The 70,961-nt window shown below is 49.9% G+C and overlaps 2 protein-coding genes and 1 pseudogene across 2 annotated transcripts; 1 reads left to right on the top strand and 2 right to left on the bottom strand.

Moving 5' to 3' along the window:
• Positions 1-3,938: 3,938 nt before the first annotated feature.
• LOC119921774 (maestro heat-like repeat family member 5) lies at positions 3,939-8,095 on the bottom strand. Its single transcript, XM_038741819.1, has 10 exons — positions 7,796-8,095; positions 7,251-7,435; positions 6,693-6,836; positions 6,326-6,440; positions 5,904-6,054; positions 5,467-5,636; positions 4,944-5,099; positions 4,718-4,843; positions 4,264-4,366; positions 3,939-4,006 (listed from the first exon to the last, which is right to left on the bottom strand). The coding sequence occupies exons 1-10, from the start codon at positions 8,093-8,095 to the stop codon at positions 3,963-3,965; spliced, it is 1,494 nt and encodes a 497-aa protein (XP_038597747.1). The 3' UTR covers positions 3,939-3,962.
• Positions 8,096-27,164: 19,069 nt separating this feature from the next.
• LOC119921773 lies at positions 27,165-28,459 on the bottom strand (annotated as a pseudogene).
• A 2,665-nt stretch (positions 28,460-31,124) lies between these two features.
• Positions 31,125-62,671, top strand: LOC119921772 (vimentin-like). Its single transcript, XM_038741816.1, has 10 exons — positions 31,125-31,264; positions 33,418-33,614; positions 40,959-41,029; positions 58,001-58,096; positions 58,192-58,353; positions 58,778-58,903; positions 59,835-60,055; positions 60,147-60,190; positions 61,340-61,425; positions 62,338-62,671. Exons 1-10 carry the CDS (start codon positions 31,125-31,127, stop codon positions 62,374-62,376), a joined length of 1,182 nt encoding a protein of 393 aa, XP_038597744.1. The 3' UTR covers positions 62,377-62,671.
• The last annotated feature ends 8,290 nt before the right edge of the window (positions 62,672-70,961 follow it).

Below are 70,961 nucleotides of genomic sequence, written 5' to 3'. Positions count from 1 at the left end.
ATCAGCAGAAGGAGGAGGGATAGGATATGGGGGAGAAGGAAGGCCAGGACGAGGCAGAGGAAGAGGACGTGGAACGAAGGAGGAGGAAGGCCAAAACTAGGAGGAGGAGGAGGAGACGACCTAGATGGAGGAAGAAGGCAAGTACTAGGTGGAGGTCAGAGGTGAGCCACGATCTGTCCGAGTATGAAGTCCAGGACAAGGCGGAGCTGAATGGCCAGTGTTTGGTTCAGGAGGATTACTAGTACCTGGAAGAGTTGGAGGGCTAGGAAAAGAACAGGAAGGAGTCCAAGACCAAGAGAAGGATTAGGCGCAGGATCTAGCAGAGGAGGAGGGCCAAGACCAGGTGGTTGAGGAGGGTCAGGACCATGTGGAGGAGGAGTGCCAGGCCCAGCCGAAGGAGGGGAGGGAAAATCAGACAGAGGAGGTGGGAAAAAGGTCATTGGGAATAGGAGAGCCAGGAACAGGTGAAGGAGGAGGCCCAGGACCAGGTAGATGGAGGTGCGCCAGGACCAGGCAGAAGAAGAAGAAGAGGATCAGCAGAAGGAGGAGGGATAGGATATGCGGGAGAAGGAAGGCCAGGATGAGGCAGAGGAAGAGGACCTGGAACGAAGGAGGAGGAGGGCCAAAACTAGGAGGAGGAGGAGGAGGAGACGACCTAGATGGAGGAGGAAGGCAAGTACTAGGTGGAGGTCAAAGGTGAGCCACGATCTGGCCGAGGATGAAGTCCAGGACAAGGCGGAGCTGAAGGGCCAGGGTTTGGTTCAGGAGGATTACTAGTACCTGGAAGAGGTGGAGGGCTAGGAAAAGAACAGGAAGGAGTCCAAGACCAAGAGAAGGATTAGGCGCAGGATCTAGCAGAGGAGGAGGGCCAGGTCCAGGCAGAGGAGGATCTGGATCATGAAGACGACGAGGGTTAAGACGAGGCTGAATGCGAGAACCAAGACCAAGCAGAGGATGAGGGCCAGTGCCAGGTGGAGGTGCCAGATGGGGCAGGAGGGCTATGACCAGGCAGTGGAGGATGGCCAGGGCAAGGTGGGTGAGGTGTGTCAGGACCATGTGGAGGAGGGGTGCCAGGCCCAGGCGAAGCAGGAGAGTAAAGATGAGACATAGGAGGTGGGAAATAGTTCAATGGGAGGAGGAGGGCCAGGAGCATGTGGAGGAGGAGACCCAGGACCGGACGGATGGGGGTGGGCCAGGGCAAGGTAGAAGAAGAAGAATAAGAGGACCAGAAGAAGGAGGAGGGCCAGGATCTGGAGGAGAAAGAAGGCCAGGATGGCGCAGAGGAATAGGACCTCTCTCGGTCCCGAGGGAGTAGGAGGGCAAAGACTAGGAGGAAGAGAAGGCAGACTAGAAAGACGAGGAAGGCAAGTATCGGGTGGAGGTCAAAGGTGAGCCAGGATCTGGCCGAGGACAAAGGTCAGGACTAGCCGGAGAAAGAGGGCCATTGTTTGGTGGACGAGGATTACCAGAACCAGGAAGAGTTGGAGGGCCAGGAAAATATAGAGAATTACGGCCATGACCAAGAGGAAGAGGAGGCACAGGATCTAGCAGAGGAGGAGGGCCAGGACCAGGCAGAGGAGGAACTGGATCATGAGGAGGAAGAGGGTTAAGACCAGGCTGAAGGCAAGAACCAAGACCAAGCAGAGGATAAGGGCCTGGGTCAGGTGGAGGAGCCAGATGGGGTAAGAGGGCCAGGACCAGGCAGTGGAGAATGGCCAAGACCAGGTGGGTGAGGAGGGTCAGGACCATGTGGTGGGGGACGAAGCCTAGGTGAAGAAGCAGAGAGTAAAGATGAGACAGAGGAGGTCCGGAAAAGATCACTGGGAGGAGGAGAGCCAGGAGCAGGTGGTGGAGGAGGCCCAGGACCGACAGAAGAGGGTGGGCCAGGAACAGGCAGAAGAAGAAGAGGATCAACAGATGTCGGAGGTCCACGATCATGAGGACAAGGAAGGCCAGGATGAGGCAGACGAAGAGAACCTGGATCCTAACCCTAACCCTAACCCTAACCCTAAACCCTATCCCTAACACTAACCACTAACTCTAACCCCTAACCCTAACCCTAACCCTAAACCCTAACCCTAAACCCTAAACCCTATCCCTAACCCTAGACCTAAACCCTAAACCCTAACCCTAACCCTAACCCTATCCCTAACACTAACCACTAACTCTAACCCCTAACCCTAACCCTAACAACCCTAACCCTAACCCTAAACCTAACCCTAACCCTAACCTTAACTCTAACCCCTAACCCGAACCCAACCCTAAACCTAACCCTAAGATAACCTACTAGTAAATATATATTTACCTAATAACCTACTCTTAATGGTCACAGACTGCTTTTTAATCTGTTTTTAGCTAACAGCCAATTTTTTAGTCTAACTGTTAATGCTAATAGCCTGCTTTTGAATCTGTTTATATCTAACAGCCTGTTTTTAAAGCTAACAGCCATTGTTTAATACTAACAGCCTATTTTAATGCTAAAACACCCTATTTTTAAATGCTAACCTCATGTTTTTAAAGCTAACAGTCTATTTTAAAGCTAAGAGCCTACTTTTAAATCTGTTTTCACCTAACAGCCTGCTTCTAAATCTAATAGCCTACTTTTAAAGCAAACAACCTACTTTTAAAGCTAACAACCTACTATTAAATCTGTTCTTATCTAACAACCTACTTTGAATGCTAACAGCCTAATTTTGAGCCTAGAATCCAGTTCTGACCTGTGGCCTTGGGACCTGAAGAACAGTGTCCCAGAAGCCTGGGGGCTGAACAGTCCAGGGCCGACGGGTCACCCCCTCTCCGCCGCACCTGGCACTCCAATCTAAACCCCGCCCCAACTCCCTACCATCCCGCTGGCTGAAGGAAAGTCAGGCCCCACCCCTCGGGAAAGAAGTGGGAGTTTGACACCGGCTCGGTCCTGTCCCCACCGTCCCAGAATCCTGGAGTTAGAGTCTACACCCAGTCTGGCCTCCATGCTCCCGTCGGCGGCCAAAGCAAAATCGGGGGATCTCGGAGAGGGCCGAGTCCCGTGAGACACCTTCCCTCACATGGCTGTCTCAGGACGGGATTCTGTCCATTCGTCTGGGACCAGAACCCATGGCACGTCCCAAGGCAGCCCCGCTGCTCCAGACCCGGTGCCCCAGGACCGTCCTGATGCCACCTCGTCCTCCTAGGTTTCTTTTCTCCCACGGGGTGGGGGCCCTCAGAAGAAGAACGGTTCATCGTTCTCTTTCTGTCTCCGTTCGTAGGTGTTCAGAAATCTGCGGATCTTGGACGAGGAGTCGTTTTTCAGAGCTTCAATTTCTGAAAAGGGGTGGTAAAGAACACGTGTGATGCAAGGCAGTCCTCCACTAGAAGCTGTTCCCCTCCCCGACTTGATCATGCCCCGGGGGCATGGAAAGAGTCCTCCACTCCCCATCCAACTCCAATCTCCTGAGCCCATAACTTCCCCTTGCCTCGTTCTGTCCTTCTACTACCACCCACCCAAGGCTGCGGAGATGGGAAAGCCTGAAATACGAGACAGAGGAAAGAGGAAGACAGAGAAATCAATCCGTCAGTGGATGGTATTTCCAGAGCGCTTACCGTGTGCAGAGCACTGCATTAAGCGCTAGGGAGAATATAGTCAACTAGAATGAACAGACAGATCTCCCAGTCCATAAGGAGCTAGCAGTCTAGGGGGAAATAGCTGCTAGAGGCTCAGAGGGCCATCATTCAGAAAGGGAGTGAAGGAGAAAAGCAAGACAGAGGAGGAAGCACAGAGCATGGCGAAAGACAAAAGAGGGAGAGAGAGAGAGAGAGAGAGAGAGAGAGAGAGAGGGAGGGAGGGAGAGAGAGAAGAAGGGAGGGAGAGAGAGAGAGAGAGAGAGAGAGAGAGAGAGAGAGAGAGAGAGAGAGACTAGGGGACAGATGGAAAGGGTGCGTGTCTTTGTTTAGGACTCACTCTGGAAAATGATTTTGAACGTCTCCTAGGAGAGCAGCGGGCTTGCGGGATAGAGAGTGATGGTGTGTACTGTGTGGAAAGGAAACAAACTATTATTTTCCTCATTTGTGTGCCCATCCATCTGTCCACCCGCTTCCCGGAAGGAAGTCTGGAGAAGGACATGGCTTACATATTCAGCCCCCGGAGTCAGGGAGGAGGAGCCAAGAGAGGCCTCCTCTGGGATCTGGCCAAGAAAAGGGGTCAGGCCAGATGGTGTGGCATTACTTTGTTGGTTTTTGGTTTGTATGTTTGCTTGCTTTCCCCAGTGCCCTCCACTCCCCACTCACCGAGGAAGACAACGGCCGCAAATTTCACATCTGGTTGGATGCAGTTGGTATAGGCCAGAGCTTGGGACAAGAAAATGGGATGGAAGTCCCCAAAGCTCTTCATCTGGGGAGGAGGAGGAGGAGGAGAGTGAGAGACCCTAACCCATCCCCAACCTCCTTGACGATGCGCCCCAACTCTCCAACTTCCACTTCCACTACAGGACACGGAGCTCTCAACCTCTCCTGGTCCCTTTCGCAAATCAACCCCTCTAGACGGTAAGGTCATTGCGGGCCGGGAACGTGTCTACCAACCATTCAACTGTGCTCTCCGAGGAGCTCGGTACAGTGCTGTGTACAGAATAATTACCCAACAAATCCCACCGATGTGCCCCGCAGGAGGGATCCGCGCCCAGAGTTCCCACCCCAGACCCAAGAACACCCCCTCCCAGCCCCCATCCATCCCTGACCTTCTCACCAAAGCCGTCCAGATGGTACCATAGGCCCTGCTCTCCCTCTCTTCCCACCTCAACTTCCATCCAACGACTCTGGAGTCCCTCCAGCCGATATTCTGGGCCAGCCAGAAGAATGTACATCTGGCTTTCTGGAAACAGAGAACCCGAGGGGTGGGTGTCACGGGGCGGCAGAGCCCCGGACCGGGGGCTCAGAGAGAATGGATACTGTGGAGGGTGGAGGAGACTCACTTTGGCCACTGTCGGGTGCTCGTCCTTCAGGTGGAAGAGGACGGGGAGGAGGCAGCAGATCAGCTTCTGACCGAGACGGGATTTTGGAACCGTCACACAGCTGCTGGCCACGGCTTCCAGCAGCTCCAGGGCTGCCACCCGCACTTGGGGTCTCTCTTGAGGAGAAATCCCCGGTGGAGTGTGTGGGAGGGGCAGGAGATGAGGGGAGGGCTGCGGGCACCGGAGCGGGGGCTGTGGACCCCAGGGCAGGGACAACTTAGTGACTGAGGTCTTCGGTTGGAGAGTAAGGAGCGAGGACATCGCCGGCATAGGGTGGGACGCAGTGTCGAGCGGGGGGCGGGGGTGAGCCGTGGCTCGCCGCGGGTCTGACGAGATGAGGAAGGGCAGCCGATGCCCCGAGCCCTGTGGGAGTTGTGGAAGCGGCCGCCTCCGGGCTCTGGCACAGCCGGGGTCGGGGCGGGAGTTCCCGGGCTCCGGCCCTGCGGCGGCTGCTCCCCTGTCCCCTCGAGGCCCTCAGATTTATGTCGTCAAAGAACGGGTTCAGCATGAGGACGATATCCTTAAACAGGTGGCCGAGTCCCCGACTGCCCAGGCTGCGGGCGCTGAGAGTCGCCGCGTCCATGGCCACTAGGAGCCCCTCCTGGTTGTTCTGGGTGATGCCCTCCAGGAGGAAGGGGAGCTGAGCAAGGAGCACTGGGTGTTGAGGAGACGAGGGCAAAGAGGGCGACGGTGAGGCAGTCCTCCCCGAGACTGCTCCCCTGGCCCCTCGATCCCGGGCCCCCCCCCCGGACTGCCCACCCCGGGGCCGCCCCCGACCGCTCCCGGGAGTCCTTTGTCGCCCCGCTTCCCCTTCCCGATCTGGGCCCTCCCCGGGGGCGGGATGCTCTCAAAGACTGTCCGGGTCGCGGGCTGGTGTTCCCCCCGGCCCTACACCCTATAGGGGTGGCCCTAGGGCTGGGCCCCTGACCTTGTCGTGGTTGAGGGGCAGGCTGGTGAGGGCCTGCAGGCTGATGACTCGCACCACGGGGTCGGGGTCCTTTAGGCCGTCCCGGAAGATGAACCGCACGACCTTGGGATCCAGGACAGTCTTCATGCCGGGGGTCCAGATCAACTGCCACAGAAAACCGTGTCTGCGCCTGGACCGCGTAGGCGAAGGGGGCGGGAGTCTGATGCTCGGGAAGGCGGAGCCGGGACCCGCAGAGAGGGGGCAACGAGTGCCAAGCTGTTTGGGACGGGGGCGGGGACCAGTACCTCCCCGCTCCCCTCCAACCTCTGCCCACCCTCTCACCCGGGGTTCGGGGTCCGGGGGTCCCTGGCTGAAGGTGACAGTGCCCACCGCGGATCCGAGCCGTCTCTCCGGGGCCCTAGACCCCTGTTCGTACCTCGGACAGCAGCCCCATGGCCACACTCCGGCCCTGCGGGTCTTTCTCCTGCAAAGAGCTGGCCACCATTTGCAGGAGTTCGGCCACCATCCGGCACCTGCTCTGGACCAGGATCCTGGGGAAAACAGCCCCGCAGGGCTGAGCTCAGAGAGGAGTCCGGGAAGCCCCGGGGCCGGGGAATAGGAGCTCGGGGAGGGCCAAGGGTAGGGCAGTTAACTGCGGAGGCTACTCTGCACCCGCTCGTCCAGACCAATTTCTTGGGGGATCCTGCCCACCCCGTCACACACACACACACACACACACACACACACACACACACACAAACACACACACACACACACACACACACACACACACACACACACACACACCCCTGGCCAGAAGGGCCACGGCCTCCTGGAAGGTGTTGAGGGATGAGAAGAGGTGCCAGCCATCCTGCAACTCCATGGCTATGAAGATCTGCCAACATCCTCTGGTGAACAGAAGCCCCCTCAGGGCCTCCAGGGCCGTCCTGAAAGCAACGAGGGTTTGGGGGTTCAGAGCGGGGTGGGTAGTGCGAGAGCACCCGAGGGTGTCCGTCAGTCCTGCCGATTCTGGGCATGTACCCAAAAAGTCTTGTCCTATCACAGGCAAGCCCTACCCCCAGGGGTAGGACACACAAGACCTGCCCTCCAAATCCCCCATCCCTGCCATGTTTGGTCCCCAGCCCAGCAGGGACAACCTGGACCAGGAGCTCCCTGGAATTTCTGCCATCTCCGGCCTCCCAGACCCACGGCCCATCGGCTCCCCAGCCCCTTGGAGCCCCCGGCCCCAATTCAGAGTCCTCGAGGGATCTATCCGGTGATCGGGGGATGAGCCATCCGCACTTGGAGTATCTCCTTCACGGGTCCCTCTCCCCCAGCTCCACATCCCTCCGGTTGCTCACCTCCAGGGGCTGAGGGCAGAGGGGACGGTGGGCTCCACGGCCAAGAGCACTCGTTCCCCCACCAGGCCCAGCTCCAGCACATACTGGATCTGGATGATGAAGGCCAGAAAGAGCTGGGGGAGGAGTTGAGCCACATCCACCGAGTACTCCACAGCAAAGAGAAGCTCATATAGCGTGTTCACAGCCTTGTGGGGGAGCACATGGGCTCAGCCAGAAGTTCTCCCCAACCCGACCTGCCCCCTGGCCTCTGTCCATGGCTCCCTTTGACCCCACACCCGGGGCCCACTCTGAGCCGAAGCCCCGGGCAGGGATAGGCAGCACCCAGCTCGGTGGCCCCTCTCGGGGCTTGGCCCCCTGTGCCCTCGAGGACAGCCCCCGACTCCCACCCCTGGCTCACAATCGATCCCCATTTTCTTGATGAGGTAACTGAGGCATGGGGAAGTGACCTGACTTGCCCAAGGTCACCCAGCAGACAGGGCAGAGCAGGGATCAGAACCCAGGTCCTTCTGTCTCCCAGGCCCGCACTCTGTCCACTACCGTGTCACAGGCTCCTTACCGTTGCTCATCACTTCCTCCTTGAACTCTGTGTCCTCGGGGGTTGGAGCGACCCGGGAGGTGCTCATCACTTCCTCCTTGAACTCTGTGTCCTCGGGGGCTGGAGCGACCCGGGAGGTGTTCATCACTTCCTCCTTGAATTCTTTGTCCTCGGGGACTGGAGCGACCTGGGAGGTGCTCATCACTTCCTCGTTGAACTCCGCGTCCTCGGGGGCTGGAGCGACCCGGGGGGTGCGGGCGAAAAGCCTTCTGAAATGAGCCTTTCGGGCCCATTCCAGGAAGCGCCGCATCCTGGAGGTCTCACTCGCAGAAAAAATTCTCCTGGAGCAGTAGGAAGAGTTGAAAGAGGAGAGGTAAAAGGGGGTTGAAAGAGGATCCTGTAATGGGGCACCTACCTCTCCCAGTCCCCGGCCTCAGCCTCCCCTCGAAGGTTAAGAAAATGAGGGAGGGGGAGGCACCTCCAGCACCTCCCATAACTGCCGCTGTCCTCCCCTCCTCCACTCCCCTTCGCCTCCTCACTTCTCCTGCTTCTCAGCCCCTGCTTCCCCTCGGCCCCCAGCCCCTGGCCCCAGACTGGACCCCCGCCCGTTCCCCTTCTCTTGCCCTCCCAGCTGACCACATCCCGGGCCCACGGACAGAAGAGTGGACTGACCGGATGAATCGAGATATTCCGCTGATCGTTATCACCCGACGCTACTCTACTCTGCTCTACTCTACTGTTCGCTAATCTAACTAAAGTCCCCTTCCCTAGCCCAACAAGTCCCCCCCTCCACCTAGCCCCTCTCTAGTCCCCCTCCCTAGCCCACAACAAGCCCCCCCGCCTCTTCCTAGCCCTCCCCAAACACCTTACCTCAACAAATAAACGAAATCATTCTCTTTCCTCTCTACGTTCCAATCTACTCTCAAGCTGCGAACCACCAAACTACCACGGAAAGCACCACTAACTCTCCAACCACTACCAACACCTCGGCCAACGGTCCAATGAACACTTCCTGTCCCCAACGGGCAGACCCCTCGCGCCCGGGCTCTGACATCAGTAGCACATCGCAATCGGTTGCCAGGCAGGGCTCGAGCCCCTCTCCTTTTCGCTCCCCCACCCCTCCTTTCCTCCTCACGGTCCCCCCCGCCCCCGCCCAACCTATGGTCTCTGACCTGCAGTCTTCGTCCACGTGTCCTGAGGATCTGCCTTTTCCCGGCTTTCTTTGTGGACTGTGCCCCCTGCACCCCCCCCCCCACACACACACACATACATATATATTCTAGAATTTGAGCCCGTTGTCGGGTAGGGACCATCTCTATATATGTTGCCAACTTGTACTTCCCAAGTGCTTAGTACAGTGCTCAGCACACAGTAAGTGCTCAATAAATACGATTGAATGAATGAATTAAAGAAGGAAAGACATAAATATACTAAAGAAACAGATATAATATATTAATATAATAATTACATAATATATTATATCAATATATTAATATAATGTAAATTACACACACACACACACACACACACACACACACACACACACACACATATATTCTAGACTGTGAGCCCGCTGTTGGGTAGGGACTGTCTCTGTGTGTTGCCAACTTGTACTTCCCAAGCGCTTAGTGCTCTGCACACAGTAAGCGCTCAATAAATACTATTGAATGAACATATATATTCTAGACTGTGAGCCCATTGTCGGGTAGGGACCGTCTCTATATGTTGCCAACTTGTACTTCCCAAGCGCTTAGTACAGTGCTCTGCCCACAGTAAGCACTCAGTAAATACAATTGAATGAATGAATGAAAGAAGGAAAGAAAGACATAAATATACTAAAGAAACAGATATATTAATATAATAATTACATAATGTAGTATATTAATATATTAATATAATGTAAATTATACACACACACACACATATATTCTAGACTGTGAGCCCGTTGTCGGGTAGGGACCGTCTCTATATGTTGTGCCAACTTGTACTTCCCAAGCGCTTAGTACAGTGCTCTGCACAAAGTAAGTGCTCAATAAATACGATTGAATGAATGAATGAAAGGAGACACATATACTAAAGAAGCAGATATAATATATTAATATAATAATTATATAATATATTATATTAATATATGAATATAATGTATATTATATATACACACATATATATTCTAGACTGTGAGCCCGTTGTCGGGAAGGGACCGTGTCTATATGTTGCCAACTTGTACTTCCCAAGCGCTTAGTACAGTGCTCTGCACACAGTAAGCACTCAATAAATACGATTGAATGAATGAATTGAAGAACGAAAGACATAAATATACTAAAGAAACAGATATATTAATATAATAATTATGTAATATATTAATATAATGTAAATCACACACACACATATATTCTAGACTGTGAGCCTGTTGTAGGGTAGGGACCGTCTCTATACGTTGCCAACTTGTACTTCCCAAGCGCTTAGTACAGTGCTCTGCACACAGTGCTCAATAAATACGATTGCATGAATGAATGAAAGAGGGAAAGACATAAATATACTAAATAAAGACATATAATACATTGATATAATATTATCATACTAACATATTAATATAACGTGAATTACACACATGTGTGTATATATGTATATATGTGTGTATATGTGTACACAAATGTGTGTATATGTGTGTATATATATGTATGCGTGTGTCTATATACACATAAATGCATATCAATCAATCAATCGTATTTATTGAGGACTTGCTGTGTGCAGAGCACTGTACTGAGCGCTTGGGAAGTACAAGTTGGCAACGTATGGAGACAGTCCCTACCCAACAGTGGGCTCACAGTCTAAAAGGGGGAGACAGTGAACAAAACCAAACATACTAACAAAATAAAATTAATAGAATAGATATGTACAAGTAAAATAAATAAATAAATAGAGTAATAAATATGTACAAACATATATACATATATACAGGTGCTGTGGGGAAGGGAAGGAGATATTTAAAGTGTGTATATATACACATATAGAGAGAAGCAGCGTGGCTCAGTGGAAAGAGCACGGGCTTTGGAGTCAGTGGTCGCGGGTTCAAATCCCAGCTCCACCAATTTTCAGCTGTGTGACCTTGGTCAAGTCACTTAACTTCTCTGGGCCTCAGTTACCTCATCTGTAAAATGGGGGTTGACTATGAGCACCCCGTGGGACAACCTGCTCACCTTGTATCCCCCCGGCGCTTAGAACAGTGCTTTGCACATAGTAAGCACTTAATAAAAATGCCATCATGATTACTTTTAGACTGTGAGCCCACTGTTGGGTAGGGACGGTCTCTATATGTTGCCAACTTGTACTTCCCAAGCGCTTAGTACAGTGCTCTGCACACAGTAAACACTCAATAAATACGATTGATTGATGTATGTGTGTGTATATATACGTATATGTATGTGTGTATATATACATAGATATGTATGTGTGTGTATGTATATATATATATATGAATGTTTGCATATATGTGTTTGTATGTGTCTGTGTGTACACGTACACACACACACACACACACACATATATAAAACCAAGGCCATGCGCAGTGTGGGAGGTGAAGCACGCGGGCCGGGCCCGTCTCTTTTCAGCCTGTCGGGGAGCGCCTGAGGGGACGCGCGCGCGCGCGTGCTAGTGCGCGAGGGCACGAGGCCGGCGGAGGGAGGAAGAGGGAGAAGGGGGGCTCGGGGCCTCTGGTTTCCTGCCCGGCCGGCCGCCGTCAGCCGCCACGTTGGTTGCTAGGAGACGCGGTGTCACCGGAAGCCGGGCGCGGGCTAGGCCGAGGCCAGTTAGCCGTGGCCCGGCCCGGCCCGGCCCGCGGGGTGAGGGACCGTGGCCCGGAAGAGGGCCGAGCGTGTCCGAGGGGCCCGCCGACACCGACACCGACACCAACACGTCCCCGCTTCCCGCCTGGCAGTGCGGGCTGGCGACATGTCGGGCCCCAGGCCCCAAGTCTCGCCAACGACCGGGGGCGCCCGCCTGCCGCTCCTGCTGCTGCTGCTGCTGCTGCCGCTACTGCCACCGCTACTGCTGGCCGGGCCGGGCCGGGACCGGCGCCCGTCCGGGGCTGGGAGACCGGAGACCTGGAGTTGTTCGACCTGGTGGAGGAGGTCCAGCTTAACTTCTACGACTTCCTCGGCGTGCAGCAGGTATGGCCGGGCCCGGTCGGGGGCTGCCACCAACGTGCGCAGCTCCCCCTCCCCACCCCCCGCCTTACCCCCGTCCCCTTCCCGCAGCACCTCTATATATGTTTGTACATATTTTTTATTCTAATTTACTTGTACATATTTATTGTTTGGTTTATATGTTTTGTTGTCTGTCTCCCCCCTCTAGACTGTGAGCCCGCTGTCGGGTAGGGGCCGTCTCTATCTGTTGCCAACTTATACTTCCCAAGCACTCAGTACAGTGTTCTGCACGCAGTAAGCGCTCAATTCCATTCAATCGTATTTATTCAATACGATTTATACGATTCAATAAATACGATTGAATGGATGAATAAATACGATTGAATGAAGGAGTGAGGACGGTCTCCTTTCCGCGCATGGTGCCCGGCCTAGCGGCGGGACCGGCGCCCCAACCCTACCGGGGGCGGGCCCACCCCTTAACAAGCGCCCCCGTGCCCGGGGTTAGATTCGCTGGTGCCACCCCGGGCAGGCCCCCCCCACCTCCACCTCTGCAGCAGGAAAGGGGCAAGTGGGGTTTTGTGGGGCAAGGTTTGTTTTGCTTCTAGACTGTGAGCCCACTGTTGGGTAGGGACTGTCTCTATATGTTGCCAACTTGTACTTCCCAAGCGCTTAGTACAGTGCTCTGCACACAGTAAGTGCTCAATAAATACGATTGATTGATTGATTGATTGCCCCACCCCTCACCTCCCATAAGGGCACGAGTCAAAACTTGTCCAGTTTGGGATGGGGGTAGTGCCCTTTAGCTCTCTGAAATGAGGAGTCTTCCCAGGGCATGGCCAGTCCTCTCATCAGAATCAGAATCATGGAATTTGTTAAGTGCGTACTATGTGCCAAACACTTTCCTAAGCGTTGGGGTGGATACGAATTAATCAGGTTTAAGAAAGTCCATGTCCCACATGGGGCTCACAGTCTGAATCCCCACTTTAGAGGTGAGGGAACTGAGGCTCAGAGAAGTTAAGTGAGTTTACCCGAGGTTACAGCAACCCAGTGGCAGAGCCGGGATTAGAACCTACTTCCCCTGACTCCCAAACCTGTGCTTTGGGGGCTGCTCAAGTTTCCAGTCTGGAAACTCATTATGGGCAGGGAACCAGTCTGCTAATTCTGTTGTATCAGACTTTTCCAAGGGCTCAGTACAGTGCTCTGCACATAGTAATAATATTAATAATAACATTAACTGTGGTCTTTGTTAAGCGCTTACAATGTGCAGACCACTGTATTATGTGCTGGGGTGGATAGGGGCCAATTGGGTTGGACACAGACCCTGTCCCACCTGGGGCTCACGGTCTCATCCCCCATTTTACAGATCAAGTAACTGAGACACAGAGAGCTAGAATGACTTGTAGTAAGCACTCATAGCTCATAGCTCTTGGAAGTGCACATAGCTAAGTGCTGCTGAGGGGCAGCACGACCTAGGAGTTAGAAAGACCTGGTTTGTAATCACTGGTCTGTCTTGTCTCTCCTGTGTGACCTGGGGCAAGTCACTTCTCGTCTCTGGGTCTCAGTCCCTGCATCTGTAAAATGGGGAATAAGACTGCAAGATCTTTATGGACAAGGAATCTGTCTGCTATTTCTCTTGCAATGTACCCTCTCAAGAACTTAGCACCGTGTTCTGCAACAGAGTACACACTCAATAAGTATGTTTGATAGATCAAGCCTATGAATCCCCAAAGGGACAGGGGCTGTTTTCACCTCAGTTTGGCTGTGTACCCCCTAGTGATTAGGACAGTGCTTGGCACATAGTAGTTCTTAACAAATACCACGCTTATTATGATTATTGTTGCATTAGCTAATTGGCGTGGCTCAGTGGAAAGAGCACGGGCTTTGGAGTCAGAGGTCATGGGTTCAAATCCCGGCTCTGCCAATTGTCAGCTGTGTGACCCTGGGCAAGTCACTTAACTTCTCTGTGCCTATTACCTCATCTGTAAAAATCCCTTTTAGACTGTGAGCCCACTGCTGGGTAGGGACTGTCTCTATATGTTGCCAACTTGTACTTCCCAACCGCTTAGTACAGTGCTCTGCACACAGTAAGCGCTCAATAAATACGATTGATGATGATGATGATTATCATTACTATCATTACTGTCAATGAATACCATTGATTGATTGGTAGAAAGAGTGGAGAAGACTCTCTAGCTCTCCCTACCTAGAGATCCCCTGTTTCTATCCCAGTAGTTGGAGAAGTTGGACTAAGCTAAAGCAGTGGGGCAGGATTTACTGCTTTTCCCTATGATGGGGGTCCCGCATAGAGTTCAAGGTCAAGGGACAGGGGGGCACCCATCCACCCTTGGAGCTCCCTGTGCTCTGACTCTAGGGAAAAAAAAGGGAACTTCTCAAAAAAAAAATCCATGACCGATAAGGGGGTCATGAAAGAGGAGTTCCCAGGATTAGAAGTGTAGAAAACAAGAAAATCTTTCAATCTGGATCGAGTATGCTCACCCGTGGAATTACTGGTGGAAAGACTCCTTTTGGGTTTCACTCAAAGTAAGCGGGGTTCATAGCTAGAAAGATTATTCTCGTTCCCACCTGGGGGCTCGAGTTCTTTACTATGGAGGGGAATACGATACCACCACAAATAATCATGACATTTGTTCAGCATTTATTATGTGCCAGGGACTCTACTAAACTCTGGGGAAGATACAAGTTAATGAGTTTGGACACAGACCCTTTCCCACATGACACTCACGATCTTAATCCCCAGTTTGCTGTTGAGGTAACTGATGCCCAGAAAAGTGAAGTGACTTGCCCAACGGCACACAGGAGACACGAGGTGGAGCCGGCATTGCCCTGTTGGGAGAGATATTCCCATAACAGCTCCTACTAATGAGAATCTTATTTATTTAGTGCTGTTTATGCGTGGAGTAATAATCATAACTATGGTATCTGTTAACTGCTTACTATGTGCCAAGCACTGTTCTAAGTATTGGAGTAGATATAAGGCAATCCGGTCAGACACGGTCTCGATCCTATTCGCAGCTAACAGCCTTAGAAGTAGAGGCTACTATACTCTCTCCCCATTTCACATGGCCTAGTGGATAGCGCACGGGCCTGGGCGATAGAAAGACCTGGGTTCTAATCCTTATTCTGCCACCTGTCAGCTTTATGACCCTGGGCAAGTCACTTCACTTCTCTGGACCTCCTCTTTAAGAGGAGAATTAAGACGGTAAGTCCCATGTGGGACAGGGACTGTGTCCATTCTGCTTATCTTCCATCTTCCCCAGGGTGTAGTCCAGTGCCTGGCCCATAGTAAGCGCTTCATGATTGCCACAATTCCTATGATTATCGTTATTATTTCACAGAGGAGGAAACTGAGGCACAGAGATTAAGTAAGTTTCCGAAGGTCACACAGCAGGAACCACATTGCACTGGATTATTTGTATTAAGGTCCATGTTCCCCTCTAGTTGATGAAGCTTGGAACTTTGCCATCTAGGGTTACCCATAATGGAAAGGACTAAGCCTAAGCATCAGACAGCATCCAATCGCCTGCGCTGGGCAGCCGCAGCGTGGGGAAGAGTCAAAGATGGGTGGTCGATTTGTTGAGCAAAGACAGCTGCAGAGATTCGAGTTTTTACTGTTTGGAAGAAGGCAATGGTAAACCACTTCAGTATCTTTACCAAGAAACTCTATTGATATGCATACCGGGATGACTTGATGACAGAAGATGGGACATTCTGGAAAGGGTGTCTCCATGAAATTGCACTGGATTCCAAACAACTCGATGGCATTTGAAGAAGACCCCCCCTCTACATTCTGAACCCATTGTGGGCAGGGAATGAGTCAATGTTGTATTGGACTCTCCCAAACGCTTAGAACAGTGCTCCTCACATAGTGAGCGCTCAATAAAGGCGATTGATTAACTGAGTGATAACTTGTAGTCTTCTGAGTAGCAGAGCCATGCTCTTGCCAGTAGGCTGCACTGCCTCCCACGAAGCCCTTTAACAGGAGACGATGCAGTTCCCTTTTGATGTTGACATGCCTTAGGGTTCGTGGTGGGGATGAAATTTCCAGTCAGGATCAGGTTTTCAGTGCCTTGCTCTCGGGCCCCTCAAATGTTGCCAAAGACTCGGGGTGAGGCTGGATTTTTAATAGGGGAACATGGTCTTCTCACACTGCCATCCCCCACATGACCTGATCAAGGACAGGTGGGTCACGGAGGCTTCTCTGATCATCAGGGTGTCTTAAGGGACCCCCGAGCTCTGGTCACCTGGTGTCAGTAGAGGGCTACTTAGCAACAATCAAGATAAACACTTGGATCATTTAGTAGCTATTCTGTACCAATGAAAATATTCAGTGTCACCTTCTTAAGTAATAGTTTGGGAAGCAGCATGTCCACTGGAAAGAACCCGGGCCTGGAAGTCAGAAGGACCCGGCTCCCTCCCTTGTCTGCTGCATGACCTGGGGCAAGTCGCTTCATTTCTCTGTGCCTCAGGGCCCTCATCTGTCAAATGAGGATTAAGACTGTGAGCCTTATGTGAGACATGAACTGTGTCCAACTTGATTTGCTTGTGTCTCCCCCAAAGCTTGTTACATGCCTGGCACATAGAGCAGGGATTGTCACCGTTTACTGTAGCACTGTACTTTCCCAAGTGCTTAGTGCAGTGCTCTGCACATGGTAAACACTTAATAAATACAATTGAATGAATGAATGAGTGAGTGAAGTGACTAGCCAGTACCCTAAAAATGTAGATTTGAAACACCGTTTCTCCTTTTACACGGAAAGAGACAAACTGTACTTTTATGGCATTTCTTAAGCACTTACCATGTGTGAAGCACTGGGGTTTCTACAGGTTAATCCGGCCAATTACAGCCATGTCCCATATGAATCCCCAGTTTGCAATTGAGCAAACCTAGTCCTAGAAAACTGACCTGACTAATGTCAGATCACCCCGTGGGTAGGTGGTGGAGCTGGGATTAGAATCCAGGCCCTCTGACTCCCAGTGTGCTTTATCCACTAGGCCGTGCTGGTTATATGTAACTTGTTGGGAGCCTGTGCTTTAGCCATTAAGCCCAGCTGCTTTACCTGTAGCTTATCCTTTCTCCTGATTGTGTTTTGTGCACAGAGAAATGTGTCTACCAGCTGTGCCATATTGTGTCAGGCACGGTACTGGGAGTCACATGGATTTGCGTTCTAATCCGAGCTCCGCCTCTTGTCTGTCATATGACCCCTATGTGGGACGGGCACTTTGTACAATCTGCTTGGCTTGTAACCTATCCCAAGCGCTTAGTACAGTGTCTGGCGCTTAGTAAGCGCTTAATAGATATTGTTAAACAACAGCAACAACAAGCAGCATGGCCGGGCGGAGAGAGGCCAGGGCTAGGAGTCAGAAGGTCTTGGATTCTAATCCCACTTCAACCATTTATCTGCTATGCAGCCTTGGGAAAATCACTTCACTTTTCTGGGCCTCAGTTTCCTGATTCGTGAAATGGGTATGAAGACAGTGAGCCCCATGTGGGTCAGGGACTATGTCCAAACCGAAGATCTTGCATCATCCTCAGGCCACAACATATTGTGCCTAGAACAGTGTTCTGCACACAGTAAGCGCTCGTTAAATACCATTGATTGATTGTTATTTCTTCCATCCACATATTTAAAAGCATCTGTAGCAGAAGACACCTTTCTTGGTAATGTCCTGAGGGGGTGTGGGGGATCCAAGCCATAAAGTAATGGGTTACTTCCCATATGGGGACCAGATCAGTCAACCACTCAATCAGAAACATTTAAGCAACCCTGGGACGGGTATAGCACCGTGGTAAGTGTTGGAAGAAAACACAGACGTTGATTCATCAACAGCCTCCGGTCTCCTACAGAGTCCCCCTCCCCACAACCCAGATTAGTCTTTTGCCCTCCTGTTCCACCGTAGGGATCTTGTAATAATAATAATGATGGTACTTGTTGAACCCTTTTCGACGTGTCCAAGCCCTGTTCTGAGGGCTGGAATTGATGCAAGTCAACCAGGTGGGATGAACCCAGGCCCTGTGCCTCATGGGTTATGTATTCTTAATTCCCTTATTTGCGGATGAGGTAAATGAGTCCTAGAGAAGAAAAGCGACTTTCCCAAGGTTATATAGAAGACATGTTGTGGAGCCGGGATTTTCATTCATTCACTCGATCATATTTATTGAGCTTACTGTGTGCAGAGCACTGTACTAAGCCCTTGGGAAGTACAAGTTGGCAATATATAGAGACGGCCCCTACCCAACAGCGAGCTCACAGTCTAGAAGGGGGAGACAGACAACAAAACAAAACATATTAACTAAATAAAATAAGTATGTACAAGTAAAATAAATAAATAAATAGAGTTATAAATGTGTATATGTATATATATATATATATATATATATATACAAATGCTGTGGGGAGGGGAGGGAGGTAAAGCGGGGGTGAAGGGGAGGGGGAGGCGGGGGAGAGGATGGAGCGGGCTCAGTCTGGGAAGGCCTCCTGGAGGAGGTGAGCTCTCAGTAGGGCTTTGAAGGGAGGAAGAGAGCTCGCTTGGAGGATGTGCGGAGGGAGGACATTCCAGGCCAGGGGGAGGACGTGGGCCTGGGGTCGACGGTGGAACAGGTGAGAGCGAGGCCCAGTGAGGAGATTAGCAGCAGAGGAGCAGAGGGTGTGGTCTGGGCGTAGGGGTATTTGGTGTCAGTCGTCTGTCCGCGACCCTTCTCCAGGGCAGCAGGTCGTCGCTACAGCCGTTGGGCATCCCGTTGTAGCCAATCCCGACGACCTTGTTTTCCATGTTCACGATGCAGGCGCCCACCTGGGAGTTAGGGTCCTTGCTCTGAATCCAACCCGACTGATTTGTATCTACCTCAGCACTTGGTACAGCGCTTGACCCATAATCAATCAATCAATCAGTCAACCAATCATTCGTATGTTTTGAGGTCTAACTATGGGCCAAGCGCTGTACTAAGCGCTTGGGTGAGTATAATAGGACAGAATTAGCAGATACGTTCCCTGCCTATAACTAGCTTATCATCTAGAGGATGCACTTGGTAAATGCCATCATTAATTAATTATCCAACATGAGATTTCAGACACCGTTGAGCCCTCACCCCAGAACAATAGGATTAAGCCTTCACCCCAGGGCCATCGAGATTTCTCCTGCCGCGAGGTGATCAGTCCGAGTACCGACTAAGACCAGCGAGAGCATCCCAGATTCAAAGGTCTCCACCAGCCTGTTCTTCAGTCGGGCCCGCCGGATCCCCTTTCTAGCTACCCTTCTCTGTGGCAGGTGAAGCTGTTGGTCTGCTTTCCCCCACCCGGGTCAGCAACCTCAGGAGATCACTGGACTACCGACGTATCCCGAAGGAGGGAGTTCATTGGTGGACACTTAGATTCAGGCGCGGAAGAAGGAAGCAAACAGACCCAGTAAGTTTGGTCATGAAAACTATGGCTTTTTGCTATTGCTATTGCTTCCTCAATCCTTTGCCCGTATGATTGGCAAACCTTAGCCAAGACTGTCCTGGATGGCGGAGATTATTTGCTTTGGAAGGCAGAATTTTTTGATTTGTGCACGGAGCAAGTGCGTCACAATGATCATGCCCGACCTCCAGTTCAAATCACTTTCGAGATGCTTACAGGGAGCTACAGACTCGTGAAAGTTTGTCCCAGCCCCTACCCAAAGGGGTACTGATTACATGGAAAACTGTTTTTACGGCGCTGCGGGCGCTGCATCCCGCTGAATGGGTGTTACAGGAGGCGCCGGTGGAGCGCGACTTGGGGTCAGGGAGTGAACAGGAGGACCCCCTGTCCTTTGAAGTTTTGCCTCCAACAGAAGGATTGGAGCCAGTGTACGCTACTGTTCCGGATCCCGAGGACTTGTATCAGGACCAGGATCATAATGACTCTGGCGATCCTTCTGACTCTGGGACTGCAGACCCGAAGGAGGGATCTGATCTATACCCGCCTTTGGCCCCTCTTACAACGACGGCTGCTGCCGCACCCACAGCAAAGTACCTTTTGCAGACCCAGTGCCTGCAGGTGGTATCCCGTTCGTCGATCGTTCCCCCTCCCCGCCTTGCTCCCCTTTTGTCTGCTGCGCCGCCGTATGTGTATGCTGTGCCTGCTACGGCGCAGCCTGCCTATACCGGGGCCCTTTCGGGCTGCCGGCAGGAGGCATTGCGCCGAGGGGATGGACAGCTACTGCAAGCGATGCCGGTGGGGTATCTTCCCCGGGCGGCCGGCTCAGTATGACTCTCTCCCTTATAAGTTGATTAAGGAGTTGCGGAAAAGTATTCGCGATTATGGGTTACAGTTGTTCTATACAATGAATCCAATAGTGGCCACTATCAACCCCGAAATTGGCTGCTTTACAAGTGATGGTCGCGGAACAATTAGCGGCGGGGCATATTGAACCCTCCGATAGCCCTTGGAATTCCCCTGTCTTTGTGATAAAAAAGCGCTCGGGGGCCTGGAGAATGTTGACTGATCTCAGAGAAATCAGTAAGACGATGCAGCCGATGGGAGTGCTGCAACCTGGGCTCCCGAACCCGGCTATGATCCCTAGGAATTGGCCGATATTAATAGTAGATATTCAGGATTGTTTTTTCTCTATTCCGCTCCACCCGGACGATCGTATTCGATTTGCATTTTCAGTCCCTGTGGCCAACAGGACTCAACCTACTGCGTGATATCATTGGGCGGTCCTCCCCCAGGGAATGAAAAATAGCCCCACAATGTGCCAGACTTACATTGCACTTCTGATAGCGCCGCTCCGCGTCAAGCATCCTGAGGCATATATTATTCACTATATGGATGACATATTATGTGCTTGCGCCACCACAGCCCAACTACACGCCTTACGGCCTGCTCTTCTGGCAGCTCTAGAATCTGGAGGGCTGCGGGTTGCACCCGAGAAAGTCCAGACAAAGCCCCCGATCACCTATCTGGGACATATTTTGACAGATCGGACAGTGTCCCCTGTGACCCCTACCTTGGATGCTTCAAAATTAAAAACCCTTAATGATTTCCATAAATTACTGGGGGAATTAAACTGGGTGCGACCTTATCTTGGAATCCCCACCGATCAATTATCTCACCTTTTTGCTACCTTGCGAGGAGCCCCGGAGCTCTCTTCCCCCCCGCTCCCTTTCACCACTAGCTGCCCGGGAGTTAGAGCAGGTAGTCAAAAAATTGGCTCAGGCTACAGTGGACCGTGTCACCCCAGGGATATGCTTATCTGCCGTTGTTGTTCCCACCTCTGTCATGCCTACAGGGGTTATATGTCAAGAACAACAATTGGTTAAGTGGATGCATTTGCCCACTCAGCCCCACCGCTCTGTTTCCCCATATCCGACTTTGGTAGCCCAGTTATTGGGTCATTTAATTCGGCGTATTACTGTCCTTTCTGGGACCGGACCCTCTGCATTATAGCAACCGTATACTTCAGATCAACTTGCCACACTTCTTGGCAACAATCCCGATTGGCAGATCCTTTTGGCAATGCATACCGGGGTTTGGGTTACTGATCTCCCAGATATTCCACGATTAAAGGTTTTCTCACCTTTTGCATGGGTATTCCCCTGCATCATGGTTCCGGACCCAATACCAGGGGCTACCACAGTTTTTACAGATGGAACGAAAGGCCGATCCACCTATTATTGTCCTCCGGACACTTCCCGCATTATCCCCATTCTGTCCCATTCCACTTAACGCACGGAACTTGTAGCTGTGATGTCAGTCCTTCGCGATTTCCCTCAATCACTTAATATTATCTCAGATAGCCGGTATGCATGCTTTGTTACTCTTCATATTGAGACTGCTGCGCTCCGGTTTTCCGAGGCAGCCATTTTTCCTTTGTTCCAGGAACTTCAAGCAACGATTCACGCTCATTCTCATCGTTTTTATATTTCTCATATTAGGGCGCATTCGTCCCTCCCCGGACCATTGGTTGAAGATAATGCTTGTGCGGACCTACTTACTAGGGGAAATTGCTGGTGCACCAAAGGCGATTATTTTTGTTGCACCACTGTTGGCTCCGTCTCTTCTCCCTTTAGATGCTACAGCCGCAGCTTCGCAAGCCCACCGGCGCTTCCACCAAGGGGCGGGAATGTTACACCATCAATTTGGCATTTCTCGGGAAAGTGCGCGGGCTATTGTGAAAACTTGTACCTCCTGTGTTACTACATTACCTGCGGCCTCTGAAGCCACGAATCCCCGTGGTTTTGCGCCAAGAAAGCTGTGGCAAATGGATGTCACGCATTACCCTCCCTTTGGCAGATTGGCTTTTATTCATGTTACTGTTGATACCTGTACATTATTTACTTTTGTGTCGGCTCACACTGGTGAATCAGCCAAACATGTTATGGATCATTTGTTTCTTGCTTTTGCCTTTATGGGAATTCCACAAGTATTGAAAACCGACAATGGCCCTGCATACACTTCTAAGGCTTTCCGGTCTTTCTGTAATACTTTTGCTATCCACCTTGTTACGGGTATTCCATACAATCCCACGGGTCAAGCCATTGTCGAAAATCGTCATCGTTGGCTCAAAGCCTTTTTGGAAAAACAAAAAGGGGGAGATGAACTGACCTCTCCCCATAGACAATTACAATCCGCTATATATACCCTTAATCTTTTAACTATAGATGACAAAGGTCTCACCCCCGCTGAAAAATGGGGTGGTAGGGAAACTAAGGAACACCCAGAAAGAGTAAAATGGAAGGACCCCCTCACGCGACAGTGGCGAGGGCCAGATCCCTTATTAACGTGGGGCCGAGGTTATGCTTGTGTCTTTCCAGAAACTGAGGACCGCCCGATCTGGATACCTACAAAGAACAAACGCCGCATCCTTTCTACAGTGTGTTCTCCCTCACCCTGCGTACTTCAGGAGCTGACAGAGAACCAGGAGACAGACTCCGCGACTTTTCCTCCGGAGGATCAGCGGCCCAGTTCCCCAAAATGATGATCGCTTTCCCGATCCTCGCTTTTTCCACCGTTGTGATTACTGAGGACTATTGGACTTGTGTTCCATACCTTCCGTGGGTGCAGCCCGTTACGTGGCAGGACCCGGTGGGAGATATTCTCACTAATGCTTCTGATCTTGTAGGGGGGCATGCGATTCCATGGGAAGGACCAGGGGAAGAGGCACTTGTCAATGTCTCCCTCCTTGCTACTCGCACTCCTATATGTTTCTCTGCAGCTCCGACCCCAAGTCCGTGTCTGTCTCTGCTCTCCCTCACTACTTGGGCTCAAGAAAGAGAATTGTGTGAACCCCAGCCCCGTTCGGTGTACTGTGGGATTGCCCGTTTGACTGCTGTATGCCGTCGTTTGGGAACCTCACCTTCGGTACCCGAACTTCCTTCTTGTGTGTTTGCCAGTTCGTCTTGGCTGCCTTCAGAGTCTGTTTTGCCTATTTGGCAAACGTGCCGACAACCCTTCCCCACGGTTATTCATTTGTCCTTCACATATTCCCAGTCACCTTACTGAATTGGGGCGGACATGACAACCTTACTTATTTATCCCCTTTGCATGGTTATCTTGGGTTTCTGCCCACGGATGCTTTCCAGGCTTTAGGTTCCCCTCGTGCCGGAACTTCCTCCCCTTTGTACCTACACCTTTGGCGGGATTTTGCTGCTTTAGGTCCAGTCACACTTGCTTTTGCTCGATTACAGGTCCCTTTCGATTCTATCCCAGTCCATATGGAAGAACGGCAAATAAGAGCATGTATATTGCCACCGCAAGCCTTCCTTGTTGGCTACCCATCCCTTATCCCCTTCCCTTCCCTCTGGAATATTACGTGTGATAATTGTAGACTTACCCAATGTATATCCGCCCGTGATGCCACTGCTACTATTCTTATAGTAGAACAACCTCGTCATGCTATACTACCCACCTCATTATCCCACCCTTGGGCTGATTCCCCTGTGGATTCTGCCCTGCAGATGCTAGCTGATCATTTTCGTATTCCAAAACGGCGACATCGTCGGTTTGTTGGATTGTTAATTACTGGGTTTATCGCTTCGGCATCCCTTATTATTGCTACCACCTTATCCTCTATTACCCTGCATACTGAAATGACACAGGCCTCCTTTGTTAATTCCCTTGCAAGAAATGTTTCTGATGCTCTGCAAACACAGTTATGATTAGATAAAGACTTTACCACTCGCATCTGTCTTCTACAGCATTCTCTTATAGAATTAGGAAATGAGGTTGATGCTCTGCGCACTCAACTTTCTTTTCAACGTTGTGATTATCGTTACCCTCATATCTGTGTGACCCCATATGATTATAATGCCACATTTCCCGGGTTTTCGTTGTCCGCGATCCGAAATCGGCTCCAAGGAGCCTGGCATTCTTCGAATATCTCCCTTGATTTGTCACACCTTGCCTTACTCTCCGATGCTATGCAAAATACCCCTCCCTTGACCATTCCTGCCGATATTGCTTCACCAATCATTTCTGCCCTTGAGGCGGTTAATCCTTTTAATTGTCTCTCAATGCTGCTTCATAGTCTCCCATATATTATTTTGTTGATCTTGGCCCTGTTTTGCCTGCCCTGCCTTGCCCGATGGCTATCTGTTTTCCTTCGCCTGCTTCTTACTCAACTCCATGCTCTGCAGTTGTTTCAAAAACAAAAAGAGGGACTTGTGGCAGACCTAACATCTGGCCCATCAATGACTGGGCCTAAGTAGTAAGCCAGGCCTTCCGTGCTCACAGGAAGACCTACAAGGAACTGAGAGGAGAGCTGTAGACAGGCAAGAGTTACTTGTTATCGGCCCTATGGCCTTGCATAGACGGGTGTTGCTTGTTACTAGTTTTGAAGGTTACAGAATGGCTGTGTTAGTTATAAACACAGCAACATGGAAAAATACAGAATGTGATTGAAAGATATAAAAGTCTTGCTGCTTAACCCAATAAACAGTCTCCTTGTACACCTTGAGACTTGCCTGGCCTGCGTTCTTCCATTGCGAGTGCCCGTCTCCCCACTGTGCTGGATGTGTGGAGGCAGACGGCAACAGTTTCTGCCCTGTTAAGTGTAACCTTGAGCCATATCTGCAAGGTGTGGCCTCTAACTACAAGTCTTTGTTACCCATACATAAACCACTCAGAGCATGTAACAATTCCCTGATAACAGAGGAGAAGGAGGGCCTTTCCAAAATGGGGTCGGTTTGGCTAGCTCTGGTTGGGAGACTCCAAATACATCCCGACCGGTCAGCTCCAGTGTTGCTCTAGGCAGAGCGCGTTCAGGTGGATCTTCGTGGAGAAGCAGCGGGGAAAAAAGCTATAGAGAAAGCTGGAGAACAACAGAGCATGACACTATTTAAGCCATGGCTTGAGCGAGGAAAGTCAAAATATGCCAGGACCAATGGGGGAGGCAACAGTGGGGAAACACGAGGAAAGGAATGCCCAAATAACTTCCAGTTTCTCGGAGTCTATTCGGTCCTACCCGAGTCCTGTAGACGTACGGGTCCAGGTATCCCGTACCTCGGCCGTCCGGTTTTGGAGGGCAAATCCAGTGTGAGCTGCGTGGACGATATGCACAACGAGCTTGGCCAAGTCCTCCTCTTATAGTTTCTTGTGTGAAGCCGGAGCCTACATTCCTAGTCTGACATCCTTCATTCATTCATTCATTCAATCGTATTCACTGTGTGCTTACTGTCAGCAGAGCACTGTTCTGAGCCCTTGGAAAGTACAATACAGCATCAAATAGCGACAATCCTTCCATAACGGGCTCAGAATCTAGAAGGGGGGAGATAGACAACAAAACAAAACAAAACAAATGGACAGGCATCAATAGCATCAATATAAATAAATAGAATTATAGACGTATACACATGATCCATAAAATCAGTAGAATCATAAATATAAACATGTATACACAAGTGCTGTGGGGTGGGGAGGGGTTGTAGAGTAGAAGGAGGAAGTAGAGGCGATGGGGAGGGGATGAGGAGCAGAGGAAAAGGGGGGCTCAGTCTTGGAAGATCTCCCGGAGGAGTTGAGCTCGTGGGGGTCGCATACCTATGGGGATGAAGAGAAGGAGCCCCATGTTCGACAGGGACTAGGTCCAACCCCATCTGGTCTTATCCACCACAGTGCTTAGTACAGTGCCTGACACATAGGAAGAGACTAAAACATACCACAGTTAGCATTATTAGACTGGGTGCCCCATGTGGGACAGGGACTGTATTTTGACCTGATGATGTTGTATCTAGCCCAGTGCTTAGAACGGTGCTTGTCACCTACTCAGCGCTTTACAAATGCCATCATTATAATTTTTCAGACCCCCAATCACCTTCCTAAAATTGAAGCAGAAGCTGAGCCGATTTTTGAGTCCTACTCTCCCTAGCGCTCAGTAAAGTGCTCTGCCCCCAGTAGGCACTCCATAAATCCCATCGATTGGCCAAAGGAGCAGATTCCCCCGAGTCACCTGGAGGTCCTGATGGCAGTCATCCAGCAATTCAGGACTGAGGGCTAGACCGACCTTAGTTATTTATATTATAAACATATCTTATTTATAGTAATGTAAATAATATATACTCTAGGTTGTGAGCTCTTTGTGGACAGGGAATGTGTCCACCAACTCTGTGGTACTGTAGCCTTTCAAACACTCAGCAAGGTACTCTGCACGCAGTAAGCTCTCAAGAAATCTGATGGATCTACAGATTAGTTCTCCAATTCAGACACTAAATTTAGCTAATTGTTACAAATAAAGGCAGAGCTGAATCTCTACCCATCGGGATGTATCCCCGTTTCTTCTATCCCACGCTTTGGCACCGGTCCACCCGTGGCCCAGTGAGGCCCTTGATGGCCCTACAGCCAATGCCTTATCTGGACAGGCATGAGGGGCATCCCATTTCCTCACTTCTATGGTATTCTTCTGCGGTTTCCAACAGCAGCGTCCATCAAATAGGACAAAGTGAAATAGAATAGGACACTTCACGCACCAAGGTTCCAGGGAAGGGAGGACATCCACTCCCAAGGATGCCAAGCGGTTTACTACATGTGGACCTGAACCAACCTACTGTGGAATGTTGGGAATAACCACTGTCTGCATGGCCACCATTGCTGCCCCACTCCGATGGGAACAGGACCGATTCCATCTCCCAGGACACAGCCGTGGCTTGATCTAGGCACTGGGCTAAAGTGCAGGAGTGGTAGTAGAGTAAACTATCACGCCAAGTACTGAGAACGGGATCTGCACATTTCTCAACTCCCACGTGCAGAGGTAGAATAAGAATCATGGCCTGAGGTTATTCTTAGTGCTCCCAGGCTGGGAGAGAATTGGAAGCCTGTGAGAACGAGGGCCAGAGCCAAGTGTGAGGACCGAAAGGCCATAAACCGGTGCGGACAATAAACCACCGCCTGGGTCAGAGACCGCCACGAAGATGCCGAGATCTCCCTGCGGACGGGCTACAAACCGGCAGGACCATCAACCACTGCCCGGGTCAAGGACCTGCCCTCTTCCCATCTGCTTCCCCTCCTACACACTCCACCGCGGGTTTCTCCCAAGGAGCTACCCCAAGTGCAGGTGGCAACCCTGGAGCTTCTGGCAGCTGTGGCCAGCAGCTGGGTGACGGAGGAGGAAGCCTGCCCCCAGAAGGAGCTGATCTGCTGCCTCCTCCCTGTCCTTTTCCACTTGAAGGACAAGCCCTCGACAGTGGGCAGTGAGTCTCCCCGACCCTGCACAGTCCCCTTCATCTTGGTCCCTGGTCCTGGCTTCTTCTCCCCCTCAAACTCAGCCTCGGATTCTCCATTTCCTAAAAGCCAGATACATATTCTTCTGGCTGGCCCAGAGCATCGACTGGAGGTACACCCAAGTAGTTGGATGGACACTAAGCGGAGAGGAGAGGGAGAGCACGGCCTATGGTACCATCTGGGCGGCCTTGGTGAGTATGACTGGGATGGGTGGGGGGCTGGAGGGGCGTCCTTGAGTCTAAGGGGGAATTGTGGGCCCGGATGTCTCCTGGGGGGCACATCGATGGGATATCGGGGGTAATTAGCATGTGCAGAGCACTGTGCCCAGCGCTTGGGAGAGTTCAGTTGAACAGCTACTGGACACGGTCCCGATCTGCAATGACCTTCCAGGCTAGAGGGGTTGATTTGGGAAAGGGACCAGGAGGAGGTTAAGAGCCCAGTGCCCTGGGGTGGAACTAGGTTTTGGGGACTTGGGGGTGGGCATCTACAAGCCTGTTGGGGATGGGCAGGGGTCTCTCACTCTCCTTCTCTTCCTGCTCAGATGGAGAGCTTTGAGGACAACCACCCCATTTTCTGGTCCCAATCTCTGGCTTATACCAACTGCCCATAACCAGATAAGAAATTTACGGCTGCGCTCGTCTTCGGTGAGTGGAAAGTGGAAGGCACTGGGGATAGAAAGGAAAACAAGCAAAAAACCAACAAAAAAGCGTCATGTTCTGGCCCAGCCCCTTTTCTTTGCCAGATCCCAGAGAAGGCCCCTCTTGGTTCCTCCTCCATGCCTCTGGGGACTGGATATGGAAGCCGAGCGGCGATGGTCCTTCTGGGAAACGGGTGAATGGATGGAAAGGCAAACAAATTAGAAAATAAAAATACAAACCGGCGGGACCATCAACCACCGCCTGGGACAAGAACCTGCCCCATTCCCATCTCCTGCCCTTCCTACACACTCTAATGGGGGTTTCTTCTCAGGACAGACCCCAAATACGGGCTGCTCCCGTGGAGCTGCTGGGAACCGTGGCTGGTGGCTGGTCGATGGAGAAGGAAGCCTGCCAACTGCAACATTGATGTTCCACTGCCTCCTCTCTGTCCTCTTCCACGTAATGGACCAGCACCCTACAGTGAGCAAAATTTGTCTTCCCCACCTTCTGCAGTCCCTGCCTATTTTGGGCGACTGGTCATCCCCTCCCTCTCCCTCTGACACCTTCCCTCCCCCTGCAACCCCCATTCTTGTTCTCCATTTCCAGAAGGCCTTCTGGAAGGCCTACATATCTTCTTCAGTATACACCATCAACATCAGTCTGGATAACCTGGGGCTCTTAGATGAAGACTTGGAATTCCTTTCCCAGGGTGAGTCCCAATCATAGTCTGTCTGTCTGCCTTTCTTTCTTTCTTTCTGTCTTTCTGTCTGTATCTCTCTCTCTCTCTCTCTCTCTCTCTCTCTCTCTCTCTCTCTCTCTCTCTCTCTCTCGCTTTGTTTTGTGCTTCCTCGTCCATCTTCCTTTCCTTCCTTCCTATCCTTCTGAACTTTCGCGGCCACCGACCCGGCTGTGCCATAACCCAGAGGGGGCCGCTCCCCCTGGGTTCGTGGCATCGGCTGCCCTCCCCAATAACGTCACCCCCGCAACGCGCCACAGGGCTTCCCCCGTACCCGAGCGCAGCTTTCCTTCTGCCGGCGCTGCCTTGGCTCCCTACACTCCCGCGGCAGACGTCTCTCCCCCGGTTGTTCCTGCCCTGGGGTCCCATGCCCCCGACCTGGTGTCAGAAGCTCCCCACCCATCCCTTGCCCCTCTCACACACTCTACCGGGGATCTCTCCTCAGGAGAGAACCCAAGTGGGGGCGGCCGCTTCCACGGCTCCCATAGAGCTTGGGGAATCTGCAGTGCTTCCCCAGCCCGTCACCTCAGCGGCGACCCATGGCGCTCCCACACCCTCCCCCAGGCACTGCGTCTCCCCATCTGCCAGCGCTGCCCTTGCCCCGGAGATCTCAGTACCCCTGTTGTCTCTGCCCTAGGGTCCCCAGCCCTCGCCAGGGTGCCAGCAGCCCCCCACCCATCTCCTGCCCCTCCTACACACTGCACCGGGGATTTCTCCTCAGGAGAGAGCCCAGGTGCGGGTGGCAGCCCTGGAGCTGTGGCTGTGTGATGGAGAGGAAGGCCGGCCCCTGTCGGAAGCTGATCTGCTGCCTCCTTCCCGTCCTCTTCCACCTGAAGGACGAGCACCCAACAGTGGTCAAAGTGAGTCTCCCCCACCCTCCATGGTGCCCATCCTCTCTGGGCCCCTGGTCCTGGGATCTGCCGCCCTCTGACACCCACCCCTCGGGCTCTCCGTTTCCAGAAAGCCAGATATACATTCTTCTAGTTGGCCCAGAATGTCGGCTGGAGGCACTCCCAAGTAGTCGGGTGGATATTGATCTGGGAAGAGAGAGAGAGCACAGCCTACGGTACCATCTGTGAGGCCTTGGTGAGTACTTCAGGGATGAGTGGGGTGTGGGAGGGGGCGTCCTGGAGTCTGGGATAAGAATTGTGGGTGCGGATCCCTCCTGGGGGACACATGGGTGGGCTATCTTGGGTAATTACTGTTTGCAGAGCACTGTACCGAATACCTCAGAGAGTACAGTTGAACAGTTGGTGGACACGTTCCCGGCCTGCAATGACCTTACAGTCTAGAGGGGGTGATTTGCGAAAGGTACCAGGAGGAGGTTAAGAGCCCAGTGCCCTTGGGTGGAACTGGGAATTGGAGAGTTGGGGTGCATCCGCAAGGAGGTTGGGGGTGGGCTGGCGTCTCTCACTCTCCTTCTCTTCCTCCCCAGATGGAGAGCTTTGAGTATAGCCATCCCATTTTCTCATCCCAAGCTCTAGCATATACCAACTGCCCCCAGCCAGATGTGAAATTTGTGGCCATTGTCTTTCTTGGTGAGTGGAGAGAAGAGGGCGCTCGGGAAAGAAAAAAAGAAGCAAACAAAAAACTGCAAAATGATCAGGCCCAGCCCCTTTTCTTAGACGGATCCCAAAGGAGCACTCTCTTGGCTCCTCCTCCCTGCCTCCGTGGGATGGACATGGAAACCGAGCGTCTGTAGTCCTTCTGGGAAGCGATTGGATGGATGGATGGGCAAACAAACGAGAAAATAATGGCTCTTTTCCTTTCCCCTCAGTACACACCATGACCGTCATTCTAGAAAGCTCGCTGCTGTCCATTGAGGACTTGGGAATCCTTTTCCAGAGAGAGTCTCAAACATAGACACCCTCTCTCTCTCCCTCTCTCTCTCTCTCTCTCTGTCTCTGCCCTACATCTCACGTGCTCTTTACCACCACCTTTTCAGAAATTCAAACTCTAGAAAACGACTGCTTGACCAAGATTCGCAGATTCCTGAGATCCTACAAGAGGAGACTGGCAGAGAACGATGGCCAGTTCTTCTTCTGAGGGCTCCCATCCCGTGGGAGAAGAAGAAGCCTAGGAGGGCGAGGAGGCAACAGGACTGTCCTGGGGCTCCAGGTCTGAGGCAATGGGGGCTGCCTTGGGACGTGCCATAGGTTCAGGTCTCCGAAGAATTGAGAGGATTCTGGCCCCAGACAGCCATGTGAGAGAAGCAGGTTCAGGGGGCCCGGCCCTCTACGTGAACCCCCATTTTTGCTCTGGCCGCCAGTGAGAGGAAGGAGGCCAGGCGGGGGGTGGACTCTAACCCCAGGACTCGGGGATGGGGGGAACTGGACCGCGCTGGTGTCAAAACCCTACCTCCTTTCCAGGTTGGGACCACCTTTCCTTCAGCCAGCGGGGTCGGTAGGGAGTGGGGGCGCTGACAGTGGAGCACCATTCGAGTCTGGGGGTGGGCCGGGGAGGGGGAGACCCGCCTCCCAGGGTAGAGCTTGGCTAGTTTTAAGTGCTGGGCTTGGGCACACTTCTGGTGAGGCATGGGTGCCCCAGGAGGGGGTTGGTATGGCATTCATCCATTCAATCGTATTTACTGAGCGCTTACCGTGTGCAGAGCACTGTGATAAGCGCTTGGGAATGGCACTTGGATTGGGGCCAGAACTGGGTTCCAGCCTGTCCATTTGATGCCATCGGAGGAGGAGGAGGGCCAGGATCAGGTGGACGAGGACGGCTAATAACTGGTGGAGGAGGAGGGCCAGGACCAGGTAGAGAAGGTTGAGGCAGAGCCAGAGGAGGAGGACCAGAGTAGGCAGAAGGGGTGGGCCAGGACCGTGGGAGGAGGGGGCAAGGACCAGACAGAGGAGGACTAGGGCCAGGACAACGGGGAGGAGGAGGGCCAGGGGTAGGCAGATGACGAGGGTCAGGACCAGGTGGAGAAGGAGGCCTAGGACCAGGGATAATAATAATAATAATAATGAGGGCATTTATTAAGCGCTTACTATGTGCAAAGCACTGTTCTAAGCTCGGGGGGGGGGGGGGGTTACAGGGTGATCAGTTTGCCCCTCGCGGGGCTCACAGACTTCATCCCCATTTTACAGATGGAACTGAGGCCGAGAGAAGTGAAGTAACTTGCCCAAGGTCACACAGCTGACAAGCGGTGGAGTCGGGATTTGAAGCCCTGACCTCTGACTCCAAAGCCCGGGCTCTTGCCACTGAACAACACTGCTTCTCTATACTGTACTATACTATACTGTAATATACTATATACTATCCTATTCCCAAGCGCTTAGTACACTGCTCTACACACTGTAACCGCTCAATAAATAAATACGATTGAATGAATGAACGATACAGTTCCCAAAGCTATATCTTCTGTCATAGAGAGCGCGGCGCATGCGCAGTCGAAGACCGGGTGGGGTGCGCGTCCGGAGCCAGTGGGAGGGGGGAGGGGGAGGACAAGCGGGGTACATGCACAGTCGGAGCCTCGGCGAGGGGGTGGGGAAGGGATGCCCGTCCCGGAGACCGCGGCGCATGCGCTGTCGGAGCCCGGGCCGGGGGAGAAGGGAAACCCCGCCCTGGAGACCGTAGCACATACGGTCTCATTGGGCAAATAGTATGAACTAATAGAATGAACTTTCATTCATTCATTCATCCTAATCTCCTTAGACCTCTGAACTGCCTTTGACAATAAATATTTTATTTTTTGAATGAATTGAGTGAATGAACTTTCATTCATTCATCCACCCTAATCTTCCTAGACCTCTCAACTGCCTTTGACAGTAAAGATATTATTTATTGAATGAATTGGATGACTGAATGAATTTTCATTCATTCATTCATCCTAATCTTCATATCAATCAATCAATCAGTCAATTGTATTTATTGAGCGCTTACTGTGTGCAGAGCACTGTACTAAGCCCTTGGGAAGTACAAGTTGGCAACATATAGAGACAGTCCCTACCCAACAGTGGGCTCACAGTCTAGAAAGGGGAGACAGAGAACAAAACCAAACATCCTAACAAAATAAAATAAATGGAATAGATATGTACAAGTAAAATAAATAAATAAATAAGTAGAGTGATAAATATGTGCAAACATATACATAGACCTCTCAACTGCTTTTGACAATAAATATATTATTTATTGAATGAATTGAATGAATGAGTAAATTTTCGTTCATTCATTCATCCTAATCTTCCTAGACCTCTCAACTGCCTTTGACAATAAATATATTATTGAATGAATGAATGAATGAACTTATTGAGTGAATTAATAAACTTATAATTCAATAAATACGATTGAATGGATGAATATCTGACGTTCGCGAATCGGGCTCGGTGGCAACTCAGAAGCCTTAAATTTGACCCCCACGAGAACTTCTCTCCCCGTCCCGGCCCCGTCTTTGCGAATGTTTTGAATTTCCCCAGGCGGAGGCCCGGGTGCACAAACTGCTGGCCGAGGACGCGGCGTTCCCGGGAGCCATGGAGGAGTCATTCCCGTCGCCCCGCATCGGCTTCTCACGGAAAGGTAAAGAGCTCAACTCCCTCCCCTCCACCGCCGTGGCTGGAACGTGACCTCCGCCTCTCCCCTCTGAGCCTGCTGTCCAGCCAGCGCTTTGCACATGGTAAGTGCTTAATAAATGCTATTATTATTATTATTATTATTATTATTATTATTATTATTATTATTATTATTATCATCATCATCACCCCATCACCGTCCCCGGATTCCGATCCCGGCTCCCCCAGTTACCTGCTCCGTGACATTCCTTCTCGGTTCCCTCAACTGTTCCCTTTCCAAAAGCTTTTTCCCCACTGCTTTCCAACCTGCTTGTTCATTCATTCATTCAATCGTCTTTATTGAGCGCTTACTGTGTGCAGAGCACTGTAATAAGAGCTTGGGAAGTACAAGTTGGCAACATAGAGAGACGGTCCCTACCCAACCAGCGTGCTCACAGACTAGAAGGGGGAGAAAGACAACAAAACAAAACATATTAACAAAATAAAATAAATAGAATAAATATGTACAAGTAAAAGAAATAGAGTAATAAATTCATTCATTCAATCGTATTTATTGAGCGCTTACTGTGTGCAGAGAACTGGACTAAGCGCTTGGGAAGTACAAGTCGGCAATATATAGAGACAGTCTCTACCCAACAGTGGGCTCACAGGCTAAAAGGGGTAGACAGACAACAAAACAAAACATATTAACAAAATAAAATCAATAGAATAAATATGTACAAGTAAAATAGAGTAATAAATTCATTCATTCAATCGTATTCATTGAGCGCTTACTGTGTGCAGAGCACTGGTCTAAGCGCTTGGGAAGAACAAGTTGGCAACATATAAAGACGGTCCCTACCCAACAGCAGGCTCACAGGCTAATAGGGGGAGACAGACAACAAAACATATTAACAAAATAAAATCATCATCATCATCAATCGTATTTATTGAGCGCTTACTGTGTGCAGAGCACTGTACTAAGTGCTTGGGAAGTACAAGTTGGCAACATATAGAGACAGTCCCTACCCAACAGTGGGCTCACAGTCTAAAAGGGGGAGACAGAGAACAAAACCAAACATACTAAGAAAATAAAATAAATAGAATAGATATGTACAAGTAAAATAAATAAATAAATAAATAAATAGAGTAACAAATATGTACAAACATATATACATATATACAGGTGCTGTGGGGAAGGGAAGGAGGTAAGATGGGTGGAGAGGGGGACGAGGGGGAGAGGAAGGAAGGGGCTCAGTCTGGGAAGGCCTCCTGGAGTAGGTGAGCTCTCAGTAGGGCCTTGAAGGGAGGAAGAGAGCTACCTTGGCGGATGGGCAGAGGGAGGGCATTCCGGGCCAGGGGGATGACGTGGGCCGGGGGTCGATGGCGGGACAGGCGAGAACGAGGTACGGTGAGGAGATTAGCGGCAGAGGAGCGGTGTGGGGTGGGCTGGAGAAGGAGAGAAGGGAGGTGAGGTAGGAGGGGGCGAGGTGATGGAGAGCCTTGAAGCCCAGGGTGAGGAGTTTCTACCTGATGCGCAGATTGATTGGTAGATTTTTGAGGAGGGGAGTAACATGCCCAGAGCGTTTCTGGACAAAGACAATCTGGGCAGCAGCATGAAGTATGGATTGAAGTGGGGAGAGACACGAGGATGGGAGATCAGAGAGAAGGCTGATGCAGTAGTCCAGATGGGATAGGATGAGAGCTTGAATGAGAAGGGTAGCGGTATGGATGGAGAGGAAAGGGCGGATCTTGGCAATGTTGCGGAGCTGAGACCGGCAGGTTTTGGTGATGGCTTGGATGTGAGGGGTGAACGAGAGAGCGGAGTCGAGGATGACACCAAGGTTGCGGGCTTGTGAGACGGGAAGGATGGTAGTGCTGTCAACAGAGATGGGAAAGTCAGGGAGAGTGCAGGGTTTGGGAGGGAAGACAAGGAGTTCAGTCTTGGACATGTTGAGTTCTGGGTGGCGGGCAGATATCCAGATGGAGATGTCCTGAAGGCAGGAGGAGATGCGAGCCTGGAGAGAGGGGGAGAGAGCAGGGGCAGAGATAGAATAAATATGTACAAGTAAAATAAGTAGAGTAATGAATTCATTCATTCATTCAATTGTATTTATTGAGCGCTTACTGTGTGCAGAGCACTGTACTAAGTGCTTGGGAAGAACAGGTTGGCAACATATAGAGACAGTCCCTACCCAACAGTGGGCTCACAGGCTAGAAGGGGGAGACAGAGAACAAAACAAAACATATTAACAAAATAAAATAAATAGAATAAATGTGTACAAGTAAAATAAGTAAATGGAATAATAAATACGTACAAACATATACATATATACAGGAGCTGTGGGGAGGGGAAGTACAGTGCTCTGCACACAGTAAGTGCTCAGTAAATACGATTGAATGAATGAAGGAGGTAAGTGGGGGATGGGGAGGGGGAGGAGGGGGATCCTTGTGTTCATTCATTCATTCATTCATTCATTCAATCGTATTTATTGAGCGCTTACTGTGTGCAGAGCACTGTACTAAGCGTTTGCTTGTGTCTCCCTATCTTTCATTCAATCATATTTATTGAGCACTTACTGTGTGCAGAGCACTGTACTAAGCGCTTGCTTGTGTCTCCCTATCTTTCATTCAGTTGTATTTCTTGAGCGCTTACTGTGTGCAGAGCTCTGTACTAAGCGCTTGGGAAGTCCAAGTCGGCAACATAGAGAGACGGTCCCTACCCGACAGTGGGCTCACAGTCTAGCAAACTGTTGAGAAGAAGAGGATGATCCACAGTGTCGAAGGCAGCGGAGAGGTCGACGAGGGTTAGGATTCACTCCAGAAGGAGGCTTAGATGACCAAAATTGCACTCCCTGAAGTTTTCCTGCCAGGACTCAAGGCAGTACTTCCCGGGTGTAGTCCTGTTCAGCTAGGATTTCCTTTCCTTGTCATTTCCTGAAAATGCCACCCCTTAGCAATGAGGAAGACCTATTATTCTGCCCTGGGGTTTCTCCAGCCCCAAGGCGTAGTTTTGAAATACAACCACTGGAGATTTCAGATACTGGAGAGAAAAATGTGATTACCAGTGCAAGAATGTAAATATTCAATTTATCAATATTCAGTCACTAGGATCGTTACTATCTTATCCTAGACCCCCAAGGATCCCTCCAGTTATCATTCCATCTCCCTCCTACCGTGTTTCTCCCAAACTCCGAGCGTGAGTTGGTGACACCCACCATCTCCAGTTCTTACCTCGATCCCCTCCAATCTGCTTTCTGCTGCTTTTACACCACGGAATGGGCCCTCTCGAAGGTAACTGATGAATCTCTTCTTGCCAAATCTGATGGTCTGTACTCTTATCATAATCTTCCTAGATCTCCAAACTGCTTTTGACTCACTTCTTGCCAAATCTGATGGTCTGTACTCTATCCTAATCTTCCTAGACCTCTCAGCTGCTTTTAACAACGTATACCACCTCCTTTTCCTTGAAACGGCCTCCAGCCCTGGCTTCACTGACACTCCTGTCTCTCTGCTCCTTCTCAGTTTCTTTTCCTCTGTCTCCTCCAGTTCTCTCCTCGATCCCCTCCAATCTGTTTTCCACAGAAACAGCCCCCTCGAAGGTAACCAATGACTTTCTTCTTGCCACATCTGATGGTTTGTACTCCATCCTAATCTTCCTAGACCGCTCCACTACTTTTAACAATGTATACCACCTCCTTTTCTTTGAAATGTCCTCCAGCCCTGGCTTCACTGACACTCCTGTCTCTGCTCCTTCTCGGTTTCTTTTTCCACTGTCTCCTCTCCTCCAGTTCTCTCCTCAATCCCCTCCAATCTGTTTTCCACCGCTTTTATGCCACAGAATCGGCCCACTCAAAGGTAACCGACGACTCTCTTCTTGCCACATCTGATGGTCTGCACTCCATCCTAATCTTCCTAGACCTCTCAACTGCTTTTAGCAATGTATACCACCTCCTTTTCCTTGAAGCTTCCTCCAACCCTGGCTTCAGTGACACTCCTGTCTCTCTGCTCCTCAGTTTCTTTTTCCTCTGTCTCCGCCAGTTCTGTCCTCAATCCCCTCCAATCTGTTTTCCACAGAAACAGCCCTTTCAAAGGTAACCGATGACTCTCTTCTTGCCAAATCTGATGGTCTGTACTCTGTCCTAATCTTCCTAGACCTCGCAACTGCTTTTGACAAGGTATGCCACCTTCTTTTCCTTGAAGCTTCCTCCAGCTCCGGTGTCACTGACACTCCTGTCTCTCCTGCCCCTTCTCAGTTTCTTTTTCTGGCTCCTCCACTCCCTTCCACCCTCTGACATCCCTCACGGCTCAGTTCTGAGTCGTCCTTTGGAGAACTCATTCACTCTCGTGACTTCAGCTAACATCCCCGCTCCGCCAATTGTCGGCTTTGTGACTGTGGGCATGTCACTTCACTTCTCTGTGCCTCAGTTCCCTCATCTCGCAAATGGGGATGAAGACTGTGAGCCCCCTGTGGGACAACCTGATCACCTTGTAACCTCCCCAGCGCTTAGAACAGTGCTTTGCACATAGTAAGCGCTTAATAAATGCCATCATTATTATTATTATTATTATTATTATTATTATTCTCTGGGCCTCAGTTCACTCATCTGTCAAATGAGGATTAAGACTGTGAACCCCCTGTGGGACCACCTGATCACCTTGTAACCTCCCCAGCGCTTAGAACAGTGCTTTGCACATAGTAAGCGCTTAATAAATGCTATTATTATTATTATTATTATTATTATTATTATTATTATTATTATTATTATTCTCTGGGCCTCAGTTCCCTTATCTGTCAAATGAGGATTAAAACTGTGAGCCCCCTGTGGGCCAACCTGATCACCTTGTAACCTCCCCAGCGCTTAAAACAGGGCTTTGCACACAGTAAGCGCTTAATAAATGCCATCATTGTTATTGTTATTTTCTGGGCCTCAGTTCCCTCATCTGTCAAATGAGGATTTTACATTATGCCATTATTATTATTATTATTAATTATAGATAGATGCACATCATTAATCAAATAAATCGAATAATAAATACATGCATATGCACACAAGTGCTGGGAGGCCGGGGGCAATCAATCAATCGTATTTATTGAGTGCTTACCGTGTGCAGAGCACTGTACTAAGCGCTTGAGCAGAGCAGAGGGAGGGAGTCGAGGTGACAGAGAGGGGAGGAGGTGCAGAGGGAAAAAGGGGCTCCGTTCGGGAAGACCTCCCGGAGGGAGTGAGCGCTCAGTAGGGCTTTGAAGGGAGAAAGAGAGCTAGTTTGGTGGGATGTGTGGAGGGAGGGAATTCCGGGCCAGGGGGAGGACGTGGGCCGGGGATCGACGGCGGGACAGGTGAGGACGCGGCCCGGCGAGGAGGTTAGTGGTGGAGGTATTTCTCCCCCTCCTAGCTCTCCTCCCGACTTTCTTACTACAACCCAGTCCTCCCTCTTCATTCATTCCTTCCACCGTATTTATTGAGCACTTCCCATGTGCAGAGCACTGGACGAAGCACTTGGGATGTACAAGTTGGCAACATATATTCATTCATCCATTCAATCATACTTACTGAGCGCTTCCCATGTGCAGAGCACTGGATGAAGCACTTGGGACGTACAAGTCGGCAACTTATATTCATTCATTCATTCAATCATATTTATTGAGTGCTTCCCGTGTGCAGAGCACTGGACGAAGCACTTGGGACGTACAAGTTGGCAACATATATTCATCCACTCATTCAATCATATTTATTGAGCACTTCCCGTGTGCGGAGCACTGGACGAAGCGCTTGGGACATACAAGTTGGCAACATATATTCATTCATCCATTCAATCATATTCATTGAGCGCTTCCCGTGTGCAGAGCACTGTACTAAGCGCTTGGGACGTACAAGTTGGCAACATATATTCATTCATTCATTCAATCATATTTATTGAGCGCTTACTAAAAGCGCAAGTAAAATATAGAGACGGTCCCTCCCTGACAACAGGCTTGCGGTCTAGAAGGGGGAGACAGACACCAAAACCAAACAAGTAGACAGGTGTCAATACCATCAGAATAAATCGAATTATAGCTATAAACACATCATTAGTCAAAATAAATGGAATAGTAAATGTGTACAAGTAAAATAAATAGAGCAATAAATCTGTACAGATTCATTCATTTATTCAGTCATATTTATTGAGCCCTTCCTGAGTGCAGAGCACTGTACTAAGCGCTTGGGAAGTCCAAATTGGCAACAAACAGAGACGGTCCCAACCCGACAATGGGCTCACGGTCTAGAAGGGGGAGACGGACACCAAAACCAAACAAGTAGACAGGTGTCAATACCATCAGAATAAATTGAATTATAGAGATAAGCACATCATTAGTCAAAATAAATGGAATAGTAAATATGTACAAGTAAAATAAATAGAGCAATAAATCTATACAGATTCATTCATTCGTTCAATCGTATTTATTGAGCGCTTCCTGTATGCAGAGCACTGTACTAAGCGCTTGGGAAGTCCAAATTGGCAACATACAGAGACGGTCCTGAACCAACGACGGGCTCGCAGTCTAGACAGCTGATTATTCCTAGAAACGTCTGTCTGTCCTTCTCTAAGTTATCTTCACCTGCTTTTCCTTCATCCGCATAGAATTATTTTTAACAATAATAATAATAATAATGGCATTTACTAAGCGCTTACTATGTGCAAAGCTGGGGAAGTAACAAGGTGATCAGGTTGTCCCACGGGGGGCTCACAGTCTTCACCCCCATTTTACAGATGAGGGAACTGAGGCCCAGAGAAGTTGAGTGACTTGCCCAAAGTCACCCAGCTGACAAATGGTGGAGCCGGAATTTGAACCCATGACCTCGGACTCCAAAGCCCGGGCTCTTTCCACTGAGCCACGCTGTGGCTTTTGAAAAACATGTCAATATCCTTCCCTTCTCCTTCCTCCCATTCCCCACGGCCCGGGACAACGTCGCTCTTCACATCTAGGAGGCCACTACACTCCCCACCTTCAGAGTTTTATTAAAATCCCGTCTCCTCCAAGAAGCCGTCCCAAAGCCCTCATTTTTCCCGCTTCCTCTTCTTTTCTGGATCTATACCTTTTTGAATGGGTGGGGAATCTCTTGTTGGGTTATCTGGGAAATCGGGAAGTGGCACTGGATTCACGGACAGTGGTTTTCCTTCTTTCTCCCCCAGGTCTCCCTGCTCCTCGGGGCAATATCTGGTTGGGTTATCTGGGAAATCGGGAAGTGGAACTGGATTCACAGACAGTGGTTTTCCTTCTTTCTCCCTCAGGCCTCCCAGCTCCTCAGGGCAATCTCTGGTGATATTATCTGGGAAATTAGGAAGTGGCACTGGATTCACGGACAGTGGTTTTCCTTCTTTCTCCCTCAGGTCTCCCTGCTCCTCAGGGCAATCTCTGGTTGGGTTATCTGGGAAATTGGGAAGTGGCACTGGATTCACGGACAGTGGTTTTCCTTTTCCCACAGGTCCTCATCTCCCAGAGAGGAGCCTGGGAAATCAAGCAACAGCCCCCGCGCCTCGGAAAACCAGTGCTCGGGTGAGATGCAGTTCCCTCTGCCCTTCTTGAGGTCCTGTTTCTCATTCCGTCGTATTTATTGAGTGCTCCCTAGGTGCAGAGCACTGTACTAAGCGCTTGAAAAATACAAGTTCTCTCTCGTACATATTTGCATATTCTATTTATTTTATTTTGTTAATATATGTTTTGTTGTCTGTCTCCCCCTTCTAATAATAATAATAATAATGATGATGATGGCATTTATTAAGTGCTTACTATGTGCAAAGCAGCGATCTGGAGGTTTACTAGGTGATCCGGTCGGCCCACGGGGGCACTCACAGTGTTCATCCCCATTTTCCAGATGAGGGAACTGAGGCCCAGAGAATAAGAATAATAATAATGGCATTTATTAAGCGCTTACTATGTGCAAAGCACTGCTCTAAGCGCTGGGGAGGTTACAAGGTGATCCGGTTGTCCCACGTGGGGCTCACAGTCTTCATCCCATTCGACAGATGAGGGAACGGAGGCCCAGAGAATAATAATAATAATAATAATAATAATAATAATAATAATAATAATAATAATAATAATAGCATTTATTAAGCGCTTACTATGTGCAAAGCACTGCTCTAAGTGATCGGGAGGTTACAAGGTGATCCGGTTGTCCCACGGGGGCTCCCAGTCTTCATCCCCATTTTCCAGATGAGGGAACTGAGACCCAGAGGAGTGAAGTGACTTGCCCAAAGTCACCCAGCTGACAATTGGCAGAGCCAGGATTTGAACCCACGACCTCCGACTCCCAAGCCCGGGCTCTTTCCACTGAGCCATGCTCGCTGCTTCTCTAGTCTGCTGTGTTCATTCATTGATTCAATCGTATTTATTGAGCACTTCCTGTATGCAGAGCACTGTACTAAGCGCTTGGGAAGTCCAAGTTGGCAACATACAGAGAAGGTCCCTACCCAACAGCGGGCTCACAGTCTAGGAGGGGGAGACCTTGGGCAGGTTACTTCTTTCTCCGTGCCTCAGTTATCTCATCTGTAAATTGGGGATTCAGTTCTCTTCCCCCCGGTTTAGACCGTAGGATGAGGATTCTCCGTGCCTCAGTTATCTCATCTGTAAATTGGGGATTCAGTTCTCCCCCCTCCAGTTTAGACCGTGGGATGAGGATTCTCCATGCCTCGGTTATCTCATCTGTAAATTGGGGATTCAGTTCTCCTCCCTCCGGTTTAGACCATGGGATGAGGATTCTCCATGCCTCGGTTATCTCATCTGTACATTGGGGGTTCAGTTCTCCTCCCTCCGGTTTAGACCGTGGGATGAGGATTCTCCGTGCCTCGGTTATCTCATTTGTGAATTGGGGATTCAGTTCTCCCCACTCCGGTTTAGACTGTGGGATGAGGATTCTCGTGCCTCGGTTTTCTCATCTGTAAATTGGGGATTCAGTTCTCCCCCTTCCGGATTAGACCACGGGACGAGGATTCTCCGTGCCTCGGTTATCTCATCTGTAAATTGGGGATTCAGTTCTCCTCCCTCCGGTTTAGACCGTGGGATGAGGATTCTCTGAGCCTCAGTTATCTCATTTGTAAATTGGGGATTCAGTTCTCCCTCCGGTTTAGACCATGGGACAAGGATTGTGTCCAACCTGGTAAGCTTGTATCCATCCTTGCTCTTAGTTCAGTGCTTAACATGTAGTAAGTGCTTACCCACGTGGGACAACCTGATTAGCGCTTAACACATAGTAAGTGGGACCACCTGATCACCCTGTAATCTCCCCAGTGCTTAGAACCGTGCTTGGCATGTAGTAAGTGCTTAGCTAATGCCATAATAATATTATTATTATTATTACCTCATCTGTAAATCTGGGGATGAAGACTGTGAGCCCTCCGGGGGACATCCTGATCACCCTGGAACCTCCCCAGTGCTTAGAACAATGCTTGGCACATAGTAAGCGCTTATCAAATGCCATCATTATTATTATTATTACCTCATCTGTAAAATGGGGACGAAGACTGTGAGCCCCCCGGGGGACAACCTGATCGCCTTGTAACCTGCCCAGAGCTTAGAACAGTGGTTGGCCCATAGTAAGCGCTTAACAAATGCCATCATTATTATTATTATTATTACCTCATCTGTAAAATGGGGATGAAGACTGTGAGCCCCCCGTGGGACGACCTGATCACCTTGTATCCTCCCTGGTGCTTAGAACAGTGCTTGGCATATAGTAAGCGCTTAACAAATGTCATTATTGTTTATTATTATTGTTTATAATTGCTTGCTGTGTGACCTTGGGCAGGCCGCTTTACTTCTCTGTGCTTCGGTTCCCTTAACTGTCAAATGAGAATAGCTTTTCTCCCTCCTAATTAGACTGGGAGCCCCATGTGGGACAGGGACTTTGTCCAACCTTCACCTTGTAACCTCCCTGGCACTTAGAACAGTGCTTTGCACGTAGTAAGCGCTTAATAAATGCTACTATCATTATTATTATTATTATTTTTATTTTTATAATCTACTATTTCCCTTATCTGTAATTTATTTATATGTGTCTCCCCGTGTCGACTGAATGCTGTACATGGGCAAGGATCCAGATGTCACATAGGTGACCAAGGCCAGAGACGGGGTTGAGAATAGACAAACTAATCGTAGTCGAAATACCAATCGTAGTCGTAATAGCAATCCATTCATTCATTCGATCGCATTTATTGAGCGCTTATTGTGTTTCATTCATTCATTCGATCGTATTGATTGAGCACTTACTGTGTGTTTAGTTCATTCATTCATTCGATCGTATTGATTGAGCGCTCACTGTGTGTTTAATTCAGTCAGTCAGTCATACAATCGTATTCTGTGGCTCAATGGAAAGAGCTCGGGCTTTGGAGTCAGAGGTCATGGGTTCAAATCACGGCCCCGTGGCGCTTATAACAGTGCTTTGCACATAGGAAGCGCTCAACAAATGCTGTTGTTAATTGCCGGCTGTGTGACTTTGGGCAAGTCACTTCACTTCCCTGTGCCTCAGTTCCCTCATCTGTCAAATGGGGATGAAGACCGGGAGCCCCACCGTGGGATGACCTGATCACCTTGTAACCTTCCCAGCACTTAGAACAGTGCTTGGCACATAGTAAGCGCTTAACAAATGCTATCATGATTATTATTATTATTAGTTATTGAGCGCTTCCTGTGTGCAGAGCACTGTACTAAGCGCTTGGGAAGTCCAACTTGACAACATAGAGAGACGGTCCCTACCCGACAGCAGGCTCACAGTCTAGAAGGCGGGGGGGCGGACGACAAAACAAAACATGTGGACAGGTGTCAAGTCATCAGAAGAAATAGAAATAAAGCTAGATGCACATCATTAAGAAAATCAATAGAATAGGAAATATGTACGAATAAAATAAATAGATTAACAAAATCTATACAAACATATATACAGGGGCTGTGGGGAGGGGGAGGAGGAGAGGAAAAAGGGGCTCAGCCTGGGGGCAGAGCACTGTACTAAGGACTGGGTGAGAATTATATGTTGCCAACTTGTGCTTCCCAAGCGCTAAGTACAGTGCCCTGCACACAGGAAGCACTCAATAAATACGATCGAATGAATGAATGAATTAAACACACAGTAAGCGCTCAATAAATACGATCGAATGAATGAATGAAACACACAGTAAGCCCTCGATAAATACGATCGAATGAATGAATGAATTAAACTCAGTAAGCACTCAATAAATACGATCGAATGAATGAATGAATTAAACACACAGTAAGCGCTCAATAAATATGATCGAATGAATGAATGAATTAAACACACAATCAGCGCCCAATAAATACGATCGAATAAATGAATGAATTAAACACGGTAAGTGCTCAATAAATACGATTGAATGAATGAATGAATTAAACACACAGTGCTCCATAAATACTATTGAATGAATGAATTAAACACAGTAAGCGCTCAGTAACGCTCAATAAATACGATCGAATAAATGAATGAATTAAACACACAGCGCTCAATAAATACTATCGAATGAATGAATTAAACACAGTAAGTGCTCAATAAATACAATAGAATGAATGAATGAATTAAACACACAGCAAGTGCTCAATAAATATGATCGAATGAATGGATGAATTAAACTCAGCACTTGATATATACGATCGAATGAATGAATGAATTAAAAACACAGTAAGCACTCAATAAATACGATCGAATGAATAAATGAATTAAACTCAGTAAGCGCTCCATAAATGCGATCGAATGAATGAATTAAACACACAGTAAGCGCTCGGTAAATGCGATCGAATGAATGAATTAAACACATACAGTAAGCGCTCAATAAATACGATGGAATGAATGAATGAATTAAACTCAGTAAGCGCTCGATAAATATGATCGAATGAATGAAACACATATAGTAAGCGCTCAATAAATACGGTCGATTGAATGAATGAAACACTAAGCGCTCAGTAAATGCGATCGAATGAATGAATGAATTTAACTCAGTAAGCGCTCAATAAATACGATCGAATGAATGAATTAAACACATACAGTAAGCGCTCAATAAATGCGATGGAATTTATTCTCAATACTCCTCTCTCGAATTCCACCCCAATATTCAATCCATCATTACATCATGTCAGTCCTACCTTCACAACATCACTAAAATCTGCCCTGTCCTCTCCATCTAAACATCTACTACATTAATCCAATCACTCATCCAAACACCCTGGATTACTGTGTCAGCCTCCTTGCTGACCTCTCTTCCTTCTGTATCTCCCCACTCCTGTCCATATATCACTATGTTGCCCCAATCATTTTTATACAAAGACCTCCAGGTCATGTTTCCCCACTCCTCAAGAAACTCCAGTGGTTGCCCATTCACCTCCACATCGATCAAAAAGTCCTCACCATTGGCTTTAAAACACTCAATCACCTTGTCCCCACCTACCCTACTCTCCCACTACAACTCAGCCCCAACACCTAGCTCCTCTAATGTTAACCTTTTCATTATATCTCAATCTCATCTATCTTGCCACCAACCCCTTGCCCATGTCTTCCCTCTGGCCTGGAATTCCCTCTCTCCCTCAGATCCAACAATTACTGTCTCCCCTTCAAAGCATTGTTGAAGGCACATCTCCTCTAAGAGGTCTTCCCTGACTAAGCCCTCCTTTCTTCTTCTCCTGTCCCCTTCTGCATTGCCCTGACTTGCTCCATTTATTCATCCCTCCTCCCAGCCACAGAGCATTTATTTACATATCAATAATATATTTATTCCTATTAGTGCCTCTCTCCCACTCTAGACTGTAAGATTATTGTGTGCAAGGAAAATGTGGATTAATGGTAAAATTGCATTCCCCATGCACCTAGTACGGTGCTTTACACAGGGTAAGTGCTCAATAAATACTACTGACTAACTGAGTGGGGGAAAGAGAGCTGAGGGGTGGAGAGCAGAGAGCTGAGGGGTAGTGCTGCAGAGAGCATAGACCTGAGGGGCACATTTATTCACTCATTCATTCATTTATTTATTTATTTATTTATTTATGGCTTCCAGTGTGCAGAGCACTGTACTAAGTGCTTGGGATAGTACAATGTAACAATAAAAAAACGCATTCCCTGCCCACAACAAGCTTACAGTCTATAAGGGGAGACAGACATTAGTAGAAATAAATAAATTACAGATACAGACATAAGTGCTGAGGGACTGGGGGGGAATGAATAAAGGGAGCAAGTCAGGGTGAAGCAGAAGGGAGTGGGAGAAGAGGAAAGGAGGGCTTAGGGAAGGCCTCTTCGAGGAGATAGAATGACCTACATCCATAGCACACTGTAAGAACCGTGTGATAACCAATTGCACCACTTCAGCTCCAGGAACCACCAAGATGAGCATGGAAACTGGTTCATCACCCTCACTCAATCTCCTGAGCTGGACACCTTAGAGCCAATCAGAAGTGGGCATGGGGTCCTCAGGAGCAGGCAGGAAAGGATGCTAAATTCAGCAAACATGTCATTCTAGAATGGACAAGGAACCCCACAAATTCATTCATTCATTCATTCACTCATTCAATTGTATTTACTGAGCGCTTACTATGTGCAGAGCACTGAACTAAGCGCTTGGGAAGTACAAGCTGGCAACATATAGAGATGGTCCCTACCCAACAGTGGGCTCACAGTCTAGAAAGGGTACAAATATAATATTAGTAATAAAAATAGTAATAATAATAATAGTTATATTAATAATAATGGCATTGATCAAGTGCTTACTATGTGCAGGTTACAAGGTGATCAGGTTGTCCCAAGTGGGGCTCACAGTCTTAATACCGATTTTACAGAAGAAGGAACTGAAGCACAGAGAAATTAAGTAACTTGCACAAAGTCACACAGCTGACAAATGGCAGAGTCAGGATTTTAACCCATGACCTCTGACTCCATAGCCCGTGCTCTTTCCATTGAGCCACACTGCTCATCTGTCATCTGATCTATCTGATCTGCCTCTGAACAAGACTGCCCCTCAAAAAGACCTGCACAAAGAGAAACAAATCAGTAATCTCCCTAGAGGAACGGTATCCAACATCTGGCCACCCACCCACTGTCCCGCCTGTCAATGTGTTGTCACACCTGAAGAGGCAGGGGCCCGGATGTCCCACTGTCCACCTTTTCAGGTGGAACCGAGGGCCTTGGGGCCCTTCCGATGCTCCACGTTGCTTCAAGTTTGGCTGGGGCCCAGGGCCACCCTACTTTCTGGCCTAATCCTTGGGCAGTGGTAAGGGACTGGAAAGGGGACACGCTGTCTTCCTCGAAGGATTCTTAGCTAGTATTCTGTGGTCTGTTCCATCCTCCCTCACTCCTCAAGATCCCAGGGGCTTGGCTCCTGCCACCTCCTCACTGATCCCTTTTAGAAAAGGAATCCATGAAAACTCAGTCTGACAAGGCGGGCTTCATTTATTGATTATTTGTAAAACAATTACTAGGTGTCAGGCACTGTACTAAGCGGTGGGAGAGATACAAGTTAATTAGGTTGGACATAGCCCATGTCCCACCTGGGGCTCATAATGTTAATTTCAATTTTACAGATGTGGGAACTGGGGCCCAGAGAAGTGAAATCATTTGGCCAAGGTCATTCAGTAGACAGATGGGAGAGCTGGCATCAGAACCCACATCCTCTGTCTCCCAGGCCCATGCTTTAAACATGACGCCATGATGCTTCCCAAGGGAGAGATGGAGGCAAGGGATAAGCCTCTCTAATGTGGGAGAAAGCACCATGCCAAACCACTCAGGGGTGGGGTCCCTTGCCATTATCTAGAAGGGTGATTCCTCCTCTCCCAAAAAAACGCTGCCCAGGTCCCTCATTCATTCATTCAATTGTATTTACTGAGCACTTACTGTGTGCAGAGCACTGTACTAAGCACTTGAAAGATGCAATTCTGCAACAGATAGAGGCAATCCCTACCCAACAGCGGGATCACAGTCTAGAATGGGAGACAGACAAGAAAACAAAACAAGTAGACAGGCACCAATACCATCAAATTAGATAAATAGAATCTATTCTATTCTATTCTCGGCAGCCCCTGCTCCCCATGTCTCCCCACATAGAGAAGGGAGGGAAAGAACCCTTTCCTTCCTCTCCTGTTGCCATTTGGGCCCAAAATTCTAACCTCCATACCTCCTTAAAACCCCACCCTCTCTTTTACCTCCCTGCCATGGACCAAGTGTCAGAACCCCAGAGTCCAGTAGATCCTAGAGATCCTAACAGTGATTTAGAGATCTGAGAGACAGGGAGCCGAGAGGCAGAGAGCAGAAAGCTGGGGTGCAAAGAGCAGAGAACTGGTGGACAAAAAGCAGAAATTTGGGGTAAGATAGAAAAGAGCTGGGTGTGGGCAGAGATCAGAGAACCTAGAGTGGGCAGGGAGCTTGATGAAGAGAAGAGAGAGCCCGAGGGCAGAGGGCAGGGGGCAGACTGCTTGGGGGCATGGGGCAGAAAGGTTGGTGAGGCAGAGAGCAAAGTGCTGGGGGGGGGGGCAAAGAGTGCAGCGGGGGCAGAGAGTAGAAAGGTGGGGGGCAGAGATCAGAGAGCTGGGGGGCAGAGACCTGAGGTATGTGGCCAGAGAGCTGGAGGGGGATAAGGCAGGGAGCTGGGGGATAGTGAGCTGGTGGGGCAGTGAGCTTGAGGTCTGGAAGTGGCGGGGGAGTTAGAGATCTTAGTGACAGAGATCTGAGGAGTAGAGTGCTAGGGATCAAGAGAGCTGAGTGTCAGAGAGGTTGGGGGCAGAGATCAGAGAGCTGGGTGTGGGGGATGGCAGAGCAGAAATTTGGGGGAGCAGAGAGCTGGGGCAAGGGGCAGAAAGCCAAGAGCTGGGGGCAGAGAGCTAAAAGTCAGAGAGCAGGGGGTAAAGAGCTGACAGGCAGAGAACTGCGGGGAGAGAGAGCTGTGTGGGACAGAGAGCTGGGGGGGTGGGGAATAGAAAGCTCAGGGGAAAGAGAGATGGGGGACAAAGAGTCTGGGAATAGGGAACAGGGAGTGGGGTGAAAGCACAGAGCTGGGGGAGGGGGGAAAAAGCAGAACACTGGGGCGAAGAGCAGTAAGCACGGGGGCAGAGAGCCAGTTGGACAGGGAGCTGGGGGAGGAAATTGAGCTGATTTGCTGAGATCTTGGGGGAGCAGGGAGTGAGGGACAAAGAGCAGAGAGATAGGGGTAAGACAGCAGATAGCTGAAGAACAGACTGCAGAGAACTGGGGGACGCAGAGCAGAGAGCTTGGGGATGGAGAGCTGAGAACTGGGGGTCAGGGCAGAGAGCTTATGGAAGATAGCAGAGGTCTGGGCACAGAGAGCCTGTGGTAGAGAGACCTACGAGGCAAGAGTCTGTGAGGCAGGGCTAGGGAGCAGAGAGCAGACGGGCAAAGAGCAGGCAAGAAGAGAGCAGATTGGAAGAAAGCCCAGAGCTCGGGGGCAGAGAATTGAGGGGCAGAGGGCTGAGGGACAGACGATTGAGGGACAGAGAGCTGAAGTGCAGAGAACCTAGAGCTGAGGGACAGAGAGATAGTGGCAGGAAACAAAGAGTTGTGGGACAGAGAACTGGGGGGGGGGCGGGTCTTAAGCAGGGGGAGCAGAAAGTGGGAGGGCAGGAACTGGTGGGCCAGAAAGTTGGGGGTGCCTAAAACTGGGGACTGGGCGCTGAGGGGCAGGGAGATGAGTAGTAGAGAGCTAGGGATCCAAAGCTCAGCGGGGCAGAGAGTGGGGGGCAGAGAGGAGGAGACAGACAACAGGGGGAACAGAAAGGGGGGCAATGATTAGGGGGACAGAGGTCAGGAGGGAAGACAGCTGAGGGGCAGACAGTGGCGTAGCAGATAGCAGAGGGACAGAGAGTCGAGGAGTAGAGGGCAAAGGGGCCGAGAGGCAGAAAGCTTGGTGGATAGACAACCAGGGAGATAGAAAGTTGGAGGGATAGAAAGCTGGGCAAACAGAAAGTTGTGTGTCAGAAAGCAGAGAGCTGGGGGCAGAAAGCAGAGAGCTGGGGGGCAAGAGATGAGAGAGCTGGGGGGCAGAGACCTGGGGGACGAAAAGCAGAGAATTGGGGATAGGGCAAAGAGCTGGGAGATTGCACACATTGCTGGGGGCAGAGAGCTGGTGGCAGAGAGTTGGGGTTAGAGAGCGGGTGGCAGAGAGTGGGTGGAAGAGAGCAGGCATCTGATGGGTAGAGAGCCCGGGTGCAAAGATCAGGGAGGGCAAAGAGAGCAGGGAGGCAGAGAAATAGGGCAGGGAGTCTAGGGGCAGAGGGGATAGGGCAGTGAGCAGGAGGCCAGAGAAGAAAAGGGAAGAGAACAAAAAGCAGAGAACAAAAGGGCAGAGAACTGAGGAGCAGTGAAATGAAGTGATTGGAGGTGAGAGTTGAGGGGCAGAGGGGCAGAGGGAAGAGAATTGAGTGGCAGGGAGCTGAAGGAAAGACACAGAAAACTGAGGGTCAGAGGGAATAGAGTTGAGGGACAGAAAACCGAGGGGTGGAGCACAGGGAGGTGAGTTGAGGGGCAGAAAGCAGGGGGACAGAGATTCAGAGAGCAGGTGGATAGAGAACAGGGAGTCAGAGAACAAGGCCCAGAGATCAGAGGGGAAGAGATTCAAGGGGAAAAATTTGAGGGGCAGAGAACAGAAAGATACAGACCTTAAGGGCAGAGATCTGAGAGCTGAGGTTCTGAGAGTCAAGAGCTGTGTGTGGGGCGGGGCGGGGGAAAGGGAGGGGGTGGAGGGATAGGAAGCAGAGACTCCGTTCCCGAGAGGCCCGCCCGCCCGCCATCACACCGCGAGACGCCCGGGACTCCATTCCCGAGAGGCCCGCCCGCCATCACACCGCGAGGCCTTGCTGCTCCCGGAAGGATCCTCTCCTCAGAGCGCCGCCATAGACGCCCGGGACTCCGTTCCCGAGAGGCCCGCCCGCCCGCCAAAACACCGCGAGACGCCCGGGACTCCGTTCCCGGGAGGCCCACCCGCCATCACACCGCGAGGCCTTGCTGCTCCCGGAAGGATCCTCTCCTCTGAGCGCCGCCATAAACGCCCGGGACTCCGTTCCCGAGAGGCCCGCCCGCCCGCCATCACACCGCGAGACGCCCGGCACTCCGTTCCCGAGAGGCCCGCCCGCCCGCCATCACACCGCGAGGCCTTGCTGCTCCCGGAAGGATCCTCTCCTCAGAGCGCCGCCATAGACGCCCGGGACTCCGTTCCCGAGAGGCCCGCCCGCCCGCCATCACCCCGCGAGGACTTGCCGCTCCCGGAAGGCTCCTCTCCTCAGAGCGCCGCCATTGACGCCCGTGACTCCGTTCCCCGAGAGGCCTGGCCGCCCACCCTCCCGCCATCTCAGCGCCCCCCACGGACGCCCCGCCCTGCTTCCACCCCCCCCACTTAGGAGGCCTTCCGTAAAGTGCCCCCTCATCCCCCCCCCCTTCCCGGTCCGGTCCCTGACTGACTCTACCCCCGCCCGCCCCCAGGTAAAAAGCCCCTTGTTAGCACCTTGTTAGCACCATGTTACATGTTACATTAACGACAACCTCATTCACACCTCCTCAGCCCTCCCATGCTAGTTGACTGTTCGCCTCCCCTCCCCAGGTATCTCTGCTCCCTGACCCCCCTTAACTGGCCCACACCCTACTCCAGCTCTTAATAGTTTGTATCTGCTCTCTGTGGCATCATTGTTTGCCAATTCTATTATTGCCATAGCATATTGATTGCTCAACTACACCCTGTGATGCCATCGCCTACTTTTATCATTGCTACTGTTTTATTGCTTCTGCATCTCAATTGTTAACCCCCCACTGTACTGTCACTCGCCCTGCTGACCTCACCATGAACTTTCAGTTCCCTTGCTCCCAACTGCCATTCCCATTCCTCACCTTCCCCTTCCCCCTCTCCCACCCAGCTGTTTCCCTCCCTCTCACCCACCAAGACCGCTCCCCCTCAACCCCTACCAAGGATTCCTCTGTACCAGCGCAGGTCCTCTGCTTCTCCCTCCCGACCCCCCTCCTCCCCTTCTCCCCGCCCCCACCCCATCCCAGTTCTCCTTTCCCATCGCCACCCCCCTTCCCACTCTCCCCGCCCAGGCCCCCCGCCAACTCATCCCAATCCAAACCCTCCCCCCCCCCTCGCACCCTTCCCCCTCCCTCCCCACCCTCGACAGCTGATGCCAAGTGTGGCCTCTGGAACCCCCGCTCCGTTTTAAGTAAGATTCCTTTCATCCTGGACCTTTTCCTTTCCAGTTCTCTACTCCTCCTCGCCCTAACTGAAACATGGCTGTCGTCGGACGACACGGTCTCTTCTGCTGCTCTCTGCAGTGCAGGCCTCTTCTTCTCCCACTCCCCCAGACTCACTGGAAAAGGAGGAGGTGTCGGTTTCCTTCTCGCCCCCCAATGTCGCTTTCGCACTATCCCTCCTCCCCCTTCCCTTTCCTTCCCCTCCTTTGAAGCCCACATTATTCGCCTCTACCACCCCCTCCAGATTCTTGTAGCCGTCATCTACCGCCCTCCGGGCCCCACTTCCAACTTCTTTAACGACTTTGACCCCTTCCTCACATTCCTTCTCTCCTTCTCCATGCCCACTCTGATCCTTGGAGACTTCAATATCCACATGGATATCCCTAACGACTCCTCTGCCGCCCGCCTTCTATCTCTCCTTGACGCTGCCAACCTCTTCCTCCACCCCACCTCACCCACTCACCAACTTGGTCATACCCTCGACCTCATCATCTCCTACCGCTGCACTGTGTCCACCCTCACCAACTCTGTGATCCCTCCTCTCTGATCATAATCTTCTCACCTGCCTCCTCACTCACACTCCTTTCCCCTGTAAATCCGTATTACTCCCTCACAGAGATCTCCGCTCTCTGGACCCCACCCATCTTTCAGAGGGCCTCACACCCCACCTCGCCGCCCTCTCCTCTCTACCCAGTCTTGATGATCAGATTACTGCTCTCAACTCTACCCTTTCTACTCAGCTAGACTCGCTCGCTCCCCTTTCCCTTCGCCGCTCTCGCACCACTAACCCACAGCCCTGGATCACTGCCACTGTCCGCCTCCTTCGCTCTTATGCTCGAGCTGCCGAACGCTGCTGGCGAAAGTCTAAACACCATGCCAACCTCGTTCACTTCAAGTTTATCCTTTCCTGCCTTAACTCAGCCCTCTCTTCTGCCAGACAAAACTATTTCTCCTCCCTTATTGACACCCATGCCCATCACCCCCGCCAGCTCTTCCGTACATTCAACTCCCCCTCTCAGGCCCCCCGGTTCCTCCCCCTCCTCCTTCCCTCCCCCCCAACGATCTGGCCTCCTACTTCATTAACAAAATTAAATCCATCAGGTCCGACCTCCCCAAAGTCTCTTCCCCCCTTTCTCCAACCCCCCGGCTCTCAACATTCTCTGCTACTCTCCCATCCTTCCCCAGTGGTATCCTCAGAGGAACTCTCCTCCCTCCTCTCAAGTGCTACTCCGGCCACCTGTGCTTCTGACCCCATTCCCTCTCATCTTATGAAATCTCTCGCTCCATCCCTTCTCCCCTCCTTAACTTCCATCTTCAACCGCTCACTCTCCACTGGTTCCTTCCCCTCTGCCTTCAAACATGCCCATGTCTCTCCCATCCTAAAAAAACCCTCTCTTGACCCCACCTCACCTTCTAGTTATCGTCCCATATCCCTCCTACCATTCCTTTCCAAACTCCTTGAACGAGTTGTCTACACGCGCTGCCTAGAATTCCTCAACAACAACTCTCTCCTCGACCCCCTCCAGTCTGGCTTCCGTCCCCTTCATTCCACGGAAACTGCGCTCTCAAAGGTCACCAATGACCTCCTGCTTGCCAAATCCAACGGCTCATACTCTGTCCTAATCCTCCTCGACCTCTCAGCTGCCTTTGACACTGTGGACCACCCCCCTTCTCCTCAACACGTTATCTGACCTTGGCTTCACAGACTCCGTCCTCTCCTGGTTCTCCTCTTATCTCTCCGGTCGTTCTTTCTCAGTCTCTTTTGCAGGCTCCTCCTCCCCCTCCCATCCTCTTACTGTGGGAGTTCCCCAAGGTTCAGTGCTTGGTCCCCTTCTGTTCTCAATCTACACTCACTCCCTTGGTGACCTCATTCGCTCCCACGGCTTCAACTATCACCTCTACGCTGATGACACCCAGATCTACATCTCTGCCCCTGCTCTCTCCCCCTCCCTCCAGGCTCGCATCTCCTCCTGCCTTCAGGACATCTCCATCTGGATGTCCGCCCGCCACCTAAAGCTCAACATGTCGAAGACTGAGCTCCTTGTCTTCCCTCCCAAACCTTGTCCTCTCCCTGACTTTCCCATCTCTGTTGACGGCACTACCATCCTTCCCGTCTCACAAGCCCGCAACCTTGGTGTCATCCTCGACTCCGCTCTCTCATTCACCCCTCACATCCAAGCCGTCACCAAAACCTGCCGGTCTCAGCTCCGCAACATTGCCAAGATCCGCCCTTTCCTCTCCATCCAAACCGCTACCCTGCTAATTCAAGCTCTCATCCTATCCCGTCTGGACTACTGCACTAGCCTTCTCTCTGATCTCCCATCCTCGTGTCTCTCTCCACTTCAATCCATACTTCATGCTGCTGCCCGGATTATCTTTGTCCAGAAACGCTCTGGACATATCACTCCCCTCCTCAAAAACCTCCAATGGCTACCGATCAATCTGCGCATCAGGCAGAAACTCCTCACCCTGGGCTTCAAGGCTGTCCATCACCTCGCCCCCCTCCTACCTCACCTCCCTTCTCTCCTTCTACTGCCCAGCCCGCACCCTCCGCTCCTCCACCACTAATCTCCTCACTGTACCTCGCTCTCGCCTGTCCCGCCATCGACCCCCGGCCCACGTCATCCCCCGGGCCTGGAATGCCCTCCCTCTGCCCATCCGCCAAGCTAGCTCTCTTCCTCCCTTCAAGGCCCTGCTGAGAGCTCACCTCCTCCAGGAGGCCTTCCCAGATTGAGCCCCTTCTTTCCTCTCCCCCTCGTCCCCCTCTCCATCCCCCCGCCTTACCGCCTTCCCCTCCCCACAGCACCTGTATATATGTATATATGGTTGTACATATTTATTACTCTGTTTATTTATTTATTTATTTATTTTACTTGTACATTTCTATCCTACTTATTTTATTTTGTTGGTATGTTTGGTTCTGTTCTCTGTCTCCCCCTTTTAGACTGTGAGCCCCACTATCGGGTAGGGACTGTCTCTATGTGATGCCAATTTGTACTTCCCAAGCGCTTAGTACAGTGCTCTGCACATAGTAAGCGCTCAATAAATACGATTGATTGATTGATTGATTAAAGGGGCATGGAGCAGAGAACTGAGAGGCAAGGCAGGAAAGCAGGGGACAGAGAGAATGGGGTCAGGGAACTGAGGGGCAAGGACCAAGGGGAGCTGATAGCCGGTGGCAGAAAGCTGAGAGGTGCAAATCTGGGGATCCAGAGAGCTCGGGGCAGAGAGCATAGAACCGGGGGGCAGAGAGCTGGGTTTTAGAGTCTAGCGGGGCAGAAACTATGGGGACAGAGACAAGGGGGGAAGAGACCAGGAGGGAAAATACCAGCGGGTAGAGAGGAGTGGGGCAGAATGCAGAATGGAAGAGTGCAGATGGGCATGGGGCAGGGAGCCGAGAGCGAAGGGGCAGGGAGCTGAGAGCAGAATGGGGAAGAGAGCTGATTGCGGGGTGGAAGGAAGGTAGAGAGCAGAGGTGAATGGAGCATTCATTCATTCATTCAAGCATATTTATTGAGTGCTTACTGTGTGCAGAGCACTGTACTAAGCACTCGGAAAGTACAATTCATCTACAGAGAAAATCCGTACCCAACAACAGGCTCACAGTCTAGAAGGTGGGAGATAGCGGAAAACAAAGGGGAAGAGAAAGTAGAGCTGAAGGGTAGGTGGAAGAGAGCTGAGGGTCAGCAGGGCAGAGGGGCAGAGGAGCAGAACGTTGAGAAGCAAAGGAGTGGAAAGCAGCTGGGTAGAAAGCAGGGCGCATTCATTCATTCATTCAATAGTTTTTATTGAGTGCTTACTGTGTGCAGAGCACTGTACTAAGCACTCGGAAAGTACAATTCATCTACAAAGACAATCTGTACCCAACAACAGGCTCACAGTCTAGAAGGGGGGAGACAGCAGAAAACAAAGGGGAAGAGAAAGGAGAGCTGAAGGGTAGGGGGAAGAGAGCTGAGGGTCAGCAGGGCAGAGGGGCAGAGGAGCAGAGGGTTGAGAAGCAAAAGAGTGGAAAGCAGCTGGGTAGAAAGCAGGGGGCATTCATTCATTCATTCAATAGTATTTATTGAGCGCTTACTGTGTGCAGAGCACTGTACTAAGAGCTTGGAAAGTACAACGTCATCAACAATCCGTACCCAACAATAGGCTCACAGTCAAGAAGGATGGAGACAGACAGCAGAAAGCAGAGCAGAAGAGAAAGGAGAGACGAAGAGTAGGGGAAAAGAGAGCTGAGGGGCAGAGGGTCTGAGAAGCAAAGGAGCAGAAAACAGAGGGGTAGAAAGCAGGAGGCATTCATTCATTCATTCAATAGTATTTATTGAGAGCTTACTGTGTGCAGAGTATTGTACTGAGATGGGGGGTTTTTAAGGAGTGGGGAGATGTGCCCAGAATAATTTTTTTAAGAAAATGATCTGGGTAGAAGATTGAAGGTTGAAGGCAGGGAAGTCAGAGAGAAGGCTTGGGCAGCAGTTAGAGAAAGTACATCTACGGGAAGAAGGCACTATATTGCAATTAATTCCTTCATCCAGTAGTATACATTGAATGCCTGCTATATTCAGAGTACTATACTATATGCAGTTACATTGGTTGTTCTCACTATGTGCTAGCCGCTGGGGCAGAGACAAAATAATCAGAATGGAAAGAGTACCTTTTTCCCATAGAACTCATAGTCAATGATGGAGGCAGGACAAGAATTGAATTCCCCTTTTACAGGAAACAGGTCCAGAGAAGTTAAGTGACTTGGTCAAGGTCACCCAGCAGACAAGTGGCAGAACCAGGTTCTGAACCCAAGTTTCCTGTCTCCCAGCCCTGTGCTTGTTCCAATAGGCCACACTGTCTCCCTTGTCTCCAAGCTGTGACGTCCTCTGGAAGAAGGGGATAAGCAAGTTTAACTGATAGATTGACACATCTGTTTTTCACTTTCTGAAGCCAGAATCAGAGCCAGAGCTGCTTTTCTAACCTGCCTGCTTGTTGGTGACCAGGGCCTACAAGATCCACAAGATCTGTCTCAGTAAAGAAGTCCCCAATTGGACTCTCATGATACCGGGCCTACCCTTATGACTAATTACCAAAGAACCTCTCACCTCGGCATTTCCAAATTGAGAACCAGATTGATTTGGCCAAATTCCAAACCTCCGACTGGAAAGCTCAGTTCAACTCTTTCCGGATGCTTTGGCATGGTAGACTCTGCTTATTTGACTCTGCTTATTTTCAACAAATGTTTTCTAAAAAGCAAATGTGAGTTAATGAATGGTTGATTTGGTTAGAATAAGTAATTTGGCTCTCATTTCAATTAGGATGTTGACAATGCTTCACTGGCAAACGTTGATCTCAAGCGGAAAGTCAAATCCTTAAAAGAAGAAATAGTCTTCTTGAAGAAACTTCACGACGAGGTAATGGGCTTCCTCTTAATCGGGGAATGTAAATTAAGCCGATCTTCTCAGGGAAGCTGGCAGGAACTTGGTCTCTTCTACTTATTCTTCACCAGGAAATACAGGAGCTGCAGTCTCAGATTCAGGAACAGCACATCCAAATCGATGTGGATGTGGCTAAGCCCGATCACACTGCTGCCCTGCGTGATGTTCGCCAGCGGTACCAAAATGTGGCTGCAAAGAACATCCATGAACCTGAAGAATGGTACAAATCCGAGGTGTGACTCTAGGGGAAGGTGTTCCCTGAGGGCGGTACCCTAAACCTAGTCCCTAAACCAGCTCTCTGGGGATTAAACCAAGCAGTTGGCACAGGTCACCCATCTGGAGAGGGGGTGCAGGGATTGGGGGTATGGTGCATGCATGCATACACTCACTTCATCAAACCGGCAGTCAGGGGGTGGGGGCTCCCTCTGGAAGTATCCGTGGCATGCACAGGACTCACCTATTTCCCTAGATGGGTTTCTCAGGACCATGCTGTATGCTACGGGAGGTGACGCTGGTGACTGGAGGAGAGTAGAATAGGGAATTCATTGGTGATCCAGCTTTCCAGTTGACAGCTGACTGGTCCTCTGTCCTCTTGGGACCAAGGGGCTGCGATCCACCCTGGGGTTGAGATGTCCACTGTGAATGTTTTCTCAACAGTTTGCTGACCTCTCTGAAGCTGCTAATAGGAACAGTGATGCCCTGCGCCAGGCCAAGCAGGAATCAAATGAGTATCGCTGGTATGTCCAGTCTCTCACTTGTGAAGTGGATGCACTGAACGGGACCGTGAGTACACGCTGGAGGGTGTGGGTGTCGGGGATGAAATACCACAGGTCCACTGTGTTGGCTGAAGTTGGCATTGCAGGAAATTCTCCCCTTTGCTTGGTGATGGCTAACTTAACACCAACAATGGGCTTTGCTCTAATATCCTAGCCTCCTAAATTGGCATCCCGCCCCTTATATGAGGACACTCAACAGACATTTTAAACAGGACTATTTAAACCATTTGACCCATGAACATATATTCCCATAATCCCAAATGTATTTCTAACCAATGTAGAAGGAATCGGCAATCAAAGCTAGTGATTAAAGCCAAGTTTGAAACAAAAGAAGTTTAGGTTTTTAACCAAGTGTTAGGATAGCATGAAAGACCAGGTAATTCCTGAACCACACCTCTGGGCCCCGTGTCTTTGATTATTTCTGCTTGACTGACTGTCAGCTTGGAACACAATGATTCATTCTGCTGTCCACAATTACTTGGAATAGTCAATTGGCAGGTGGCTTAAGAATGCTTCTGCAAGTGTTTGGACATACACTTTAGAGAAGCAGCGTGTCTCAGTGGAAAGAGCGTGGGCTTTGGAGTCAAAGGTCATGGGTTCAAATTCTGGCTTCACCAACTGTCAGCTGTGTAACTTTGGCCAAGTCACTTAACTTCTGGTGCCTCAGTTACCTCATCTTTAAAATGGGGATTAAGACTGTGAACTCCCCATGGGACAACCTGATCACCTTGTAACTTCCCCAGTGCTTAGAACAGTGCTTTGCACATAGTAGGTACTTAATAAATGGCATTATTCTTATTATCTGGCACCATGTTCATGCTGAGAAACCTCTGCCTCTCCATGGACCACAGAATAGTGTCAAACTGGGTTGGGCAGCATCACTCGGGGCACCAGGTCTTTGATGAGGTCATAGCCAAGCTCCTACTCTTCTCTTGCAGAACGAATCTCTGGAGCGCCAGATGCATGAGATGGAGGAGAACGTTTCGGTTGAAGCTGCTAACTACCAAGACACTATTGGCCGCCTTCAGGATGAAATCCAGAACATGAAGGAAGAGATGGCTCGCCACCTGCGTGAATACCAGGACCTGCTGAATGTCAAGATGGTACTGGATATTGAGATAGCCACCTACCGCAAATTACTGGAGGGGGAGGAGAGCAGGTAAGTAGGGGAGAGGAGTGGGAACCTGGGAGGTGACCATCTATCCTTAGGGTTGCCTGGTAACAACTTAACGTGATCTGTCTTTTTACAGGATTACCCTGCCGGTTCCAAGCTTTTCTTCCTTGAACCTGAGAGGTGAGCACTGCCATTTCATTTCCAGGGCTTGGTAGCTTCCTTATGGGAAGCACAGGAGTTTCCTTCTGATCAGAAAAAGCCCTAGACACTCCTAAGCGCCAAGACCTGTGTTTGGGGAAGCTGAAACTCCCTTGTAATAATGGGGAGTTGTCTCTAGTTGAAGCTGCAGTGGATTTAGGGGAAGCCCCAGCAGTGGGGTAAGGGTAGCAGAGAGAGGGTGAGTTCGTCTCTTTCATCCCAACTGCAGCAACCAACCCTCCCTCAAATCTGGCAGGCAAGGTGATTATGCCTCTACTGGGTCAAACTAGAGAAATCTCATCACTCACAAATTTGCTACTAAAGCAGGGGTGGTGGTCACACCATGCATAGGGTGACTGTGGCCCACATGGTGTAGTGCACCCATGGGCCTGAGAGTCAGAAGGCCATGGGTTCTAATCCCAGCTCTGCCACTTATCAACTGTGTGACCTTGGACAAGTCACTTCTCTTCCCTGTGCCTTTATTACCTCATCTGTAACATGGGGATAGAGACTGGGGGCCCCACAAGGGACAACTCGACTTGCTTCTATCCTCCCAGTTCTTAATACATTGCCTGACACATAGTAAGCACTTAACAAATAACATGATGATAATAGAATGTGGCCCCCCTGAAATTTAGACTTTTTTCACCTAAGTAGCCGGTCACATGATTGATTAGGACAAAAGGAACTAGTCAGAATCAAGATGTACCCTGACTAAATCTACCCCACAACTCCTGAATAGTTTATACTGCTAAATACCAATGTTCTCGTTGACTTGATCATGATCATTGACTACCCTTAGGCTCGTAACTGTTCATTTTTGTGGGCAACAAAGTTGATTAAACTTTTTTTTTTAACTTTTTTATTACTGCCCCAAAATCACTATTTTATGAATAGCTATTCACTTTTGTAATCAATAGTTCACACAGCCTGTGTACATGGATTGCTGATCACGAAACCAATATTGGCAAGTCTTTAAACCTCCCAAGGCACTGAGATGGTGCCTGGTGAAAGAGAGAAATTCTCAACAGGAATAAACACAAGACTCTTAATCCTTTGTAGAGAACTCTTGGGTGATATGCAGGGACCGTTAAACTCTCATTTTGACAAATTGTTATTCTCATCTTTCAGAAACCAACATTGACTCCCACCCTCTTGTGGACACCCATCCCAAGAGAACACTCCTTCTCAAGACTGTTGAAACTAGGGATGGACAGGTAGGTATGTGAATTTCTTAAATCAAGGGGCTGGAGTAGGGGGGAAGAGGAGGGGTCTGCAGAAAGAAATGAAAGACATATGCACCACTGTCAATATGCCCCACACCCAGCCAGGGGTGATGGGAAATGACTCTTATGAGATCCGTTCCCAGGGCTAGCTGGGAAGGGCATACAAGCTCAGAGGGACATCTTCCTTACCCTGGCCCATCTCTTCTCCCTGTCCCCAGTACCCACACACATACAAACATTTTGACTCTCTGTAAGTTCCTCCAGTTGACCCTGGCCTGACCCTAAAGACAATTCCCTTCACCTCTCTACTGGGCCCCCAGGATATACCCTACTGAGCCCCACTCTACAGGGCCAGTGCCCTATATGGGCAGCCAGCCTTTGCACCTCAGTGTCCCTGGAGCATGAAGCCCCAATTAATCTATGCCCAGACAGCTAAAGGTAATTGGGAGTCATCCAAACACCTTCCCTAGGAGGTAGGAAGACCACAGCATTGTTGGGTGTTCGTGAGTTGGCTCCCCTGGTTAGCCTCTAGCTTCGGGCTGGATTCCAGATGCCTTTTGGCCTCTCCTGCACTGAATATGCTTCTGAAATGTGAATTAGCATTTATCAGATCCTACTGCCTGAAGGGCTTCTTGGAACCACTGTCATTTTCAATGTCTTGGGGGCAGCAGATCATGCCTGCATGTAAGACTCTGACTGTCCCTCAACCCTGCACCCATCGTTCTGGGAAATAAAGCTGTCAGAATGGAGAAACCAAGCTTCTCCAAAGGAAAATGAGGTTCTGCGGGTAGCACCAGGTTAACATGCATGAGTTATCTGATTAGGTTTCTAAAACTCATACCTCTGCCATCAGACAGTTGTTCACGCATTATGTGGTCCTTCTCCTCAACTTGTTGTTCACAGGTCATCAACGAAACATCCCAACACCATGATGATTTATAGTGAAAGCCTGCCCCGATGCCCAGTGCAGCAACACCTTACCAGCAGGCAAAAGAATTTGACCAAGTCCTAAAACAGCTTTCAAGTGCCTTCTGCAGTTTTTCAAGAGCGCAAGACCATCCTGGATAGGTAGAAAGAATAGGTTTGAAGTCTTATGAACACATAACTCTAGGGAAGTTTACGGCAAAGCCTAGTTTACAGAGGGAATCTTGTGCTGCAGTACTTTTGTAAAGTGTTTTTCAGAATCATGAAACTGCCTCTTTCAAGCCAGTGTCTGACCAAACTGTTACTGCTTCAATAAACTCTTTGAAAAAATATCCTGTGATCATTTTTTTTCTTCAAATCTTGGCCAGCCCTCGGGCAAGTCCTCCTTGTCTTGTTTTCCTCCCTGTATTGCATGCTAGCACACTCCCACTCCGCCCCCCTGCACCTAGAAAATAATGTTTATTTTCTGAAAATATTCTTTAAACCTGAACCTGGCTGCTGCTATAGCCCAACCATCAGAATTGAGCTGCTTTGCATGACTGAATTACAAATAATCATTCAGAGGATGCCTCTGGCTGGTGACGGGAGAGTTGGGGAGGCTATGACCTTCTGAGGGAAATTCTGAGCAGACGTAGGTACTGCTGCAGAGAGTGGGCAGCTATTGATTTTGCATCCATCTCTTGTGATAAGGGGACAGCAGGCTTTCAGCATAAATCTTCCCAGGCTTGGACCAAGTGTGGAAAGAAAATTAATGTAGCCACTGTTCTGATGTTGTGATGCAGAAGAGAGTAGGAGAAGAAAAAAAGAAGGTCAAGGAAGGCCTCTTGTAGGAGATGTATCTTCATTAAGGCTTTGAACGTGGAGAGAGTAGTTGTCTTTCAGATATGGAAAGGGAGGGCATTCCAGGCCAGAGGCAGGATGTGGGCGAGAGGTTTGCAACAACATAGAGGAAATCGAGATACAGTGAGTAGGTTGAGGAGCAAAGAGTACAGGCTGAATTGTAGTAGGAGAGTAGCAAGCTGAGGTAGGAGGGGGCAAGGTGACTGAGTACTTGGGGAAATGCCAATGGGGAGGCGTTTCTGTTTGATGTGAAGACGGGTGGGCATTCACTGAAGGTTCTGGAGGAGTCAGGACACATGGACTGAACGTTGTTGTAGAAAAGTCATCCGGGCAGCAGAGTGAACTATTACGGACTGAAGTGGGGAGAGACTGAAGGTAGGGACCTCAACAGGGAGGCTAATACAGTAATCAAGGTGACCAGGGAAAGGATGGGTCGACGAGGACAGAGTTCAACACTTCGGGCTGTCCTGGAGGCTGTACCTGGCCCTTGCCCTAGATGGCACCAGCCACTCTCCTAGTCCCACTCCTAGGGCCTGGGCCAACCTCATACCCTTCCAAAAGGGTCTCTTTCCCATGGAGTTGTTCTTTGGTTTAAAGATGATGCTTCTGATGGTGAAAGGGGATCCATCTGTGGGGAGTCATAATGAGAATCTTCCTTCCCCTTTTCTGGTCAGAACAATGGAAGAGCACCAAGAAATCCTGCTGTCCCATTGCCTGTATCCAGTTTGAGATGGTGATTACATCTCTCATCAAAAGCTGCACAGAAACATTTATGTTGTCATAAAGACTGGGATTAGGACCGGACAATCAGATGCAATGCTTTGCATGTGTTAGGCTTTTCACCCTGTGTAATACAATGACATTGTACGGAGTATTTGGCAGGAATCAGCTAGGAACTAGAGTGTTTCTCTAGGGAGACCCTGATCATTCTGCTTTTCTTCAGAGCTGTCACATTTATCTTCCTGATCCCTCTGAACATAGGCACAATTTCTGAGATGTGGCAGCAATCAAGGTAGAGAGAGCCAGATACTGAAAATTAAAGGAATTCTCCCTCCCTTCCCCACACCTTCTGCCAAAAGTTACCAACTCAGGGGTCCCTAGCTGGGCAGATTAATGGAGGTACTTTAGGAGCTGCAGTCCTGGAATAAGTGGCATAAAGGAGGGAGAGGGAGACAGCTCAAAATCACCTTCCAGAGATACGCAACCTGAGCCATTCCCACTTTCGGTAGTAATCTTAATCATACCAACATGGCTACTGCTTAGGACACTACCAAGTTGGCATCCATACAGGACCTTCTCAAGATGACTTTGACACATGCGCAACATTAGAGGGGATGAGGAGGAGATGAAGCTAACCAGGAGTCCTCATTGCTAGACATCACCTCCCCACCTTGGACACCTACATCCCCTCAGACACTACCTGCTGCAGCCATCTTTACTTTCCGCATCTTTAGTTTCTTCTGCAATTCTCTGGTCTGGAAAGACTAGGTTGGCTGATGAGGGGGCGTAGGGAGAGGCCATACCTGGAGCCTAGGTACTACGTGGCAATCCGATCTTGTTCTGGCATGATTCTGATTCTCCTGCCACTTCCAGTCCACCTGTTAGGATGGGCATACTGTGAGAGGAGCCTGGATGCCTTCCAGAGCCAACAGGTCAGATATGGTTGTTGTGAACCACTCTACCTCCCCTCCTAAACTGGTCCGGGTGAAATCTGCTGGAGGGCATCATGGAGAGTTTCAGGGAGCACATGTTTGTCTTCAGATTGTATGGGTGGTAAGCAGGAGCAGGCATTGACTTGTGCTCCTGCAGATCACCTCCAGAGTTTCCTTATTTCATTGTTATATTCACATGCTCATTCGCTCTTTCTCTCTCTCTTTCTTTCTCTTTCTTTCTCTCTCTCTTCCTCTCCCTCACCCCTCTCTCTTTCAGACTCACTCTCCCACTAATTCTTTCTCTTCTGTCTCTGCTCCATGGCCAACTTAGAGTTAGTCATTCAGCCAGTCAATCCTATTTGAGTGCTTAGTGTGTGCAGAGCTCTGTACTATGTGCTTGATAGAGTACAACACAACAATATAACAGACACATTCCCTGCCCACAAGGGGAGCTCAAAGTCTAGAGGGGGAAATAGACTTTAATATAAAAAATAAAATTACAGATATGTACATAAGTGCAGTGGGGCTTGGATGGGGGATGAATAAAGGGAGCAAGTCAAGGCAGCACAGAAAGGAGTGGGAAGAGGTAAGGAAGGCTTCATCAGGGAAGGCCTCTTGGAGAAATGCCTTCGATAAGACACTGAAGGTGGGGAGAGTCTTTGTCTGTCAGATATGAACAGGGAGGGAATTCCAAACCAGAGGCAGGATGTGGGCAAGAGGTTGGCAGGGAGAGAGACAAGATAAGGGTACAGTGAGAAAGTTGGCACTGCAGAAGCAAAGTATGCGGGCTGAATTGTAGGAGAAAGTAGCAAGGTGAGGTAGGAGGGGACAAGGTGATTGAGTGCTTTAAAGCTGATGGTAAGGAGATGCCCTATCACAGGGAAAACATGTTTAGTGAGACAGTCAAAGATACAGAGCTGAGTTTAGGTCAAAGTGAAGTTCACCAGGGACAGATGGTGCTCAAGCCTTCCCCTTTCCCCTCTGCTAAGCAGGGTCCTCCCGTCTCCTCTTTCCCTTGCAGAACTTCCAGCCAGACAGCAGTGACAAAATGCTACTTGGCCCCAGTTTCTCCGTTATATATGAGGCCTAATAAGAGGTATGGAAGGAGCCAGCTTCATTTCACTCCATGGGCCAGCGGGGCAGGAAGGTGACAGAAAGTCTCTCCATTTAGGGGTAAGAAAGTGACAGGTGACTTAGGAGAAAGGGGAAGCAAATTAGATTTGGCTGCTTTCTGATGCCCAACCTGTTCCATGGCTCTGAGGCCTGGACACCCCCACCCATTTCCTAGACCTGATGTCTGGACAATCACCAACCATTTCCTGGGAAGGGCAGGAGCCTGACAGAGATGAAAGGGAGCAAGGGCAGAAGGAGGGAGGGGAGAACTCTGACTCTGGATTCATGATAGAGGGGGAGGAGACGCTTGGTAAGTGTAGCGTTGTATAATGATGTCACAGGCACTGTGGGAGCCCCCAAATTGAATACCCCTGGGAGCATTGGGGTCTTTATCTGGACCTGTCCCCCAGAAAATTTTTTTTAGTTGGAGTGAGCTCTATGTACTTGGGCAAAGTGCACATGTAATACCATCTCTGCTTACTGCATGCCTACTATATTCCATGTCTACTTGCCTTGTATTGGTGAAGGCCCATCAAAGGCCCTTCTGTCTGCTGCGCAGTGGTTGCAACAAGCCAGGAGTGAGGAAAAGGTGCAGCATCCTGTAAAGTGTCTGTAAGAATTTTTCATTCAAAACCCAATCTGGCCTTTACCCTGTTGTTAATTGAGGATCTCAAAACTAATATTCAAAGTATTGGTTATTAGAAGGGGAAGAGCCATTGACTTTTATTGGCAAGGTTATAGAGGCAGGGGGAATGGACAGGATAGCCCTAATTTGACGGTTCTTGCACAGCTCTCAAGTTACTCACCCAAGGCCATGAGGAGGATACGAGATGAAGGCTTAAAGTCTTGCAAATGGACAAATGGGGGACAAACAATGTGTGAAGTCCACACCTAACTGTGGCTTGCTTGGGCCCCTTCAGCTATAGGATAATCATCATGCTGGTAGAGGGGTCTCAGCCGTTAGTGGCCTTCTCTACTTGTCATTGGCCAGAGGGACATTTGGGGGTAGGCTGTGCCCTATGAGCACTGAAAGCCATAGTGGCTGATGCTATTCTGATGTGGCCAAACAGATGATGATGATGATGATGATGATGATGATGATGATGATGAATGGTATTTGTTAAGTGCCCACTATGTGCCAAACCCTGTTCTAAGTGCTGGGGTAGACACAAGGTTATTGGGTTTTCCTCACGGGGTTCACAATTGTCTGCTGTGTGACCTTGGGCAAGTCACTTCACTTCTCTGGGCCTCAGTTACCTCATCTGTAAAATGGGGATTGAGACTGTGAGCACCACATGGGACAGGGACTATGTCCACCCCGATTTGTTTACATCCACTCCAGCACTTAGTACAGTCTCTGGTACATAGTTAAGCGCTTAACAAATACAATAATAATAATAATGATGATTAATCCCCATTTTACAGGTGAGATAGCTGAGGTACAGAGAAATGAAGTGACTTGCCCAGATTCAAACAGCTGAGGAGTGGTGGAGCCGGGATTAGAACTCATTACCTCTGACTCCCAAGCCCCTGCTCTTTCCACTAAGCCACGCATGTCAAGGGAAACCCCCAGGTGAGCCTCAGGAATTCATTTTTGCCTGACATTGCCCACAGCACACACATAGAGAAGCAGCCTGGCTCAGTGGAAAAGAGCATGGGCTTTGGAGTCAGAGGTCATGGGTTCAAATCCCTGCTCTGCCAATTGTCAGCGGTGTGACTTTGGGCAAGTCACTTAACTTCTCTGTGCCTCAGTTACCTCATCTGTAAAATGGGGGTTAAGACTGTGAGCCCCCCGTGGGACAACCCGATCACCTTGTAACCTCTCCAGAGCTTGGAACAGTGCTTTGCACATAGTAAGTGCTTAATAAATGCCATTATTATTATTATCATCATTATTATTATATGACTATCCCCTAAGGCTTACAACATCCAATCCTTCCACCCTCCTATGGCATCAGGGACACTGGGGCCTCTGTTGGATATTAGACAGGCATCCCCACAAAGTAGTTGAAGGTAGAGCCAACTGAACACTCCACTGTCCACTAGTGGACAACCAAGCCAGGGCTGGTTTCTGCACGGAGCCCCACCTCAAAAGGCTTGTATAGCAAGGGGCTGGGGGATGCACCAGGCCATGGAAACTGGGATAGGGACAAGGTAAGTAAGTGAACATACTTGTCCTCAACTTCTCCCTGCCCCTTCCTCTTCAATCCTAATTCCCTTCTTGGACATAACATCTCCTCCAAGAGGCCTTCCCCAATTAAGCCCTTTTTTCCCCTGGCTCCCTCTCCATTCTCCCTCATCTAGGCACTTGAATCTATGACCTTTGGGCAATTTGATATTCACTCCACCTCCAACCCCACAGTGCCTTGTACATTTCTTTAAATTATATATTATGAATTATCTATTTATAATATTATCTTTCTGCCCCTCTTGACTGTAAGTTTGCTATGGGTGGGGAACATAAGCCACTAATTCTGCTGTATTGTACTCTCCCAAGGGCTTAATACAGTGCTCGGCACATAGTAAGTGCTTAATAAATACGACTGACCGGTTTACTGATCCCATAGTTTAAACTTTCTCCTTCCTAGTATGTGCCCAATGAACTGGCCACCTACTTCATTAAGAAAATTGACACTATCAGTCATGAGCTTCCTAAAGATCGCCCCTGCTCCTCCTCAGTCCCTCCCCATTCTAGCCCCCTCCTCAACTCTCCCATCCTTCCCAGCAGTATCCCTAAATAAGATCTCCTGCCTCCTCTCAAAAGCCACTCCCTCCACCTGTGCATCTAACCCCATTCCTTCTCACCTTACCAAAACATTTGCCCCCTCCCTTCTTCACTTCCTAGCAGCTATCTTCCTAACTGTTTGCTCTCCAATGGCTTCTTCCTCACTCCTTTCAAACGTACCCATGTCTCCCCCATTCTTAAAAAAACCCTACCTTGACCCCACGGCTCCCTCCAGTTATCACCCCATTTCCCTCCTATCATTCCTCTCCAAACTCATTGAGTGAGTTGTCTACACCCATTGTCTCAAACTCCTCTCCTCCAATTCTCTCCTTGACCCCCTTCAATCTGACTTCCATCCCCTTCACTCCAGAGAAACAGCCCTCTCGAAGGACACAAATGATCTCCTTCTTTCCAAATCCAATGGTCTGCACTCCATCCTAATGCTTCTCGACCTCTCAGCTGCCTTAGACACTGTAGACAACCCCCTTCTCCTGGAAACCTTGGCTTCACTGATACTGTCCTGTCCTGGTTCCCCTCATCTCTCTGGCTATTCATTCTGAGTCTCCTTAGCAGGCTCCTCCTCTGCCTCCCACTCTCAAACTGTGGGGGACCCCCAAGGTTGAGTTCTGGGTCCCCTTCTATTCTCCATCTAAACCCACTCCCTTGGAAAACTCATTCATTCCCATGGCTACAACTACCGCCTCTATTCATTCAATCATAATTATTGACCGCTTACTGTATGCAGAGCACTATACTAAGCGCTTGGGAAGTACAAGTCGGCAACATATAGACACGGTCCCTACCTAACAACGGGCTCACAGTCTAGAGAAGCAGCGTGGAAAGAGAACGGGCTTGGGACTCAGAGGTCATGGGTTCTAATCTCAGCTCCACCACATTTCTGCTGTGTGACCTTGGGCAAGTCACTTAACTTCTCTGAGCCTCAGTTACCTCATCTGTAAAATGAGGACTAAGAGTGTGAGCCCCACGTGTGGCAACCTGATCACCTTGTATCCCCTCCCAGCACTTGGAACAATGCTTTGCATATTCTAAGAGCTTACCAAATGCCATCATCATTAGAAGGGGGAGACAGGCAACAAAACAAAACATGTAGACAGGTGTCAAAATCGTCAAAATAAATACCATTATAGCTATATAATGATTATGGAATTTATTCAGCGCTTGCACATCATTAACAAAATAAATAGAATAGTAAATATGTACAAGTAAAATAAATAGAGTAATAAATCTGTACGAAAGTATACAAGTACTTTGGGGAGGGGAAGGAGGTAGGGCTGAGAGCGGGAATGGGAAGGAGGAGAAGAAAACAGGGGGCTCAGTCTGGAAAGACCTCCTAGCAGATGTGAGCTCTCAGTAAGGCTTTGAAGGGAGGGAGGAAGAGAGCTACTGTGGTGGATGTGTGAAGGGAGGGCATTCCAGGCCAGGGGAATGAAATGGGCTGGCGGTCGACGGCAGGACAGGCGAGAACGAGGTACAGTGAAGAGGTTCGTTACAAAGTAGTGGAGGGTGTGGACTGGGCTGTAGAAAGAGAGAAAGGAGGTGAGGTAGGAGTGGGCGAGGTGATGGAGAGACTTGCAGCCGATACTCAGAAGTTTTTCCTGATTCGTAAGTTGACAGGCCACCACTGGAGATTTTTGAGGAGGGGAATGACAAGCTCAGATCGTTTCTCTACAAAGATAATCCGGGCAGCAGAGTGAAGTATAGACTGAAGTGGGGAGAGACAGGAGGATGGGAGATCAGAGAGCAGGCTGATGCAGTAATCCAGTCGGGATAGGGTGAGAGATTGAACCAGCAAGGTAGCAGTTTGGATGGAGGGGAAAGGGCGGTTCTTCTCGGTGCTGTGGAGGTGAGACTGGCAGGTTGTCGTGATAGATTGGATGTGTGGGGTGAATGGGAGAGCGGAGTCGAGGATGACACCCAGGTTGTGGGCTTGTGAGACAGGAAGTATGGCAGTGCCGTCTAAGGTGATGGAAAAGTCAGGGAGAGAACAGGATTTGGGAAGGAAGATAAGGAGTTCAGTCTTGGACAGACTGAGTTTAAGATGGCGGGCAGACATCCAGATGGAGATGTCCTGAAGCCAGGAGGAGATACTAGCCTGGAGGGAGGGAGAGAGAGCAGGGGCAGAGATGTAGATTTGGGTGTCATCAGCGTAGAGATGATAGTTGAAGCCGTGCGAACGATTGAGTTCACCGAGGGAGTGAGTGTAGATAGAGAACAGAAGGGGACCAAGAACTGACCCTTGAGGAACCCCTACA

Source organism: Tachyglossus aculeatus, unplaced genomic scaffold (assembly GCF_015852505.1).
Source record: "Tachyglossus aculeatus isolate mTacAcu1 unplaced genomic scaffold, mTacAcu1.pri SUPER_30, whole genome shotgun sequence".
NCBI lineage: Eukaryota > Metazoa > Chordata > Mammalia > Monotremata > Tachyglossidae > Tachyglossus > Tachyglossus aculeatus.
This window is presented reverse-complemented; position numbering and strand designations above follow the sequence as displayed.

What these genes read in the sequence shown, in the direction of transcription:
- LOC119921774 (XM_038741819.1), bottom strand. Translation starts at nt 8,095, where the DNA reads ATGCGGCGCTTCCTGGAATGGGCCCGAAAGGCTCATTTCAGAAGGCTT. An exon ending in AGCACCCGACAGTGGCCAAA is followed by an intron (nt 4,844 to 4,943) that starts GTGAGTCTCCTC and finishes CTCTGTTTCCAG; the next exon opens with AAAGCCAGATGTACATTCTT. An exon ending in TGCGGCCGTTGTCTTCCTCG is followed by an intron (nt 4,007 to 4,263) that starts GTGAGTGGGGAG and finishes CTTTCCACACAG; the next exon opens with TACACACCATCACTCTCTAT.
- LOC119921772 (XM_038741816.1), top strand. Translation starts at nt 31,125, where the DNA reads ATGGGGGCTGCCTTGGGACGTGCCATAGGTTCAGGTCTCCGAAGAATT. An exon ending in CTGGAGGGGGAGGAGAGCAG is followed by an intron (nt 60,056 to 60,146) that starts GTAAGTAGGGGA and finishes GTCTTTTTACAG; the next exon opens with GATTACCCTGCCGGTTCCAA. An exon ending in TTCTTCCTTGAACCTGAGAG is followed by an intron (nt 60,191 to 61,339) that starts GTGAGCACTGCC and finishes CTCATCTTTCAG; the next exon opens with AAACCAACATTGACTCCCAC.